The sequence below is a fragment of the Lactuca saligna genome, chromosome 4 (genome assembly GCF_052625555.1).
Source record: "Lactuca saligna cultivar CGN05327 chromosome 4, ASM5262555v1, whole genome shotgun sequence".
NCBI classification, from domain to species: Eukaryota; Viridiplantae; Streptophyta; class Magnoliopsida; order Asterales; family Asteraceae; genus Lactuca; species Lactuca saligna.
Window position 1 is genome coordinate 90,807,994 of NC_136420.1, and position 72,089 is coordinate 90,880,082.

The 72,089-nt window shown below is 38.4% G+C and overlaps 3 protein-coding genes, 1 long non-coding RNA gene and 1 pseudogene across 5 annotated transcripts; 1 reads left to right on the forward strand and 4 right to left on the reverse strand.

Moving 5' to 3' along the window:
* Window positions 1-17,261: 17,261 nt before the first annotated feature.
* LOC145039892 (uncharacterized) lies at window positions 17,262-18,293 on the reverse strand. Its single transcript, XM_078987892.1, has 2 exons — window positions 17,711-18,293; window positions 17,262-17,641 (listed from the first exon to the last, which is right to left on the reverse strand). The coding sequence occupies exons 1-2, from the start codon at window positions 18,291-18,293 to the stop codon at window positions 17,262-17,264; spliced, it is 963 nt and encodes a 320-aa protein (XP_078844018.1).
* Window positions 18,294-24,285: 5,992 nt separating this feature from the next.
* On the reverse strand, window positions 24,286-25,662 carry LOC145042374 (homoserine kinase pseudogene; annotated as a pseudogene).
* A 250-nt stretch (window positions 25,663-25,912) lies between these two features.
* Window positions 25,913-30,317, reverse strand: LOC145042373 (glutamate receptor 3.2-like). Its single transcript, XM_078990771.1, has 6 exons — window positions 29,512-30,317; window positions 27,636-28,969; window positions 27,175-27,452; window positions 27,038-27,069; window positions 26,547-26,941; window positions 25,913-26,461 (listed from the first exon to the last, which is right to left on the reverse strand). Exons 1-6 carry the CDS (start codon window positions 29,825-29,827, stop codon window positions 25,970-25,972), a joined length of 2,847 nt encoding a protein of 948 aa, XP_078846897.1. The 5' UTR covers window positions 29,828-30,317; the 3' UTR covers window positions 25,913-25,969.
* A 4,465-nt stretch (window positions 30,318-34,782) lies between these two features.
* LOC145038683 (uncharacterized) lies at window positions 34,783-37,123 on the forward strand. Its single transcript, XR_013679493.1, has 3 exons — window positions 34,783-35,168; window positions 35,482-35,564; window positions 37,029-37,123. It is a non-coding gene; the product is annotated as an uncharacterized LOC145038683 (long non-coding RNA).
* Window positions 37,124-39,570: 2,447 nt separating this feature from the next.
* LOC145042375 (agamous-like MADS-box protein AGL27) lies at window positions 39,571-43,136 on the reverse strand. 2 transcript variants are annotated; one of them, XM_078990773.1, is made up of 7 exons: window positions 42,807-43,136; window positions 41,290-41,371; window positions 41,082-41,143; window positions 40,825-40,924; window positions 40,556-40,597; window positions 40,357-40,398; window positions 39,571-39,994 (listed from the first exon to the last, which is right to left on the reverse strand). In XM_078990773.1, exons 1-7 carry the CDS (start codon window positions 42,995-42,997, stop codon window positions 39,875-39,877), a joined length of 639 nt encoding a protein of 212 aa, XP_078846899.1. In that variant the 5' UTR covers window positions 42,998-43,136; the 3' UTR covers window positions 39,571-39,874. The 2 variants fall into 2 exon arrangements, with proteins under 2 accessions (XP_078846899.1, XP_078846900.1); XM_078990774.1 differs by lacking the exon at window positions 42,807-43,136 and adding an exon at window positions 42,279-42,405.
* Window positions 43,137-72,089: the final 28,953 nt, after the last annotated feature.

Below are 72,089 nucleotides of genomic sequence, written 5' to 3' on the forward strand. Positions count from 1 at the left end.
CCTCTGATATTGGCTCTAAGCCACTATTATTATCGACTCTTAGCCTTCAAATACTACCGGACTTCAGTCATTATTCAATCATCACCCTCTCCCATGAACCATATCAATACCAAGGCCAATGTTAAAGTTGATAATCACCTCATGAATCATAATCATCTATAGTCGGGAGTCAGATAGACAGTCAAATAGATTATCCAGCCTGAAAGCAATAAATCAAACAAGAACCATGTTGTAACACGCGTTGGCAGATATTTTCTTTTCTGATCCCTTATGTTTTTAAGAATTTGCAAAAGAGGTCCTTACGGTGGCCGTACAAAGCCATACGTTTGTAACACCCCGGTTTTCAGGTATGTGATGAGAAATTGGTGCACAAGTAAGATTTGGAGTTGAAACTTTAGATCTGAGCTCTATTTGGATCGAAAATGTAGAAAGCCTTGTTAGTTGCTATGCAAAAGTCATTCCCCATGAGTTAAGTTCCTCTCTAGCTTGGTTTTTGGTATTATGAGACAAGAAACACGTAAAGTTAGCAACTTTATGTTGCTAATGGACTCTAGGAACCCAGATCTATTGGTAGAGCAAAGGAGTAGCTCTGTGACTCAAGATTATGAGAATGCACGTAAGGACTCGGCGAGTCGGGCTAGATACCATACTTAAATCGCGTAGTAACTCGGCGAGTCACATGGGTGGACTCGGCGAGTTGGTTGAAGATAGGCAGGAACTCGACGAGTTGGAAGAACAACTCGGTGACTCTGTTGATGATTTCCTTAGACTCGACGAGTCTATTCTTGGACTCAGTGAGTTAGGTCGCGAAACCCCAAAACCTTCTAGTTAAGACTCAGATCGGTGAGTGGAGTGGAGACTCAGTGAGTTGGACAAACAGAACTCGGAAATTAGTAGACTCGGCGAGTCATGGTCTGACTCGCCGAGTCGAGTCGCGAATGAAAGGGGTTTCTGAGCTTATGAACTCGGCGAGTCAATTGGATGACTCGGCGAGTAGGGTCAACCTGGAAGGTTGACTTTGACCACAACTTTGACTTTGACCAGAGTTGACTTAGTTTGACTGATTGAAGGGCCGTTTGGGACTAAGTGTTATATTTGCTATTAGTAGATCGGGGAGTTTTTGGAGCAGCAGTTCGATAGTTCCTGATAGCAGTTAGAAGGGTATCAGCAAGAACTTGAGCGGTGCAGGTGAGTTTCCTTCCAGTAGAAATGGGTGTAAGGCCACAATGTCGGCCCGTTTAGCTAGTAGTGGTTTCAGGGTTTCGGTTCGATGCAATAGTTAGTATGTTTGAAGCCTTCGTGGCTTAGACAGGATTTTTGTGTTATGTGTTCCGGGATATGGCCCAATGCAGTATGCAGTATATGTGTTCATGCTAGTTGATATGTTTATGTTATGCTATGTTCAGTTAGTTCCGGACTTCGGTTCGATGCAATTAGTCCGGACTTCAGTCCGATGCAGGGGACAAGGTCCCAGTCGGTTTCCGGACTTCAGTCCGATGCAGGGGCAAGACCCCAGTTAGTCCGAACTTCGGTCCGATGCAGGGGACAAGGTCCCAGCCAGTTCCGGACTTCGATCCGATGCAGGGGGAAGGCCCCAGTTAGTTCGGACCTCGGTCCGATGCAGTGGACAAGGCCCATTATGTGCTTTATATGTTATTGTATGGTATGTGGTAATTTGGGGGAGCTTACTAAGCTTCGTGCTTACGGTTTCAGTTTTTGGTTTTAGGTACTCAATTTTCAAAAGAGGAGCTTGGAGGGGTTGCAGTCCACACATCGTAGTCAGTTAGCCTGAGAATGTTTACTCTGATAATAAGATTATGTTTTGGGATTAATACTTGGAAATTATGTTATGACTTATGATGTGGTTTTTATAAATATGGTTTTAGTAATGTTTTAAATGAAATTTTTAGTCGTGATTTTGGGTCGTTACATGCATGTTATTTGGGCCTGTAAATACCTTACTTGTGAAATGGGCCTTAGTTTTCCTTTTACATATATTTCGGGCCCATGCTATATAATCTCATTCCTACTGGGCCTTGAGATGACTTTCATGTTTAGTGATGCCTTAGTGGTTCACTTACACGGTTCATTCGGCCTGGAATGAGTTTTATACATTTTTCTTCGTGTAAATTTGATTAAGGATCTAGTGAGTTTTGTCGGTTGACAAATAATGAGTGTACGATCGTAGTCTGTAGTTATAACCAGAGTCTCTTGGAGGGAGAGCATGAGTTTGTGTATAGATCTATACGGGGGTGACGCCCCACACCTGAGTTGTTCACCATAGTTAGACTAGTCCAGTCTAGGGTGACAAACCGTACCTTAAACAAGTTGGCGTCTTCCAGACGTCAAGACATGCGAAATTGTCATTATCAAGTATGGTTGTAACGTCTCACTTAGAGGAATTAACATTATAAATTTACGGAAGACCATTCTTTTCTTTTCTCTTTGGATTACTCAGGAACATACATGTACTGGTACTCAACCTCGCGGGTTGGCACGACAACATTCTCTATTACAGACAACATCGGGTTGTCCGGGGACATTCCCTTTTCTCTTTGGAGTACTCAAGAACATGCATGTACTGGTACTCAACCTCGAGGGTTGGTACGACAACATTCTCTATTACTAACAACATCGGGTTGTTTGGGGGCATTCTCTTCACAATTTCTACATTATCTTTATACATTCTAATAAACAATAACACACATGCATTAATACAATATCTGACACAAACATACTAAACAGTTTACAAAAAATATCAGATTTTCTAGGTTTTACGAATAATCCAAATCATTTTCACAAACATGCTTATGAACTCACCAACATTTTTATGTTGACATTTTTAAATTAACTTGTATTCTCAGGGAACCGTTGAAGCAGGTTTGGTGGATCGATTTAACGGACGTTTTGTTATATTTATGTTTCATCATACTTAGAACTTTTGGCATGTAATATTCAAACATAATACTTGATGTGAACAATCTCAGTTGTAATATTGTAATGCATGGTGATGATGATGTTATGTTTCATATATATATATATATATATATATATATATATTCATTGTGGTGATATTTCAATTCAAAGTCACACGAGCCCCCGGACGTTTCCGCCGTCTGGTTCGGGGTGTGACAGAAACCAAAGCCCAACCCAACTACTCAAAAGGCCTAAATCCTAAATGGTAACCCAAATCCCAATATAACCTAATCTTCCAAATTGGGCCCAAGACCCATCATGGGCCTAAACCCAAGGAAGCCCAAAATACTAGTTAAAAAACCCAAATTAGAAGTCTAGTGGCCCAACAAGGCCCAATCTTAAAAATCCAAAGCATGGCCCAACTCTAAGAACGCTAAGCTCATGCGTCCATCTGTTGAGTACGCGAACATACTCAGCTCGTATGCTCAGCGTATGCCTCAGTTCCCAAATGTGAGACTCTAATCCAGTTAGTTACCCTTTATACCCTTGAAATGGAGTTTTTATGCATATTGGTCCCTTCCATATGCTAGGCGTACTTATGAGTACACTTAGCGTACTAAGGTGGAATGGTCGCGAAGAAGAGCTGCATATGTTGGGTGTATAGGTTGGTACGCAGGGAGTACGTGGCAGATAGCCAAACCCTAATTCTCGGACTTGTGACCTATTTAGGCAACCTTTCACCATTTGGACCAAACCCTAGTCAACCTCCATAGCCTCATTTCGTCCCTTAACCTCATAATTCCTTGTGAGTGTGTTTCTTGAGTTTAAAAAAGTGTGCTGGTGGTCATTTTACAGAGCATTCAAGAAGGAGAAAGTGGTGACGAAACTTTGATTGTCATTGAGCTTCTAGATCCCGCATCTAGTTCATCTTGAGGAACACCTGGAGGTATAAATTCATGACCTTGTCATCTCTTTTTATTGTTGAGCTAGGGTTTTGTTATGGCTTTTGGACCTTCTCTTGTAAGTTGAGCAACTCCAGAGATTAGGATGGCTAGATCCAAGCTCCTTGAGCATGTTTGATGCATAAAGGAGCCATATTGAAGGTTGTTTTGACTCCATGCATAAGTTAGAGGTCTTAAATTAGGTCTTAATGAGAAACATGAAGTACAGGGTCATTCATGACATGCAAGGGCATAAAGTTGCCAACTTTATGCCTTAGGACATCTTAATGGTCCCATATCTGAAATTAGACGTTAAAATCCCAAGTATTAAGCACTTAATGGTCATAGTGCTTAATTTGTTTGTACGCTGGTTGTAATGTCATGTATGTCGCGCGTACAACCAAAGGCTCGGTACGTAAGCGTACTGGAGTGGTACGTAGGGCATACGCATCCTAGTTGGATTTGGACTTCGGGTGGGCTTGTAAGCCCTTTGGGCTGGTCTCATTTTGGTTTAGTGGTTCGATTATTCTTTTTTGGGTCATAGTTGCTTTGGTTGGGCCTTATTGGCCATGTGGCCTATTAATGACTTTTATCTTGGATCTTAGGTCCATTAGCAAATGGAAGGCTTTTGAGCCATTATGGAAGGGCTTAGGCTTAAGTTTTTAGACTCTTTTGATTAGGTTGTGCTATAATCCTAATTTAGGGTTAATTGTATCATTGTTCAGTGTGTGGTATCAGATTGTTAGACGAGCAACTTTTGTGTTCAAAAGATTGAGGTGAGTTTTCTTACTACACTCATGGGTCGAAGGCACAAGGCCGACCCATTAATTGATATGGATTGTTTAGTTATGGAATATGTAATGGTTTGCTATTTGAACTATATGTGATTTATGTAAAGACCATGGGAGGAGGCCATGGCATTTGGTAAGACCATGGGAGGAGTCCATGGCTCGGGGATACAAGACCATTGGGGGGGGGGGGGGTAGCCCATGGCATTCCCAGTGTAGACCATGGAGGGAGTCCATGACAACTGATATGTATGTGTGCATGGCTTTACTTGATTATATGTTTTGTGTGTTTTGGGAAACTCACTAAGTTTGTGCTTACAGTTTTGTTGGATGTTTTAGGTACTTCTAGCTCTAAGGGAAAGGGCCCAACTTGATGGCGCAACGTGCATTCTCCAGTATTTTTGTATTCAGTTTTGATATTCTGATCTTTTAAAACACTATGGTCGTGTAATGGGATTTTTGGAAACAGTTATGGTTGGTATTTGTGATTATATAAGTTAAAAAATTTCTGTAAAATTTGGGCTGTTACACCAAACCACTTCATTAAACACCTAAACAGTTAAGACCTTTTTCCAAACTCTAAGATCTATCCCTAAGGGTGACTTAATACGTAAAGTTAGCAACTTTACACCCATGCATGGCTTAATAGGACCCAACACTCAAAATGAAGCTTAATAAAGCTCTTAACACTTACATGGACCGATATCTTTCACAAAGTTTGCATTTTTTATGAACAAGAGACCTCCATGGAGCTAAGATCTAACACCCATTGCTTTTGGAGTAGATCAAAATCTCAACTTTAACTCAAAAGACCCATAAATAACACCATAAAATAGATCTAGCACAAATGACCATCGAGGTGAGAACTTTTTACCTTAAAAGGCTTGAAAATGTGAAGGTAACTATGGATCTACAAGCTCAAGCTATTCCCCCAAGTGTTCATCTTCTTCTTTTTCACCACAAAACACCAACAAAACTCACTTTCAAGCTAAAATCTCACAAAATGCACTTAGGGTTTCATTTTCAGGGTAAAGGGAGGTAGATGTTGGTCAATAAATGTCCAAGAGGTAGGTTTAGTTGTTTAAATAGAGTGAAAACCCTAAAAATTAGGTTTTGTCCAAGCTATGCGTACGCCCAACGTACTCCCACGTACGCCCAACGTACGTGGGTGAAGTTTGCGACCAACAAGGAGCTAGTATGCTAAGCATACTCATAGAGTACCCCCTGCATACTAGCCAAGGATAAATATGAAAAGAATTTTGCAATAAGGGCTAAAAGGAAACTTACCATAATATGAGTGTTACAAGTTATTGCCAATGTAATTTCTATTTTGGTAATAATAGAAAATTATATTTTTACTATTCAATGTATGTTCCATAACTGTGATTACTGATTTACGTTGTGTACCTCAGCGTTTCCGTCGACGGCCGGGGGTGTGACACCTTAATGGTTTTGTAGTTGTCGTCCTCTTCTTCTATAGGGATGGTGTTATTAAAATCATTCTAGATACCCACTCCTTCTTCAAGTCTTACCTGAACAGCTTCCATAGTATCTCCAACTTCCCGTAGATGAGTGCTGAGTACTTGGAGAATTTTCGAATATCTACTTCCTTCATTTTTATTGGTTTAGTGGGGTTTGTATTATGATGTGTGTATATTGATGGAAGGTATCTTTCTTATATAGTAGTTACAAATATCACGTTTGTGTCTATTGATGTAATTGTTTAAGGGGTATGTAACTTTATGATAATTGTGACAATCGTCAATCTTGAGTCAAGTCAAGTCATCAAGTCAAGCCGGTCAACTCTATTAAACCTTGTGTATTAGGGTTTGTGCTATGTTCGTATTGTATAACTTGCTATATTAATGGGAAAACATCACTGGAGAAAAGTTTTGTGTTAAAAACTTCCTAAGCCTTAGTACTAATCAATGAATTAAACTGATGAAAACCATGTTGCATACTCATTAGGAGTGTGTGGGATCCTTAATCATGACTTAACGGGCTCAAGAGACTCGCATTTCGGAACCAAACACTCACAAATGCCACAATTGAAATCTCTCAAATACCTCTCTGTATGAGAAATCTCTCCAAGAATGTCAAATCTCTCCTAAATCTCTCCAAGTATGTGAAATCTCTCTCAAATATCTCTCTGTATGAGAAATCTCTCCAAGAATGTCAAATCTCTCCTAAATCTCTCCAAGTATGTGAAATCTCTCTCAAATACCTCTCTGTATGAGAAATCTCTCCAAGAATGTCAAATCTCTCCTAAATCTCTCCAAGTATGTGAAATCTCTCTCAAATATCTCTCTGTATGAGAAATCTCTCCAAGAATGTCAAATCTCTCCTAAATCTCTCCAAGTATGTGAAACCTCTCTCAAATATCTCTTTGTATGGGAAATCTCTTCAAGAATGTGAAATCTCTCCCAAATCTCTCCAAGTGTGAGAAATCTCTCCCAAATCTCTCTCAAAAGTTTCCCGTAACTTTTTGGAATCATTCGGGTCATTCCGGCCCTTAACCGGGTCAAAAACGGCTTAAAACGGGGCGAAAACGAGAAAAATAGGCTTTAGGAACCGAAACCGGAATGAGAGGCTTCTTAGGACCAGAGACCGAGCCTCTGGTGGCTAAGAGACCAGAGGCCGAGCCTCTGGTGGCTAAGAGACCAGAGGCCGAGCCTCTGGTGGCTAAGAGAACCGAGACCAACCGAGCGATCGGTGCCTCTCGGTCCGCCCCCACTCTCTGTTCGCTACCCCGCCGCTCCGTCACCTTCTGTTCTTTCTTCTCGCTCGGTCTCTATTCGCGCGCTCTGTTCCTTCTCTCCCCTCTGTCTCTCGCGCGCTCTGTTCCTTCTCTCCCCTATGTCTCTCGCGCTCTCTGTTCCTTCTCTCCCCTCTGTCTCTCGCGCGCTATGTTCCTTTCTCTCCTCTCTGTCTCTTCGTGCTCTCGGTTCTTCCCTCCTTCTCCTCTCCTCTCGGTTCCGCCTCCCTCTCTCTCGGTTCAGCATAAGAGGGCCGAACCTCGGCCAGATTTCGCATTTTTGTCATTTTCAGCCCATTTTTGATATTTTTAACATTTTAAGCCCGTTTTTCGTGATTTTAAAGCGGGATTTTCTCCAGAAATTTTATTTTAACATAATAAACCCTAAATATTCATAATTTAAACATATTTTTATAAAAATCATTAATTAAATAATAAAGATCTAATGGGGGATTTATTTAAGGTAGAGTGTTGACTTTGCCTTAACTTATGACACAAGCAACCACCCCACACCCACTCTATGACCAGCCATACCTCCCCACCTTACCTATGTCACTTCAATGTTCCCTTACACTCAAATTTTACTCACTCCCACGTTTTTGAGCTGGAACAAACAACCACACTCCTCATTTTCTCTCATTTCTCTCATTCCACTAAGTAACAAACACCACTTTTTCTCTCAAACTCTTCTACACAAATTTTCGAGATCCAAGGCTGATTTCAAGTGTTCTTCCACACTTAGTAAGTAAAAATTCATCCTCCCTATTACTATTTCACTTCATTCTACTCAAATCTTTGGTTGCTTACACAAACTCCCTAACTATGATGTTAGATTCTCGAAAACCTTCAAGGCATCTCCAAGTGTTCTTGAATTAAACACTTCCATTCTTCAACAATCATCTACTGAAATCACTCAAGGTGAGTTCATACCCCTACATTTTCATGTTTTCTCAAGTTTTCAGGGGGGGGGGGGGGGAATACAAGTTAAAACACTAAGAACATATCTAAATTTTTCTAACAGCCTTCATCAGAAAAGTTCAACTCCATTCACGGACTGTTTTGGGCATCTTAAATATTTTTGTTTTCAAAACTGTACAAGGTGCAAATATTTCAAGTTTTTAGCTTTAAAATGGCTACTTGCACATCTCCATACGATTTTTCTACAATTTATGGTGATTTTTACAAAACTGCCTATCATTTCAAACAACAATCCGGACCAGTCTGTGATTTTGGACTTTTTCACCCAAGTTAGAGGTCATATTAATTTGTGATAAAAATTATGAGCAAACTAGACACATTTTGTGAACTCTCAGAATTTACGGATCTAGTTTTCGACTTTGTATGATTTCTCTATGATTTTTCCAAAACAGGGCAGAATTGCTAAATTTTGTCAACAGCATGTAAATATCATAACACTTTGTAATATGTTGAGCAAAGTGTATAATCATAAGTTTTAGTATTTGTATGTGTTTCCTTGTTAGTTTATCATTATGAACTGAAACTAAGACATTCATATTAAATATTAAATATTATTCATTCATTTTGGAACACGTATTATTAGACTATAAAAAGTATAGTTTGATAAATTCACAATACTAATACATTCCCATAAAAGAATTCATACATATTACATACATTTTAGATAAACTATAATAGGTATAGTTTATGATACATCACTCAACGCACTCGTACAAAAAGGGTACATTCATACAAGAAAGATTTATATTCACACACATTTCACGTAAACTTGTTAACCTATGTTGTGAGACTCTCTCTCTCCCCGTACGTCCGAGTGCGGGATATAATTCCTGGTAGTTATAATCAGAATCTCCTTGAGGGAGAACGTGATACTTGTATATAGATCTATATTGGGTTTGACACCCCACACCTTGCTGCTAGCTACAGTGGGACCTGCAGGTCTACGAGTGACAAATGTCATTTCATTTTCGCGACGCCTGAGAAACGTTGTGGCAGGTTCACATAGTCACAGTATGATTATAGCGACTCACTTAGGGGGATAACAATTCATGAAGTTTACGGGGTTTCATAAAACCGAAGTAGGTTTTAGGTTGATAAAAGAAATTTACTTTCCATAACATTTTAAACTCACAACATTTTTACTAAGAAACGATGATTTCTCATACACTCTAGTCTTTGGTTATAAGGCTACATTTCTCGGATTTCAAGGGAAATATCGGATTTTTCTGAAACAAACGCGACATTTACATGTGAAATACTTCTACTAAGTTTATTAATAAAAGCTTATGAACTCACAAACCTTTGTGTTGACACTTTTCAAACAACTTGTATTCACAGGAAAACACTAATCAGGTTATCAAGTGCTTTTGAGGATGGGACGTTAAGGCGTCAAACTTTTCACATTTTGACAACATATTGTAATTGATTTTGAAACATGTAATTCATACAAGTGATGTAACTTTTTCAATTATATATATGTTGGTTGTGTTTGCTTAAATTACTATTAAAATTGTGGTTATGATGCTATACATGAAGTCCTCCACCCCCGGACGTTTCCGCCATCCTTAGTTTGGGGGTGTGACAATAATATTTACTGTTTATTGGTAATTACTGGTAGGATATTGAAGTTAGTCTTACTGACGTGCGTTTGTTGTAAATGGAGTTTGGTGGCAATAATATACCTATAAATATTTATAGGAAGTAGGTTATGATTTAAGACGTAGGTTATGATTTGAATGAGGAAATTTATTTTATTTATTTAATTGTTTTTTTTTTTAATGTAAGATTATGTGTATTCCTTTTAAATACATCTTCTTTATTATTTTTAAGTCATCAATAGGGGGACATTCAAAATCAACAACCATTGAAAGCAAAACAAGAAGATGTCCATCGACTACTCAAAATCATCAACCGGAAAAGAGCAGGAAAGGACCACGTGCACAACACGTCACCATTCTACCAACACTTTTTGATTACTAAAGCAGCTCCACCGACTTACTTATATTCTTTTTTCCAATCACCCACAAATTGGGAGAAAATACCGACTAGGAATAAAAAAACAACAAAAGCAAAAACAAAACAATAAAAAAAAAAAAAAAAGACCAAGCCAGTAACCACATAAAAAATCAGTCGAAAAAATTACCGGCTACACTGTTCCTAAACCTATTTGAGATTTATTGTGTGATAAACAATGCTATGTCATTTAGTAATCTGTAAACTTAGTTCGTCCTATATACCTGCAATGAACATGCTCGTTGTTGACGTGGCCATGGACTACGATCGTACACACTATCCCGCCGGTTCGTGGTGTCTCCTGGTCGTGGTGATTTGTGATGGCGAACATGGAGGCGGACTACCAATCCATTTCTTCTTCACTCTCAGGCGTCTCTCTCTCTCTCTCTCTCTCTCTCTCTCTCTCTCTCTCTCCTCTTTCGGTCGTTGTATGCACTCCGAAGTGGGTTCGTGACTTTTGGTAGCTAATCTGCAATTTCTCCACAACAACTATGCATTGGCGGAGCATTATTAGGGCAGGGGGGTTGTGGCCCCCCTTATTTTTTGGTTCTAAATAGCCATTATAGTTTTATTTTATACATTTATACTCAAAAATATAAAATTTTGAGAAATTTACAAAAATATCCATTTACACTAATGATATTACAAAAATAGCCAAAAAAAATCGAAATTACAAAAATAACCACCCATTTCGCAGATGAGAAGGTCCCATCTGCGAAATGGGCTTCTCATCTGCGAAAGTACAAGTGCTTAAAGCACAGTTGTGCTTTAGGCACTTGTACCTTCGCAGATGACCTTTTTTTTTTTTTAAATTTTTGCGAAAGTACAAGTGCCTAAAGCACAGTTGTGCTTTAGGCACTTGTACTTTCGCAGATGAGAAGGTCCCATCTGCGAAAGTACAAGTGCCTAAAGCACAGTTGTGCTTTAAGCACTTGTACTTTCGCAAATGGCCTTTTTTTTTTTTTTTTTAATTTTTGTTGTATATATAGGGGTTATTTCGCAGATGGAGTAGGTCCATCTGCGAAATCCTCTCATTGTATCTGCGAAATCGTGTAATTTTTTGAATTTTTTTTTTTTTTTTTTTTAGGTTGACTATGAAATGGTTTGTGTTGACTACGAAATCAGGTTGCTATATAAATAGTTTTGTAGAAAAAATATCATTTTGGTTGTTATTTGTTTAGGAACTCTCTCTACAATTTTCTCAAAAAATGATTGAATATATGGTTTGTCTTGTAACCGGTGGGAGATGGCAAGTTAATGGAACTAATCTGGAATACATATGTCCACAGGGAGGTATTTCTGAACTTGCTTTGATATTTTCTGAGTATATTAGTTATAGTGATTTTGTATCTTTGGTAAGAAGCAAAATTGGTTTGTTAGACAAATATAGAATTAGTCTTCGTTTCCACCATCCTGAATTAAATTATTATATAGCTATAGTTGAAGACATGGATGTTAGAATGTTGATAAACGTAATCAAATGTAGTGGAGGAAGGGTTGTGAAAGTGTTTGTGGTGGTTGATGAAGTTGAGGAGGTTAATGGGGGTGGTGAAATTGGAAACCAGGTTGTTGGTAATTTATGCAGTTATAAAGGGAGCAACGATCCGATAGGTACTTTCAATACTCCTAGTGTACCTCAGTTTCACAGTGTTGCTGAAAATGTTAATGTTAGTTATTCACCTATTCACTATGTGGAACCTGAGAATTACAAGTTTGTTGGTGATGATGATGTTGGTACATATCTTAATCATGTGGGTGGTCGTTGTGATGATGTTGTCGAACAAGAAGTTAAACTTATGAATAGGCGTGTGGTAGATAAAACAAAAAAGAAAAAAAATTCAAGTAAAAAAAATGAAAAAAATCATGTTTACGGGCATTATGTTGATGTTGGTGATGTATGTTTAGATATAAGCGAGCTACAAAGCAATTCCGATAGAGATGAGTTGGGTGATGAAGTTAAAGCTAAGTTTCCCGATAACCTTTTTCACGGTATGCCCCCTGTACCAGCATGGCCAGTTGATATTAATGAAGATATCCCAACACAGATGGTAGACATGAATCTTCAAAAGATTCAATGTAAGAGTATATTTAAGAACAAAGAACTTTTAAAGCGGTGTATTGGTAAAAAATGTCTTCGAGAAGGTTTCCAGACGAGGACAAGTAGATCCACCAAATCAAGGTATGAAGCTGTGTGTGTTTCGAAAAATTATTCTTGGTTACTAAGAGCAAAAGCAATTAAAAATTCTGATGGTCTTTTCCAAGTGAATAAATTTGTTGATGTACACACATGTTCTTCAACATTGTTGCAACCTAATCATCGACAAGCAAACAAATATGTTTTGGGTGAATATGTTGCTGATGTTTTGGCTGAAGACTATAGTAGAGTGTATCGGGGAAAAGAAATTGTTAACGATATGAATGCTCAATTGAATATCAATATCTCATACCATCAGGCATGGCGTGCGAAGCAATATGCATTGTTGTCGTTAAGGGGTTCGAAAGAGGATTCTTTTACCAAACTTCCGGCGTATTGTCACAACTTGGCCAAACATAATCCGGGTACTGTCGCACATATTAAAACAGATGTTGATGACCGCTTTGAGTTTCTGTACGTCGCACTCGGTTGCTCGGTTAGTATTATCATATTATATTAATTTTTAATTTATATTTTGGTGTATTTGAATAGATATACAATGTATGGTAGGTATGCGCTTTTGTCAATTTTTGTAAACCGACCCTAGTAGTAGATGGAGCTCACCTAAAGGGCGAGTTCAAAGGTACCATGTTACTTGCAGTTACTAAGGATGGACAAAACCAAATATTACCGGTTGCATATGGTATATGCAAAAATGAGTGTACCGATTCTTGGACATGGTTTTTTCAAAAACTACGTGATTGCATAGGAAATATGCAGGAGCTTACAATTATATCTGATAGGTCTCCATCTATAGCAACATCCGTTGCCAACATTTTTCCTCACGCTCATCATGGAATATGTGGTGTCCATTTGTATTTCAACATAGTCTCTAGATTCGGCAAGAGTAAGACGGTTAAAGGAATTTTTTGGGAGGCGTGTAGGGCGTACACAGTTGATGCTTTTGATGCCGCCATGGATGTTATGAAAAAGACAAAAGAACCAGTATGGGAGTATTTGAAAAGTATAAATCCAGAAACTTGGTCTAGAGCACATTTTAAAGGGAACCGATACAATCTTATGTCGTCCAACAGTGCGGAGTCTATAAATGCATTATCTAGACACGCGCGTAAGGTGCCAATACTTATGTTGATCGATTTTTTTCGTGCTACAATGCAACAATGGTGGTTTCAAAGACGTAACTTTGCAGGTATTAAGTAAATTTTTAATATTAATGTTTTATTAATTTTGATGTTATTGATCTTAACTTGTTCATTTTGGCTCTTTTTTTAGCGGAAGCAACAACAATTCTTACCCCTTGGGCGGATGAAATTGTAAAAGAGAACAAGAAAAGTTTTAGCAAATGAGATGTTCGCATGATCTCTAATATGAAATGCAAGGTAAAAAAGGGGACACAAAATGTGATTGTTGATTTCAAACATATGACATGTACATGTAGGCATTGGCAACTTGATGGGATACCTTGTGGTCATGTCATAAGATGTTTAACAGTGAACAATTACGAAGACTGCTCGAGGTATGCATTAAATGCTTACTTTACCGAAACACTAAGGAAAACATATGAGGAATCAATAAACCCTCTGCCAAAGCCATCCGAATGGGAGATCCCCGATGATTTGATGATTGTTAAGCCACCAATAATGGATAAACGTCAGCCAGGCAGGCCAAGAAACACAGACCGCATTCCATCCCAAGGCGAGGGTCCAATTATAAAAGAGTGTTCTACATGTGGTCAAATTGGACACACGAGAAATAATTGTACTGGAAGGGCGTTTGGTAGCGGAGCACGTCACATAATTTCTACTGCAGAAATGGCATTTAATATTGGTGGTTCAGCGAGTTGCTCACAAACCTATAATGCTGATTTTGATATAAAACATCCTTGAAATGAAGAGTATTGACGAGTTGTTAAATTATTATGTATTGTAATATTTTTATTAAATCTTACAAGACGTTGCTATGCTTTCATATTTTTGTTTAGTTTGTTGATTGTATTAATTAGTGAAGACTTTATATTAAAAAATATAGTTTGCATATTTTTTTAACAGTTACAACATGTTATTTAAAAAAACAACAAACGATCCTTTTTCAACCTAATCTGTAAGTAATTTTAAAACTCAGGGAACTGCAACGGGTACTTATCTTTCTCCATTGTTATATAGTCATCCCTAATTATCGTTTTGTCTTCGAAACAATCCTTTTTAACCATAATGTGTATGAACTGCTCATCCTTCTCAGCAAGGCGTTTTTCAGTGGTGTAAAAAAATGGTCTACCAAATCACAATAATAACAATCAACTTCGTTGCATGAGCAAATTTCGATTTTGTGAGAGGAAGTCATAATAAAGTCGATATTGTATTAAACTAGACAGTAATGACAAGTCCAACTTTGAAATGACTAGAGATAAATTACAGTTTGACATGACAAAACACTGTAGTAACCTGTATAGATAGACAGTAATGACAAGTCACTATAGTAACCTGCACATAAAAGTGGGGCCCTTAAGGGACAAGAGATAAATTACAGTTTGACATGACAAAACACTGCATAAAGCTAAAAATCGTAGTCCAAATATAACCATTTCGTAGTCAAAGTATTAATTGATAGTCTATTTACTTATATAAATAGATGTTCACGATATAATAACCAAACACCCGAATCACCTAAACGAAACGAATTCCCATTATTAGAAATGTCGTCGAACGCAGCAAGTTCTACGAATGAAGTACCTGGTTCCAATTCTGAAAGGCCATGGACGACAAACGAGGTGTTAGTTCTAACACAATGCTGGCTAAGTGTTAAGGAAGGTGTGTGTTTACTTGCTCCCCCGCATTGCCTAATTGGTGATGAATGGAGCCGCATCACATCTTTGTTTAACCATGAGATGGGAGAAGGGCAAAAAAGAGAAAAATCAGATGTTGTTACTAAGTGGACGGATGTAAAGGAACAAGTGACATGGTTCAATCGAGCATGTGGTTATGCGAAACGTAACAATGTTCGTTATCGTGACGAAGAAGAGTTCTTGGAAGTTGTTACAGAGTTTTATATCTGTCAGCATGACGGCAGAGACTTCGAATATGAGGAAGTTTGGAAGGTTGTTAGAGATAAACAATATTTCAAGTAGACGGCTCTGTCTTGTGTTAAGAATAACCAATGGACTTGTGTTTTACGTTAATGCTTTGTTCGTATTATGTCGTTGTTTTTCATGTAATTGTTGTGATGTTTTTAATGGTTCATGGAATCCTTGTTACTAATGTATTCTAATATATCGTGATAACTAATGCAATGACCATTTATTAACTCAAGTTAATCATACGAGTTGCTCACATAATAAACTAAAATACATTTTTTATAAAAGAAATACATACGAAATAGATAAATAATACATGAAAATAACCTACTACATGAAAATAACCTAGTACTCAAATAATAAACTAAAATAGATTCTAAACAAACGGGATATATTTCAAAATATTCCAAGGGGCTTCAAACTGGAATTCCAACCCGTTACTTAATGACTTGTATTCTTCTTTAGCAGCTTCCAAGATAACCTCCTCAGTAGCATTTAAACGGGTGTCGTCAATTTTGGTATAAAGATCGTTGAATAATAGAACTTCGGTTTTCATTTCATACCATCTTGCTAATATGTCTAGTTCTTCACGATCGTTTGTTGTAGCCCTTTGGTTTTCAGCATTGAAAATTTTGGTTAAACGGGTCCAAAACATTGGATCGTTCAACTTGCTTGTCTCGTACACATGAATATAAGCATGTGTAAGAACCAAGAACTCTTCATTGCTCCATGATATAGAACTCATTTTGATTGAAACTAACAGAGTGGAATATAAAAAACAATTTTTGAACAGCAGTATTGGTTTATTTAATAAAGTATTTGTGTAACATAAGATCAATTTATAGTACTTTCTACACAAATTCGCAGTCCAATCTTCTAATATGTCTGCATTTCATAGTCAAAATTAACTGACGAACGCAGTGTACTATACTAAAAACATAACAGAGCACTGTTTGACTTGACAAGTCATCCCCGGACGAGTGACAACACAATACATTGCTGCTTGAATTGACAAGCCATTGCAGCAGCAAATGAAGGAGTCGTTATAAATAGATTTTAATATGCGTTGTAGTTGTTTCGTATTACTTCCATCCCTGCAATTATGGATTCACCACATTCATGGAGGAACGCAGAGGAGGTCGCTTTGGTTCAAGCTTGGATTATAACTGTAGAGGAGGATTTTCCACCGGGTCCCCCACAAGTTCGTGCTGGATCATTTTGGTCTCGTGTCTGTCATTTGTTTCACCATTTAATGGGGCGTAGTCAATATCGAAGAAGAAAAGATGTCAAAGCCAAGTTTCTGGATTTAAAAAGGAAGGTGAAAGAATTTCAACGTATTTACAACGAGTTGGATTCTGAACATGCAAATACGGCTGAAGACATTCTACGGCAGGTGGCTTTGGAACTATACCGTTTTGAATATGATGGTAGCGAGTTTACCCACTTAGATGCATGGAATGTTTTAAAGAATGTCCCTTATTTTTAATATGCATGTTGGTTATGGTAATGGATTTTCATTATTTAAGTAGCTTGTTGTCTGTAGGCATCAGTATTTAATAAAAGTCCATTTCTTTTAATATGTGTTGTTTCCTCAAAAGCCAATACATAATACGACATTAATTATATAAAGGTGCTACATGAATAACTACTGCATTGAGGGAGGTAACAGGACCACCGTTTCATTTGGTATTTCCCAATGCACATGCGATGGTATTCTATTCACCAACTCAGATCCATATGCAAGTCGATACACATAACTAGTGAACTTATAATCAACCAATCTGTTTATGGATTCAGATGTACGAGTTCTAAGACATGCTATAGCGTGGGCACATGGTATACCGCTTTTTTGCCATTTACCACAACTACATACAATTCGTTCAAGTTGTACGTTGGTGGTTGCAAAATTATCATCGACCTGATATTTATCCCCATACAAACGTCTAGCATTCCAATTGTAAGACTTGTTGACAGATTTTTGAACTTTCCCCTCAACGTAAGGGGTCAACCCACCAGATAACCTCCCTGAAAATTTTGATATTTTAATACAAATAATAACACATTAAAAAAAGTAAATAAAACAATCTCTCTTACCCGCCACGTCTGCCCGTTCAACATACTTGGATTGTATTGACGTGGTGATTAACTCAATCATCGTTGTTATAGGAAACTCACGCCTGGATAGAACTTGCAAAATTTCAGGGACGTCAATCGATTTAACATTGTAGCGTACTCTTGGGAAAAATGCTCGTGTCCATTTTGAAATCGGAATATCGTCTAGCCAGTAAATTGGACTATGCAAGGAAAATAAAGGTGATTTCCTACATTCAGTTTTCAACCTTTCCAAACACAAGTAAAATTCATCAACGTTGTATGCATTGCATGACTTCCAAAACAACAATTTAGCTTCCGTACTGTTACGTCCCACACAGTCACGTATCTTTCGAGCTATATCTTTAGGACAATATCCATGATAGGAATCCGGGTAGGCACTATAAACACCAAATTCTATTTTATCACACATGTTGCTTATGAAACCAACCTCTATGTCGTGACCTAAACAATCTTTTAACCTCATCATGAACCATCTCCATGATTCTTCACACTCTAAGGTTCCCAGACCAATTGCTAAGAGAAGTGGTTCATGATTTCCATCTACAGCCACTGCGAAGTACATGGTTGTCAGATAGCTCCCAATAAGGGGTAAATAACCCACATATATCAGGGGTATGAAACACTTAACGAAGGTACGAATCTACATAAAAACGAACACATATTAGTGATGAGTAAAAACAAATCGAGATACATTACCATGAAATATTATGTAAGTCAATAAAATTAGTATGTCATACCACGCAACCTAAAGCCACAAAACAGAATTGGAAGCGGTTGGTATCGGTTTTCTTGATTGCTGTGTAGGTATTAGGATTTGTTCGTTGAAGGTTATGTAAGAAAATTGGTAGTTGAGAAAAGCTTCTTCCGATGTTAGTACTCATTTTCACAACCGATGAAAGTGCTCTACAATCATCACACAAATGAGATTATAAAGAGAAAATATTGTATCTCTAATGGTTCACAATTCATAGTTTAACCTTTTAAATTCGTAGTCAAAGCAGTTCATTTCATAGTCAAATTTCACTGACCGACATGACAATACTACAGAAGGTAGTTGTCTGGATTTCGTAGTTCAACTTTTTGAATTCATAGTCAAACCAGTTCATTTCATAGTCAAATTTCACTGACCGACAAGACAATACTACAGAAGGTACTTGTCTGGATTTCGTAGTTCAACTTTTTGAATTCATAGTCAAACCAGTTCATTTCATAGTCAAATTTCACTGACCGACAAGACAAAACTACAGAAGGTACTTGTCTGGATTTCGTAATTCAACTTTTTGAATTCATAGTCAAACTAGTTCATTTCATAGTCAAAAAGATTTGTCTGTATAATGATTTCTTCTATAAAAGGGTGTCACTCAGTATGAAAACTATATCAGTGAAAGCAACTCCTATTTATAAGAAAAACAAGGCTAATGGCATACTGCAATTGCGGAGGAGAACGTATCGTTAGGATTTCGGGAACATCTAAAAACCCAGGAAGATTGTTTTACGCTTGCCCATATTTGGTATCATGTTGTTAACGTCATTCAAATTTAAACCTTCGTGTTTACATCACAAAAATTTATTTTCTTACTGTAAATATTTAATTTAACAGGGACCAAAATGCGGGTTTATCAATTGGGTTGATGAAGAGAAGGACCAATCTTCTATGGTAATAGCCAAAGTAGCTAACTCTAATAAGCTCTTTCAATCAGAAAATAAGAAGTTAAAGATAGCATTGGTTTGTAGTTGGGTGTTGTTCTTGGCAGTTCTTGTTTACAAGTTGTAAGCTTTTCAATATTGTTTTTATGGTTTTGAAGTTGTTAGGTCAATAAATTGTTGTATTTGTAACGTTAAAAAAAATGTTGTAGTCGTTCTTATGTTCTATGTAATGTTAAGTAATTAGTAGGTCATTAATTTGTTGTAATTGTCGTAACGTATATTTTTGCCGTCCGTTGAGTAAACTGTAAAAATAAAGTAATAATGAAATCCAACATTAATTTTTAAATACATTTATATAATCCAACTACATAGGACCAAGACAAGACCCCCATATAATTTTTGCCATCCGGAGACGGTACTCTAAAGCTGCGTTCTTTGGGTCAATAAGAACACGTATTGGTTGAGCTGAAACCAATTGCTCCATAAACATACAAAGAAAAACACCGCAATCTCCCAAATGACTACTTTGTTGGGGAACGTTTTCTTCATAAATGAATTGCATATTCAATGGAATCCTTGGGATGTTCCTCCGAGCCCAATACTTAATCTTGTCCAAATAATTTGCCACCCGACGTTCAAATTTGGAAAAAATTCCTTCAGATTGGAATTTTTCATAAGCACCTCTACCAAGACTGTCATAAATATGCACTTCCATTGACGCTAATCGTAGTTCCCCCAATAGCCAATGATTAGGGGATGAATGAATCGGCAATAAGACCTGTATGAGAATCAGAAAATAAAATTATGTTTATTTACATCACAATACAAAGACATCACAATACAAAGACATCACAATACAAAAACATAACAAAAAAACGATATTATTTTAAGTATAAACTATTAAGTTTACCGTATCAACATCCCACCAAGCAACCATGAAGTTGGGGTACGTAGCAATACCAGCCATAAACGCCCTCCAGTCCTGTCCTTCTTCCAAAGCATGAGAAACAAAAAAATTTGGAGGCATTATTGTATGTCGGTCGCTCTCAAACCGTCTCTCCATCAAAAGTCGGTACCAAATGGTTATATGCTGCACACATGATACTGTTGTTATTGACTAAAAAACAAATAACTTTTAAAAGAATAAATTAACAATTAATTTACCGCTGACTCCAACCAGCCGTCGTGTGTATGCCCAAACAATGAGCTCCAAAAATCTCTATCTAACACGAAATTAAACAAACGATGCTGGACATCATATGAATGCAATACATAATTTTGAATGACATCCTCACCGCCTGCTACGTAAGGTTGCAAGCGCAACATGGAGAAGTCATGAGCGACACAAAAAACTGGAGTAGGAACGGGGGTTGTTGATTTCATATCAACCTTCTTTTTTGTTCTTCTTTTTTGCTTTGTTGTCGTCTGCAACTAAAAACAATATTGAAATGTTTAAATCTATATCTTTAATATAGTTCACAAAAACATATAATCATTGGTTTATAAATAAAACGAATACCTCGGTGAAAGGAGTGCACAAATATTATGATGGTTTTCGACTCCTCGGTTTATCGGGTGTAACTTCTTTGTCATCATCATCGTCTTGAAAATAATCTACATTTCCCGTTATTATTAGTTCGTCTTCGTCCGGCACATCATCATCAAATTTGTTCCCCGCATTGTAATTCCTCTCCTCCCACTCCTACATTAAAACTAATACGTTATACTTAATAACGAAATACACATAATTTAATCAGCAATATTATCTAAATAAACAAAATATTTATATTAATGTAACTATAATAACCTCTTTAACTCCACTATAATCATTTACATCAAACACATCATCATCGAATTTGTTCCCCGCAAACTCATTCCTCTCCTCCAACACCTACATTAAAAATATAACTTTTTACTCAATAAAAAAAGACACTTTATTAAAAAGTAATTATTATAATCGTAAATGTAACATCTATAACAACCTTCTCGTCTTGAGCATCACCAAAAACATTTTCAGTTGTATGGTTTTTATTCATTACTTCATCCTGTACAACCTATATTTTCAAATATAAAATATGAACACAGATATTCATATATGTTAATAAAATTAAATAAATAGTGTAGCGTGTAACTAACCTGTTCATCATTAAAAACATCGCTCCAAAATTGCTCATTATTCACTTGTTCAACAAAAACCTCTGTAGGTTGTCGGTTCGTAAACACATGCTGCTCCAATGCATGTAGCCGTTTCAACACCTCGTCTAGCTTGTGTTTCCCACTGCTCCGACCTCTACCATGAGAGCGACCACTGGACGACATACTAGACGAAGATTCGTCTTGTCTCCTAAAATGGTCCCGTACTGGGGATGGAACTGCTTTCCCTTCACCATATACATACTCTTGAAATGACATATAATAAAAATATGTCATCTCATCATCACCCGGTAGCATGTTTTGTCTTGGTGGTACCCCCGCCTAAAATATTAAACATATTAAAAATGCATACAAAAGTATAATAATCAACTTTATTAATATTAAACGAATTAATTTTAAACCTCCATCTTTGACCAAATCTTGTGGCACCCGATCGTTAACTTCTTTACCCAAAAAACCTTCACACAAAATGTATATCAAACATACTCTAACTGCATCAACATCGTCAAGTGCTAGGAATGTTTGATTTAAAATTAATCTTTTCAGGTCGCCTATTTTCACCGAACTATTAGTATGGTCCGGAAATAGCCGTTCACGAAGTAAACATTTTTTTTTACTGCTTATTAATTTTTCTGACCCTTTTCTCCCAATGTTTTTTGGATACTCCGCAAATTTGAAGCCGGTAATCAAACAAAACTCTTCCGGCCCATACACCATTTTCGTATTGCCTACTCGAAAATATAAACGTTTTATTCCATCTGGATATAAAACAGGGTCCGGCCGGATCTGATGAAGGAACATTTTATGAAACAATAATGCGTCCCCTTGTAAACGAGGGACATCAATAAAATAACCGAAGACAGTATCTCGGAAAATAGCACGTCGGGCATCATCTAAAACTTCAAATACTTCCCATATGTTACCGCCACAGCCTTTTAAGTTCGCAAAGGCTTTCGTATTCATTAAACTAAAATCATGCTGCAGAAAAAACACAAAAACAAATTAGATAACTAAAAAATATTTTTTTTAAAAAATATTTGATTACAAACTGCAAATAAAATTTCTTAATTACTAATATATATATTTCCCATAAAAAAACAATAACATACACATATATAAACAATTTCCCAAGTTATACAACTAATATATTAATGATAGAAAACAATATTCCAAAGTTATACAACTAATATATAAACATTTTATACAAACAATTTCTAACAATATATATATATATATATATATATATATATATATATATATATATATATATATATATATATATATATATATATATATATATATATATATATATATATATAAAACACAAATTTTCAACTTATACAAATGTTTTACTTAAACTACAAACACAAACAATTTCTAACAATATATATAAAACAAATTTTCAACTAATACAAATGTTTTACTTATACGACAAACACAAACAATTTCTAACATTATATATACCACAAATTTTCAACTTATACAAACGTTATACCTATACGACAAATATATATACAAACAACTATTTTGCACTTTATATAAACAACTATACGATTAGAATATACAAGATTTCAGGTTATACAACAACTAAAAAAATATTAACCCTATCAAACACAACAAAATTAAACTTTTTTAACACATCCTTAATACAACAAATGATACAAAAAAAGAGATTGTTGACATTAAAAGAGTAAAAATCTAACCATATTTGCGGGATTGTTGACATAATCCTCCATTTTCTTCAAAAACTAGCAAAAAATCGGAGCTAACCCAAACTTAGAGAGAGTTTTTGTGTAGTGAAGGGTGAAAAATGAAGGAAAAAAAAAACGTTTTTATAATCAAATTAAGGGCATTTCGCAGATAAGAAGCCCATTTCGCAGATGGGGCTTCTCATCTGCGAAAGTACAAGTGCCTAAAGCACAACTGTGCTTTAGGCACTTGTACTTTCGCAAAAATTAAAAAAAAAAAGGCCATTTGCGAAAGTACAAGTGCCTAAAGCACAACTGTGCTTTAGGCACTTGTACTTTCGCAAAAATTAAAAAAAAAAAGGCCATTTGCGAAAGTACAAATGCTTAAAGCACAACTGTGCTTTAGGCACTTGTACTTTCGCAGATGAGAAGCCCATTTCGCAGATGGGACCTTCTCATCTGCGAAAGTACAAGTGCCTAAAGCACAACTGTGCTTTAGGCACTTGTACTTTCGCAAAAATTTAAAAAAAAAAAAAAAAAAAGGCCATCTGCGAAGGTACAAGTGCCTAAAGCACAACTGTGCTTTAGGCACTTGTACTTTCGCAGATGAGAAGCCCATTTCGCAGATGAGACCTTCTCATCTGCGAAATGGGTGGTTATTTTTGTAATTTCGATTTTTTTTGGCTATTTTTGTAATATCATTAGTGTAAATGGCTATTTTTGTAAATTTCTCTAAAATTTTGACATTGATCACTGCTTACCAATTTTTATACATATTATATATGTGCCTCCGAATCAAATATTGAAGCTTCGCCCTGAACTAATGGTCTTGTAATAGTCTATAATATTATTATTTTTTAAAAGATAAAAACATAACAAAATAGTCGTTAACTCTTTCTTTAAAAACATAAATAGATTTATATTTAAATAAAAATAATCTTTTATTATAGAAACTAAAATATTAACTTTTATCAATAATTAAAGAAAAAACGTTATATTTCCATGTAACTTCCCCCCGTGACTATGGTATTATGTCTTGTTACAATTGGCCCTTGAAGATTGATATTTGATAATCCATGAATCTGTGTCAATCAAATTAATGTTCTAAAAGCTAACCAAATTATTTTTTTACATGTAATCAATCTGAAACTTGATACTTTATCAAGTTTATGTTTATCCCACCATCCCATGAAAAAGCTTGAATCTTTATTCTTCTTCTTCAATGGCTGGAGGTATGACTAATAACCCTAGCACCAACTCTGTCAAGTTTCTTCACCATAGCCAAAGCTTTCAACTTTCCCTTCTCCACAAAAGCTTCCACCATCTTCTCCCCGATCTCCCTCCCTTTATCTTCATCATCCGTCACCGCCACCACCGTCGGCCCAGATCCACTAATCGTACACCCATATGCTCCTGCCTCCATTGCCGCCTTCTTCACATCTTCCATACCCGGAAGCAATGGCGCCCGCCGTGGCTCCACTATTCTATCCGACGATAATGCCTTCCCAAACCCCACCAAATCTCCCTGCAATACACCTGCCACCAACGCCGCCGCCTGACTACAATTCCATACATGATCCGACATTGTTATCTCCGTCGGGAGAACCGCCCTCATCTTCTTCGTTTGTGCTTGGAATTCAGGATTCACCAACACAAAAAACAAATTCTTTTCCGGTGGAAACTTCAAGGAGATCAACTCTAATGGATCATAGCTTCTGATCAACACAAACCCACCCATGATTGCCGGAGCAATGTTATCGGCGTGATAACCGGATAACTTCGCTTCAGCTTCGAGCCCCGCGAGTATCAAATCGGATTCCTGTAACTTCCCTCCGAAAATCTCATTAACCGCAACGGCGGCAGCGGCAGCGCTAGCGGCGCTGGAGCCTAGGCCGCCTCGAAGGGGGAGACATGTATTGATGGATAAAGAGAGACCCACGGATCGGATTTTTAGCATCTTCATGACGGAGATTGCAGCAATTCCGGCGCAATTCCATAGAGGGTTTCTGCTGAGCCTCTTGGAAGACTTGTCAACGCCGTTGATTTCTGCAATTGATAATCTGCCGGGTCGGACTAGGGGGTCGACTGTGAGGGTGACGTAATCTCCGATGCCGTCGATTGCGCAGCCGAGGAAGTCGAAACCAGGCCCGAGGTTGGCTACGGTGGCCGGGGCGAATGACTTAACGGAGGTGAAAACTGGATGAGGTTCGGGTTCCAGTTTGGAAGCGACAGAGATATTGCACCGGACAGACGATGAAAGATAAAGTTTAGGGGGTTTGAATAAATCCGTACTAGAGATAGAAGAAGAAGTGGAGGCGAATGGAGGTTGATAATGGCGAATTGCCATTTTCACTTGCAGAGATAGAGTGGGTGGCCGGTGAAGCAGAAGAGGGTTTTGAGGGTTTAGAACAGGCAAAACTCAACTTTGAATAAAAAGCACAACCAACCCTTAACTTTAAGAAATTTCATGTTTAACCCCAAATACTATTTTATGGCATTGGCCTTGTATACAATTTTAAATCTATAAATTCTTAAGAGTATGTTACTATAAGTTACTTACTACATTGGTCTTTTACAACAAATGAACTAGAATGAGCAATTCGTTTTCGATCTCTCATTTGTACAAAAGACGTATATACCCTCATCCTATCATAAGCACAATCTCCATAAAGCTTGAAAAGTCTCATCCATATGCCTGTTTTAAAATTAAACCATACTAAATATCTTATACAACACACGATTCGAGCAATCAACTATTAACATTTTGCTCATCATCAACCTCCGCTTGAATTCGGTTTGACCGATTCCTCGAGTCAACTTCCGCACCATTAACAGTTAACCTCTCCCTCTTCCTCTTCAACTTACTCTTAGATACCTCTTCTTTCTCATCAGCAAACGATAAAAACCTCTGCAACCGCACCGACCGTGACCCCGACCCCGACCCCGTCTTCTGAGACTCCTCGGGGGTGTCGGAATCGGAATGATGTTTTCCGAACTCCCAAAGCATCATTCCGAAGTACAACAAGAGAGCGATGGAACAAGCGATTCCGAAGATGAGGAAGAGTCCCCAAAAGCTTTCGAGCTGAAGCTGGTCGGAGTCGGAATCAGAATTGGAATCTTGAGAAGCGCACGATTCCCGTTTGAGCCAACGGTCGTGAATCTTTTGAAGCTCTCCGTTCTCGGATAATGTTAGGATAGCGGTTGACATGTCGATCGCCAATGGCGATTCCTTCGGGAACGCCTGAGGGAAGAATCACAAGAATCACATGATTTTGACTTTTTGAGTCAAACATAATATTTTTCAAAATTTTCAAATTGATACTTACAAATCCCCAACCACTTTTAGTGAATTCTTGGCCAACAATCTGAAACTGACAGCGATATGAAAGGAAAAGATCGATATAAGGTCTTTCATCAACAATGGCTGCCACAATTCCTGTGCTAAGTTTTGTTGCATATTCTTCTGGGGATCCAAGAGCCACAAGTCTTGATTGTGGGATGTTGAGTTCTTCCTTCAAGTAATTCTCTGCAAATGATCCCACTTGAAACCCGATACGTTCATTGGTTGTGATCAATGAATCAATTCCTCTTATTGGAGATGAAAGTTGTTGAACAGTTAAGATCGATGTCAAACTGGCTGTGTAACTTGAATTGATAATTAGAACCACAAAAAGCCAGATGAACAGAACCATCCGACCAAGGGTGCTCACTGTGTTTTCTCCTGAAATAGCAATGTACTTTCATTCATTTCTTTAAACTAATATAATTTTGATTTTTTACTAATAAATAATCAAATGTTTGGAGTTTTGATGCTTACTGTGTGAGAAAAACATGGTTGACAAGGTAAACCTGCAAAACAACAAGAAGCAAGTCTTACAAGTTACAAAAACAATGAGGAACAAATAACACAATTGGTTGATTCATATATTAAGTATTGGTATCTAAACTGCTTACCACAAGATGGTGACCAACTGTCGCTTAGGTGGGCCCCTAAATTCATCATTAAGCCTGTGTTCCAGTATCCACACAACAGCCCCAACAACGATGAAAAAAAATCCGGTCACCGCCCACATCAGCGGTGTGAAAGGCCGCATGAAAGCCCAAGCACTCGAGTTTAGTTTCTTTACGGGGACCACCACCACTAACCCCGACTCTATATACGGTTGTGTGAAGTCCACTGTCTTTGTCCGGTTTGTCACAATTGCAATATCACCAACAGCAGCATCAAACACCTGAAATATTTTCAACAATAAGGATGAGGAAGGTATTTACGTCTTTTACACAAACAAGAGATCCAGACCGACTATAATAGTCTAATGTCCCAACAAAAAATTGCAATTTTTGTCCCATTGACATCAGTAGTCTTAGTCTCAGTCCCAGTATAGTACAACCAGGTTATGATTGTAACAACTTACATTATACGCAACATTATGCACAAGATCGTTGTAGCTCGGGTTCTTATAGCCATCTCCAAACTTAACAAACTCATAAGGAACCGGATATGGAATCAACTTTATCGCCGCGATGAAAACATCGATGCTAAATCCATGAATATCATGGGAACCGTTGACTTGTGTGACAAATTTTTTAAAACTAACTCTTAATGGAACTCCAATCCGTAAGGGCTTTCCGTTATTTGAAAACTCCCATCCCCGAGGCTTATCTTTCGTGTTCCCGGGCCATATTATGGTTCCTAACCGTTGGTTTAAAGAAGAATGGTTCGATGGTTTTGCATAAAGCGGCTCGGGAACCCCAATCGATAGCCCTGAGTGGTTCGACCAATACCCGACAACCCGACGCTGGTTCCCAACCATGTTGATTACATCAAACGAAGGGTTCACCAATGATTGATCCCGGTTGAACCAAAACGGGCCGGTTAGGCCCGTCATATTTGTTTCCAATAACTTGGCCCGAACACGTTTCCCGCCATCAAAAAAACTAAGTGCTCCAAAATTTAAACCTTTCACCGCTTTCAACCTCGAATCATTCGAAAAAGAAATGTTTCCACCTTCGTTTAAAAACTTGTCAACCGCGTACGCAATCATCCAAACCGTATCATAAGCGTATAAACCATACGGGTTCAACCCGATCGACCCGTTACTCAAACCCTTCCACCGCGTTACAAACTCTCGTTTCTTCTCCGTATCCGGTGTGTGGGGCCGGACCGTGAGAACACCGTGTAAAAACAACGTCTCATTTCCGGAAATGCCTGTGGAATCCAAAACCGTAGACAACCAAGTCGTCGCAATCCAGACGTACCCTTTTTTCATCATCCCGAGCTTCTTGGCGGTTTCGAAAACCGAAAGACCGGTTTTTGAATACGTATTTACGATAATAACCCTAGATTCTAATGCCCGTACTTTAAGCAGTTTGTTGGTTAGATTTTGTGGAGATAATGAGGTGTCGGGTGTTAATGCTGCTTTATAGGAGATCTTACACCGCCTTTCGGAAAGTAGATCGCCTAATGTGGATATGCTATTACGGAATTGGTCGTCATCGGTGAATATTGCGGTTACTTCTCGATAACCAAAGTAGGTTACCATTTCGGCGATTGCAGTCATTTGGTAAAGGTCGTTAGGGGAGGTTTGGATGAAATACGGATATTGAAGAGGTGAAAGTGAAGGGTCTAATGCTGTGAATGATAAAAATGGAACGTGGAGTTCGTTTGCAAGATGTGAAAGTACGTGGGCCATTACTGAACTTTGTGGACCGATAACGGCTACGGTATCAATCTCCATGTATCTCAAAGCTGAAAATCATAGTTATTAAAGAATGAAGTTGTTAATGGAGAGTGAAGAGTCTCTCATTAATAAGATCCAATTTCTCATCGTATTCTTTTTTCTTATTAAAACATTGTCCTTTAAGTTTTTTTTTCTTAGGATATTGTATTTTGAAAAATCTACCCGGTTATATAAGTGAAAATTGCTTTGTAATTGGATTATATTGCCATAATTTGGTAGATTTTTTAAAAAATAAAATGATTCTTAGGATGCTATTATAAAAAAATGAACAAAATACATCGTTATTTCTTGCATTTAATCATACTATATACTATCGAATATGCTGACTAAACATTAGACACTAACAGCAATTATTGCTACCACCTAAAATCACTATAATCAAACAATCACTTTCAAAATTGACATCCGAACAACCCCTAAAATTTCAATATACGAATCATGAATCGTAATCTCCATCCCGATTTCTTTTCTTTTGTTGTGCGAATTTTGTTTCTAATTTCTAATTTCAAAATTATTATATTTTGAAGTTGAAAAAAAAAAATAACATTACCACCGACAATGCTAAGGAAACCACTGAAGTTTGCATCGTGAAATGAGAGACTCAATCTTCTGCCTGGTAAAATGGAGGGATCAGAATTGACATCGTCTACAGCAGTCTTCATGGCAATCGTTGAAACCTTCCCATTGATGGTTTTAAAGTTTAAAATTGCTCCAATGTTCACAGTATCGGTTTCAGAAATCACAAATAAGAAGCTTCCAAGAACCAAAATCAACACCACCCAACTCCTCATGTAGACTAACATAAGGGCTGTTTGGGAAAGCAAGATAATCATAGTGGGTGTAAAAAAGAAGAGATTTTTACGCATATTGTAACGAAAAGGCGACAAGAGCCCTAAAACGCACAAACCCTTCAAAGAAAGTTAACATCTTTTACCGAAAAGCACACATACCCGTGTCCGTGTGTATGCATAATAAGTGGACGCAAAGATTTTGCATATGACATTTGAAAAAAGGAAGTGAGGTTGCTTTCGATGAAGAAGAGATTGTGAGTCTGTGAGTGGAAGACTGAAATGTTGAGGGTGTCGGGGTTAATGGAGGGGGTGAAAGGGAAAAAGGGTGTGGGGTTCTTGTGTACATTTTCAAGAAATCTTGAAGATGTATTTGAAAAAGAGAAAGATTTGGATGAGTCGTTGTTGGTTAGATTCGCACAATTTTAGTGGAGTGAAGGAGGGAGGACTCTCTGTTGCCTTCCTTTCTGGTTTCCTTCTTCAGCAGTTTCCTTCTTTGACAGGTTCATACTTTCCTTTTATATAACCTCTCTATACAATAATGCAAGGAGAATGTTGTTTCCCCTTTAATGAAGTTTTATAATCAACTTGAAACTTCCATCTCAAAAAATGCCCAATAAAGAGATCGACTCATATGGCCCAACTTTGGCTTTTTCTTTATCCTTTCTCATGAAATATTAGTCATTTTTTTTTATCCTTTCTCATGAAATATTAGTTATTTTTGGGTATTAAATTAATTGCCTAACATATTCATAACGATTTAATACACGCAACCTGTTCGTTAAAGTTATCCCAAATACACGAGGAGGGGCACTATAATAGGAAGGCTGGATTCCCATTAATTTGATTATTAATGTTTTAGTGGTACATCACCATTTACATAAAGAGAGGTATATAATATTTAAATAATATTTAAGAATATGTGTATTTGTTGATGAAAATCATTAAAATTACATGTATTTGTCGGATAAATTTACATATTTGAAATAAATTATGCGTCGTTATTATTATTCTACGCCATCTTTAGATTTGAACTTTTATGTTTTTCATGTGTGTGTTTTTTTTTGTGTCTGAATGTATTGGTGTGTATGTGTACAAGGCCGGTCCTAGACTACTTGAGGTCCAGGGCAAAAAAAAAAAAAAAATAAGACCCTTCAAATTATATAATTTTGTAGTCAAGTAACTAGAGTTCATATGCAAAAAAGTGGCATGTACTAATTCACTAAAATGTACAATTATTTGAAGTTGCTAAGGTTTAAAAAAGAAACTTCGTCGATGAATGCATGTTTCGAGGCTTTCAAGTTTCAATGAATATATCTTTCTCTTGGTGAATAATATAATTATGGCTGGTCCAAAAAAATTTATTCCCCACACAAAAAAAATAAAAAAATAAAAAGAACTTAACAAAGCCTTTATATTTGAATGATAAATGAAGCCAAATATAAATTAGCAATTTGAAAATATACATAATGGAGGCAAGTTGAATATAAAAAGATTGACAATTTCAGATGACAGTAAAAAAAAAGTTCAATCTGTTTCACATCAAAGTATTGAAGTTTATATCAAAATTATTACTAAAGTAATACCTAATTGAATATGAATGCACATGTTTGATTTCTAAAAATAAAATTAACAAATAGCATAGAAATTTAAAAACTAAAAAAAGTTTACATATAGTATTTGCCTCGAATTATAAATAGCAAAATGACTTTCACAAAATTCAAATTGATAGCAAATTATCTCCTTTATTTTTATTTTTCTATATAATATTCCTATCAGCTATAAATCCTTTTAGAAACATCTAAATTTTAACACTCTTCTTACTGGAACACACATAAGTAATAACATACTAAAAAAACTATCTTAGCAAAGCTACTGTACTTACACTTATAATCGTATGCAAAAATCAAAACTTAGATACCTTAATCTATTTATTTGGATATTGACTAGGGCCGGATGAAAATCAAACTTTTAGAAATCAAACATTCAAGAGGCTGCTGCTAGTGTTGTGGTGATAATCCTTCAAAATAAATCGTTTTGCGAAATAGTTCTGCATTTCAACCTTAGGCGGTTCATTACTTCTTGATAACCGAAGAATCGTTTGAGCCGTTTTGAGAAGCACAAAAAAATATCTGCCTTTAATAATTAATAAGTAAAATAATTCAAAACAAGTTTCTTGATAATTGAGCAATTGTTTGCGTCGTTTTGGAGGCACACCAAGAGTTTGGGAGGGCACACCAAAAAAAGATCCATAACCTTTAATAAAGGCTGAAGTAAAATATTAAAAAAAATCAAAAGATGTGAATAGCAAGTTTCGAACACAAGCGTACTCACCAATATTAACCCCTACGCTTCAAGTCTTCAACCATCTCAACTATTGCTTTTTGTTATCTGCCGCATATTATATTTTTTTATCATCTAAATCCGTATATATACACTAATAGTAACTTGTAGGGGCCCTGAGAGTTGGCGAGGCCCGGGACGGTCGCCCAGCTTGCCCATACTCTAGGGCCGACCCTGTATGTGTAATGTGCAATGTAGTATGTTGTATGTACCCACGCAAATGAATGTAGGATTACATGATAAATGAAGAGAAATCAAATATCTTCATTTTTTTTCTTATTCATTAGATCAAGTCAAGTGTTAAAACGAAAATATTAGATAAAAATATAGAATTAGTGCTATCAACAGATCATAATCTTATATAAGTAGGGATAAAAATAGAAGGGTATTTAATTTTTCATAAATGAATCATGACAGTATGATGCTATTTTCTATTTTATATTTTAAGTGTTCTTAAAATTATATCAACTTTTGTAAATGAATCTTTATTAAAACGATCTCAATGCTTGCCATACACATGAAGTACAACCCGTTCGATAAATCTCTATATCATCAATCGGATCGTGATGAAATTCTAAAAGAAAGATGATAGAATCAAATCGGATTTATAAAATCAAATATAAATATGGAGAAGTGGAATGTTACAAGGCACATTAATTAGTGGCAAAAGTATATTCTAAAACTAAATACATAAATTTTCATGAAACCTTTGCCTATATAGTGAAGTTGGTCACGACTCAATGTGTTTTTGGCAGTTGTCTCCAAAAAGCAACATTAGGTGCCCTAACTACATGAAAAGAACAAATTCTTACATGACAACCTCGATAAGGAGATGTACATGAAAGTGCCCTAAGGTTTCACTAAAGCAAATGAAAATCGTGTCTTCAAACTACAAAATTCCATCTATAGATTATGACAGACATCGCGAAATTAGTATAAGCATTTACCAAAGCATTTATTAAAATTGATTTTCATCAGTCTAAAGCAGGTCACACGGTTTTTATTTTTTGAGAGAATTCGATTTACATCATCTCCGTTATATACATAGATATTGTGTTACTAAAAGAATATTGTAGATGCCAAAGTTCATTTATATGCGCATTTTAACATCAAATGTTTGGGTCCTCTTAAATATCTTTGGGAATTGTAGTTGCTTGGTGTAGTGAAGGTCATGTAATTAGCCAGCAAAAATATATGTTTGACATATTGGAAGAATGTGGAGTATAGGTAACTGATCTCGATGATTTTCCCATTGAATATAAGTTATGATTATAAAAGGATGATGAAATTCATGAAGTTGAATGCTTCTCAACATCGGCAAGTAGTGGGACCATTACTCTATCTCATCTTCACTTGGCTTACTCGGTTTACCAATTCAGTCAGCTTTTATGCAATACGCGATGTACTCATATGTCCATTATTTTCCTATTCTATGATACTTAAAAACATAGGGTGTTTGGGGTGATGCTACTCGACTGGAGAAGGAGGTGGAGGGGACCAGATCGGAGGCAACATCTTCCTTTTTTCTGGTTCATTTTTCCGGCGACCAAGCCTTTTGGCAGGGCTGTAGAGATCGAGGGGGACAACAACATCTATAGGGAGTGTTTGTGGATCTGGATTGCGACAGAAAGAGGAAGGAAGGGGCAGTTCTGGTGGCTAGCACTAGTGGCTGGCAGACTCTTCCTTGGCCAGTGGTGAATAAAAACGGGAAGGGGAGAGAGGTGAGGGTAGAGAGAGGAGTGATATAACGAGAGAGAGAGAGAGAGAGAGAGAGAGAAAAGGTCCCATTTTTTATTTCAATTTAACAACATATTAAAATAAATATTAAAAAAAAACAAAGGGCATTTTCGTCTCTTCACATATAATTAACATAATCTTTTAACAAAGTTAGTCATAAGGACCTTTTGTGTGCAAAGTTTACTCCGTAAGGACCATCTCAGGAAAAAAAAAGTTTCGTAGGGACCATATCAAGGAAAAACTATAAAGTTAAAAGACCATTCGTGTAATTTGTTCTTTTTTTTAAACTCCAGTGGATACCGCGGTGAAGTTGTCTTCGGTATTTGAAAAAAGAAAACGTGTTAATGAAAAAGAGTTGTAGGGTCCTACTTTGGACACATCAACCTACATTATCATCATACACCATTAGCCTTACTTTTTAGACACGCTACTTGATTTTTAAGATTGTTTTATTGGTTGAATTTGCATTGATTTTCAGAAAAGTAATTATAAAGAATTTATTATAGGTTGATTTTTAATAAAAGCGTTCATAGGGTATCTAAGGGGTGTTTTAGGTAGACTTTTAATAAAAGTGTTCATAGGATGTCTAAGGAGTGTCTTAATAGCATCACCCTACTTTTATTATTATTCATTATAACCTAATCAAAAAACCATTATTATTTAATAATTACAATTTTCTTATTAACTTCATTAATATTAATAACTTTAAATTTGTTTTTTAATTAAGATAAATAACAATAATACTATTATTTTTAGAATATAATAATATAAATAATATTATAAAAAAATAAAGTTCTACAGAAATTTTCATTAACATAATATCATTGATAGTATAAATAATATTATAAGAAAAATAAATTAGAAACAAACCTTCATCGTTTTTTTTTTTTTAAATATTACATAACAAAAATCCGAGACAAAAATAAACAACTAATCATCTATGATCATAAAGATCTTTCCGTAGGTCTGAGTCGTTTATAAAATTCTAGATGCGACTTATACATAGTTTGTCATTCGGCTATGGACGGGTCTTTGTGGAGGATCCATAATTTTGAAATAGGCGGCATCGAGTACTCTCCTTCTAATTGTACCATCACATAGTGATCAGTGTAAACAAGTGCAAATGTAAGGACACGATGATTTTGAAACTCATTAGGACCTCTCCATAGAGGGAAAAAGGTTACAGAGCCCACTGTGGTTAAAAACTAGACGATCAAACCAAACTTGTTGGCTATCAGGATACCTATCTCAAGCAGAAGCATATAGTGTTTGGGTGGTGTTGCCCTATCTTTCATGAAGAAAGACAATGAATCAAGTACTTTGCAACACTCGGTTCCCGGTACGTATTTTAAATTTGAGTAATTGCATGTTTCACACTTGGACTCAACGAGTTTGAGGCCTAACTCGTCGAGTAGACTGGATATTGGACGCAAGTTTTAAGTAATCTACTCGACGGGTCGGGAGCCCGACTCGACGAGTAGGATTGCATGGATGAAACCCTAATATTTAGGGTTTTACACCCTATTTAAACACATTATCTCGTCCCACTTCAGCCTCCATTGCGTCTTACAGTCCAGAAAATCCCTAACTCGAAACTCTAAAGTAATTGGAGTGTTCTTGATCCATTTTTGGGTGTTTATGCTTGTTTGAAGCTTGAAGAAAGAAGTGGTAGCTTGGTGGTTCCAGAAGAAGCAAGTAGATCCTGAGATGTTGCTTCATTACCAACCCATTCAAGGTAAAAAACTTCAAACTTGACCATCTATTTTTTAGATATCTAGTTAGGGTTCATTTATACCTTTTCTAGGCTTTAGTAGAGCCAACTTCGGGGTTTTGTGGTTCTAAAGGGGTGGAACTGCAGATCTGGAACCATTGGGGGTTCCCATGGCATAAAGGTGCCAACTTTATGGCCATGGGAGTCCCATGCAACATATAAACCTCATTTTAGAGCCTTTTTGAGCCAAAAACCCCATGCATGAACGTCAGTTTGTTGCTTTACGTGTAAAATGAACCCTAGGAAGTCATATTCGTGTTTTGGGTGCATTAAGACCAGCTGAAATCAACTAAATAGTTTTGGACATAGAGGAACTCGGTGAGTCGCTTAAGTGACTAGGCGAGTCAGGCCGTATTTTTCCCCAACCCCCTTTTGATATCAAGGGGTGTGTTGAGTTGGAAGAAGACTCAGCCGATTGGGTTCATAATAAACTTGAAGATCAACGTACTCGACGAGTTCAAGGATGAACTCGGCGAGTCCAAGGCAATATCCCAACCATATGAAGATGAACTCGACGAGTTCAAGGATGAACTCAGCAAGTCAAGGAATAAACACCTTAGCTCGGATGAAGAAGAACTCGACGAGTTCGAGGATGAACTCGGTGAGTCAGTTGTAAAAGGTCCTGACTTGGTTTAAAGGAGAACTCGGCTAACTCTTGTAAGGCTCGGCGAGTAGGGCCAAAGTCTTGGCATTTTCATGATTTTGGTACTTGACGAGTTGTGGGGCCAAGTCGGCAAGTTGAGTCAATTGGATGTTGACTTTGACCTAGCTTTGACTTTAACCATGGTGTTGACCTTGACTTTGACTTTGACCTAAGTTGACCAGGAAATGGCAATTAAGAAAGATTGTTGTGTGTAGGACCTGAGAGGGGTTGATTCTGGCAGCAAGGACAGTTCAGACACTTTACGACATCAAGGTGAGTTACCTTCTAGTAGAAGTGGGTCGAAGGCACTAATGCCGACCCACTAGTAGTTGGCTATAGTTGAGACGATTGTCTTTGTGATAATTGTCTGGTTTGCTACTACCTGATATGTTTATGTGCTAGCAAGATATGTTATATGTGATATGGTAGTAGGAGAGGAGTAGTCCTCGGGTTTGGTTGTTAGGACCGAATGGTAGGTCAGGCACCCTAGATATGCCTGGCAGTATGTTTATGCTATGTTTTGTGTGGTAGTAGTAAGGGTGAAATGGTCCCCGGAGCCGGTTGGAATAAACCGGAGGGTAGGTCAGCACCCAAGAACTGCTTGACATGGGTAGGTCGGGCACCCCAGAATCACCTAGCATGGTAGGTCAGCACCCCATAACTGCTTGACATGGGTAGGTCGGTCACCCCAGAATTATCCGACAGTATGTTTGTTGTATGGTATGTGGTATGATTTGGGAACTCACTAGGCTTTGTGCTTACGGTTTTTTCAGTTTTGGTTTCAGGTACCTCTTCGTCGAAGGGGAAGGATCTGACACGGTAGCAGCGCATCGCACACACATGATTCCGCATTTTGAGATCCATGGGATTGTACTCTGACATTATTACTATTGATGATACGATTTTTGAGATTTGTGATTATGGTTTTATGGATTGATATGATATTGATGATATTTTTAAGTAAACTGTTTTATGAGTAACATAATTAAAAACAAATTTTTTTAGCCTTGAAAATCGGGATGTTACAAGTTGGTATTAGAGCATTGGTTTGAGGGATTCGGACACACCTTCGGGGGTGTTTGGACTCAAATCGAGGGCTTGAAAGATTTTTAAAAGGAAATAAGTTTTTTTTCTAAAAGTTAAAGTAAATAGTTTTTGAGAAAGAACAAGGTGTGTGACATGTGCAACCGGTCGAGCTCAAGTAAGTTTTCCCCAAGATACCCATACATTTTATGATACAATATGATTATGAGAACTGCATGCTAGATTAGGGCTAATGATCTAGGAAGGATGCCTTTATGCTTATTGTATGTGAATGAGAACTGTATGCTATATTAGGGCTAAGGATCTAGGAAGATGCTTGATATGCCTGTTGTATGTGCTTACTAAGCTGCATGATAGTACTAAGTAGTCAGTGATATGATAGCCTGGATAGGATATGCATGGTTCGGGTTACTTAATGACCGAATGTTGCTTGCTTTGTGCTAATAGGAGTCCTAGTTATCTTTAATTAACTAGTAAACGAATACGTTAAGTTACATATTGCGAGGACTAAATAATTTCAGAAGGTTAGGTTTAGCCCTATTTCGCAGCTCTTGTTTGAATCTAGCCATTGTAGGGAGAGACCTCTCATTCGAAGAATTATCTGGTCTTAGTCCTATGTAATAGTATTCGCGAGCTAGTTAAGAAGAGATGACAGAGACTTCTTATGCAGCTGATGGCGGAGAGTGGGTTGGAGAGTTACCCTAGGGTAAGCCTAGGATGAGATTAGTGCAACGAGCAGTAATAGTAGAATGGACTTGGTGAGGTCAAAGCAACCCTTGAGGAAAGTATGGATAGATGATAAATGTATTATGGGCCCGTACTACTGAAGGTAGAGGATCCGTACTCGAGTTAAGGAATGTCGAGACAAAACCAAGGAACTTGTAGAATGTATGAGATCTCTTGAGGTTATATATGATCCTGACGATTATGTGTTTTGTTTCAGAATGGTGATGATTACGCGTCACGGAGCAGGAGGGTCGGGATCAGGATTAGGTTCAGGTTCGGGATCCGATCCAGTTGATGAGAAATTGTGCGAGTTCTTCGCGTCAGAGATCACGAGAGGCATCCTTAAGGTGACCCCAGTGATTTTCAGGTCAATCAAGGAGGAGATTATCGAGTTGATGGAAGATCACCTCAGGGCATTGAGGAGCGACATGTCATCCATCCAGTCAGGGTTGTGCGCAACTTCTTTAGGTAGTCGGAAGCATGTAAGTAGAAGGGAGAGTCGCGATCAACTGACTCTCCATCATTCTTGTTCTTGTTGTTATTAGAGGCATCATCGTCGGGCATGATGGATGATTAGGGTTTTTGTTTTTCTGGATCTGATGCTCTGATACGATATACAAATAGGTACAATACACATATTACAAGCAAAAGGAAAAAGCTAAAAATAAGGGCTATACAAGTAAGCAATATATATGATTGAGAGAAGATCAAGGGAATGACAGATGGATTCCAATAAATAATAATAGTATTCCCTCATTTTTATTGTTTTGATCCAAGAAAACATCTTTTGAGTTATATAGTAAATATCAATCGGAGGCTTCTTATGAAAGGTTTACAACCCGGAATAGGAGATGTAAGATAAGGAACTAAAGTTATCAGCAAATTTAACTTGGTCTTTATAACTATTAGAATCGGACACAAGATTTGGAGTTTTTTTGGAACTGGAACCGGTTACACCCAACACATCCCGAAATTGGTACCATTACCCGCTTTTTAAAAATATCAAATTTTCAATCATGCAAACTAATCACACAACCAAAAATGTACCATCCCAAGTAGATCAAATCTTTGACTAAAGAAAATTGTCCCAAGTACATCCACAATTGTTTATAGAGCTTAATTTTTTTTACCATAAATATGAATTTTTCAATTCTAACTCAGTTGATAATTATTCCTAAATATGATTGTCCTAATTTTCTCAATTACATGTTCTAGGTTCTGTTTCTATAAGATGCAACATGGCTTGCCATAATAATCAAGTGAAGCTAGCTTCATATGCACTACATGAAGTAATTACTTAAACCGTAAAGAAACTTAAAATTGACAATTTGTTGGTTTAATTGCTTTGAGACAAAAGTTAACAATTAAAAATTTACTAAAGATATAATCGTAAATTCTAATTCGTTCTTGAGGCACAACATAATCAAAGCATACATCAAATTTAGAATTACAGTTTGAGAGTGGGATGAAGAAGAAGAAGTGCCTGCTAAAGACGTGTTATCGGCTGAAGAAACATTGTCGAAGGAGGATGAAGCGTTGCCCGCTATAGAAGCAGCATCAAAAATAATTGTGAAGCCGCGTATACAGTAATAATAACCCAATGGACCAATGGGAATAACATAGAATACTTCAATGTTAAGCCCTTAATCACAGTTCACTGAGTCTCTATAAACTATTTGACCCATTTAACAGAACTAACCCCATATTTCACACTACCTACTAAAAAAAGACACGCATGCAGGATAGACTCCACAAGGCCAATGAGCCCAATACTTCTAATTGGATTATTGACTTATTAAATTCGCCATTCTAAAGATCAAACTGTTTCTGGAAGCAATTAAAGTTAGTAAGTCTGAGAAGTTTAGGGATTAAAAAGGGAGAGTGTGAGAAGACGTCGGAGCGAATTCATCTCGTTAGTGGCAAGGTCGTTATGCCCCCCAACCTCATCAACCCCTGCAACTATATGCTCCACTGATGCAATCTGTAAGTCAAACATCCATGCTAATCTTTTATAATAGTTTCACTTGAAATCATATGTTTATACAGAAAAACATTTCGACATATATACTAACGTACACCCTTCCAACACAAATTGTATGCAGCAAGACATGGACTTAATTTGGGCAATCGTTCTTTCAAAAACTAGAATACATGAAGATTAACAAGGAAATGAGATAAAAGGAAATATACAAACGAGAAAGATCTAACAATTTTGGCTATAGTTAAAAGATTTTAAATGATACTAGGCATCATGGTAAGAAAATAAATGATTAATTTCTCCCCTTTAATGGTAAAAATAAATAAATGTTGCAATTTACAAGGGAAACCGAGTTAGAGACTTACCTGCTTCGCTGTTTCTTCCTTATCTTTTCTTAACTTCCTTTCCTGCTCAACAAACATAAATTCGGGGTTTTATAATGGATGGATGGATGGATATGCATATGATCTTCGTGTGAGTTGTGACATTCAATTATTTATGAAGCTAGCTATGTGACGAACATTTGAATTTCTCTATGAAAAAATCAAAGTAATTGAAGCTTACCTCTTCTTGGAGAGTGGATATGTAGTCCATCATTAACTGTGTCTGCGTCAACCATTAATAATACACGTACATAGTTTAAGCTAGAGTTGATGGAAAAACTTTCTTTGAAATCAGAACTTCACATTAAAAGTACATGAATCACAAATTCAACCCTACAACTTTAACATAACATCAAAGAGAATCACAATATAGACTAAAACATGGAACGTATTAAAAAAGTTAACAATCTAGCTAGGAATTAAAGTGAGTTACTAATTAAGACGAATCACCTTTCTTGATCGTGTTTGCACAAGAGCATCATGAAGTTCTTCCTCTAGTTGTGTCATGTCACTCAGAGAGCGCTCTTCGGTATTATTCTCTTCAACAAGCCTGTGCAAAAAGCTGGCATTCCTTAATCCATAATGTGAAACTAATTCCCATATATGCAGTATATCATTATAATCTCAATTTCCATTAGTTAGTTGACCTTTTTTCACGTGTGTGTCTGTGTGTGTATGGTTACACCCAAGAATCATGTTTGTTTTACCTGTCTACCTCCTGTAGAAGCTCTTTACATGTTCTGAATTTTGTGCACTGCAATGGAAGTTCCTGTAGTGCGTCTCATTATTAAGTCACTAATTCAGTGTTGTATGTATATATATATATATATATATATATATATATATATATATATATATATATATATATATGGTGTTAAACACAATGAAGGCGTTGTAGCTCATTTAGAAGCTTACTAAATCTTGGTCATCTCCTTCAATGGTCCCACTTTGTGGTTCAAGGCGACTTTTCTCATACCTAGCAAGAAGATGTGCCATACTGGAGGAGCATGCATAGTTAGAGAACATTTAAATTGGATGATCATATGTATAACTTTGAACAGAAGGCAACTATTTTAGAAATATGATATATTTAATTGTAATAATTTCAAAATCCAAAAAGGACACCATGCTTCTAGTATAGTGCTTTTACCCATTTTCCATTACTATGTGTGATCAATCATGTGACTTTGCTTATTTGCTTATACTGAACCAAGAAAGAGATGCAACAAACCAATTTCATAGGACCTAATACCTTTTTATTTTTATTTTTAATTGTTATGATAAAAAACAAAACACAAGGTTTGTCCGATTTTTTTGGGTAGTCTAAGTGTCTCCCAAAAAGGCAAAAACCCTAGGAGCTTTTAGGAGCAATTTAAAAAACTTAGGTGAAGGACAAAAGCTATAGTAGGAGCTTTTATTTAGAAAGCATGACTTGCAAAGTAGAAGTCTTATACAAGTGAATTTTTTTAAATGTTTTTCTTTTTCTCTTTCTCTTGATTTCTATGAATTTAAAATCGCGAGGCACAATAATAAATTAAGTAAATGGGCTTCGTTACATAACATGTGCTTATTGTGGAGCTCTTTTAGTCAAATAAGCTTGTCAATGCTAAACAAGCTATTGTGAGGGCTTTTTCATATTTTACTTGTAAATTTACAAGGTTATTATTATATGGAGCTTTTTCATAATTGTAATAATGTTTAATTAAATTACAAAAACTTTTCAATAGGGTACATTGGTAGAACCCATAAATAAGCCTTTGTTACTATAGAGATACTTCAAAGTTTTTAGTTTTGTAGGGCTGGTGCTTATTAATTTGGCATAAAAAACTTTTTAGAAAAGTTTTCTATTATGTATGCTCTTGTAATGAGAATATATATATAGTTTAAGCTTTTTGGTTGCTTACTTGTCGTCTAGGTGGCAAAAGGAAATTGAGGAAGTTCGCATGATAGATATACTCTTAACTTCGGAGACAGGAAAAAATCTTAAGGGTAGCACACCGGATTGTATCCACTTCTATAATGACTATGATTTTCCTGAATTACTGAAAGTATGTAAAATCTTTACAAATTTACTTTTTTCACGTCCATATGCACAAATATATAAATAACCAAAATAGCTAGTAATACAATAAACAATTCAAGAACTGGTGTAGTCGTTACTATATCATGACAGAAATGGAAATGAGGAAGGAAGCAAGGTTAAAAAGAAATGACAAACACCCGAAAGAAAAACAAAAACCGAATCAACAGAATTTCGCCTAAAGAGAGATTATATATATATATATATATATATATATATATATATATAGAGAGAGAGAGAGAGAGAGAGAGAGGTGATACGCATGTATAGAGAAAAGGGAGCAAGAGCACATATATACGAACAAATTTTCAAAACTCAGGCCGAAGAAAAACAGTGAAACAGTGAAAGTCACCTGTTAGTAGCGCTGCTGCAGAATTCATAGAGTTTGCCGGGGGCGGAGAATACGATGAGGGCGACATCCGCATCGCAGAGCAAGGAAAGATGTCGTGCTTTCTTTATTAATCCCGTCCTCCGCTTCGAAAACGTCACTGACCTGCTACTCTTATTTTCGATCCGCTTAATTTCGAGCTTTCTCCGCCCCATTGATACTGATTATCTCTCCGGCCGACGATGAATCTTGTAGCTAGACCTAACACTATATCTCTCCGGGTGTCTCTCTCTCTAGATATTTTTATATGCCTTTGCTCGATGCCCTAGATAGGCCTTATTATTGTAAATTTGTTTTTTACTGGTTTTTTTGAACGGCACCTGTAAATTGTTGTTGAAGATCGTACGACTTCTACTTTTAATAATCACGTGGATCGTACGGCTTATACTTTTAATAATACTCTTTTGTCGTTTAATGTCGGCAAGCCAATGAAAGCAAAATAACATTAAGAGTAACCTCTCGAAAATACCCGTTATCCGAATTACCTGTTCGGTTTTTTCGGATATCGGGTATCGGGTAAATGTTGTCGGGTATTTGGGTAACCCAATTTTTTTGGGGTTAAGTAAATGGTAGGTGTTTGCGGTTTCGGATATACCCGATTACCCGAAAATTTGTTAAACAGATAAAGATGGCCCAATATTTATTATTCTTATATGAGTTAATTATCCGATTTCCAAAAAGCCAAAACTCCAAATCCCAGCTCCTTGCCTCCCTCGTTCTATTTTCTCGTCAAAAACCCTCGCAAGTCACATCGCATCTTCGTTCATCACCGATCAACTCCAGCCAGCAGCCAGTCGACCCCGCCTCCTCCCCGGTCGTCCCCGCCTCGTCACCGGTCTTGGTCGTCGCCCGTCGCTCGTCACAGCCTCGCAGCGTCGCAGACATCCTTGCCAGTCGTCACCTCCAGGATATTTGGAATTCAAAGTTTGAAGTTCAAACTTGCCTTGAATGTAAGTGATAACTACCAATTTCTTTTATTTTACAGTTAAATTTTGTGATTTCGTCCCTTTACTTGAAGTTGTATCAACCTAGAAGCTTCTGTACAAAAACATGGGAGAAAGAATAATTGGTGGACGATTTTTTTTAGCTGGAGAAAGCCAAAGTTCATGGGGACAAAACTCGTGTCTACAATCTTTTTCATATAACAAATGTAGACATCTAACACAAGCATCCATTAATCGAAGATTATTCCATGTGATGTTATAAGACAATGCATTATACACTAATGTATTCAGCATTGATGCAATCCTTCTATGTTGCTCTAGTGTAAATGGAACCTACACCACAAATACCAAATTACAAATACCAAATTCATAAATACAAACTAACATATTAGTAATTTAGGTGCCATTAAAAAATTAAAAAAAAAAATCAGGTAATACCCGAATTACCCTTACCCGACCCGTTACCCGAATTACCCAAACTCGAATTACCCGAATTTAAATTGGGTAGGGTGATGAGTAAATTTTTTTATATGGAAAACCCGAATTACTCGGAATTTTTTTATCCAATCAACACCTCTGATTAAGAGGGCAAGGGTGTTTGGCATTGTTAGGCTGGACGAGTAGCTTGGTGAGTTCGGTGCATATCAGGCCGATCTCTTGCTTTGTCAAGCTCGGCTCGGTATCTCGGTGAGTAAATGTTAAGTTTGAACATGTGGAGCGGACCAATGGTGTGGCTGGTAATGGCTATTTTTATTTATTTATTATTTTTTTAAACCTATTATAAATACTACAACCATTAATCATTTTAACTCATCAAAATCAATTTACAACTCATATACACTCTCTCAAATTGTTGTCTTCGTCATCTTCATCGAGCATGTTTGGTGCGTTGCTTGAAACGAGCATAAAGGTCATTCAGGAGGCGGAATAGATGATCGATCAACTACAACAAGAAAATGCAGAGAATGCACGTTGAAGGAATAGAAGATACATCCAAAGAATTCGTAAGTCGGGTAATGAACGACTTATGCAAGATTACTTTGTGAATGTCACCACAAGGATATTATTTTCGTCGCTGTTTCCGTATGCATAAATCTATGTTTTGGTGTATCGTCAACGACGTCACTGCAGCGTGTCCATTTTTTTAACAACGTCGAGATGCTAGAGATATAGTTGGTTTTACTCCTATACAATAATGCAACGCAACACTTCGTCAATTAGTGTATGCCACTTGCCCTGATACACTATACGAGAACCTTAGAATGTCCGGATGTACTGCACAAACTAGCATTCACAAATTTTGCAAGTATGTCATGAGATTATATGATCCACGATATCTGCGCAAACCTACTTGTAGTGACATCCAACAATTGTATATTCATCACTCAAATGTGCACGACTTTTCCGGAATGTTTAGAAGCTTAGATTACCTCCACTAGGCATGGGGTTGTTATCCGAATGTCCATAAAGGGCAATACACACGAGGTGATCATGGTTATCCAACCGTTATACTTGAATTAGTGGCCACGCAGGATATGTGGATATGACATATTGGCTCAACTAGTTCCCTCAATGACTGTAATGTCCCAAAAACCAAAGTAAAAATTTTCATTTTAAAGCAAAAATCCATAAATCCACAAGTTACCAAACATTATTTACAAATCATAATAAGTCAAAATATCAAATCAAAGTATTAATCAACATAAAATGCAGCATGATGTGTATAATCACGCCTTCGCTTTCCATCGCTCGTCAGAAGTACTTGAAATATTAAAATTCAAACTGTAAGCCACAGCTTAGTGAGCTTTCCAAAATACCCCATAACACAAAGAAATACAGATACAATACTGTTGGATAAGGTGTCTAAGTCCATAACTTATTTGGTATATACTTGACCCGACCGGCATGGTCCATTTGGGTTGCATCTCATCCAAACTATTATGGATAATTTTGTGAGAGTTATACACATATGTTTATTAATATATAACAAATGAGTTATAATATATTAATATGAAGTTACGTTATTTAATTAGTTTTAATCTTAAATTAATTATGAATTAATTTAGAGAGTAAAAGGAAGACTAATTAGATTATGGGCTATTTGTTTTATATAGTGTGGGCTAATACTCATTTGTTAATGGGCTAGGCTTATGTGGAAGTCCATGGATGATCCATGGAGCTTTTAACCCATGGATCCTTGGAAAGGAAAAGACATGGGTTATTAAGGTTTCACCATAACCATGCACACTATATAAGCATGCTTATGGAGCATGAAATGGAGCCTAAGAGAAAACTAGTGAACTAGTGTGTGTGTGTGTGCTTGTGTGTGGCCGATTTTATACAAGGGTGTATACTCTCTCAAAGTTTTCCAAGAGTTTGTGGTGTTTGTGATTCCATTTGAGGCATTTACACTATTGGTGCTTGGCCCTCAAACTCCTTAGAACCAAACTCACCAAAAGGTATGTAATCTCTTCTAACTCTTTTATGTTGAAATGTTCCCCATGTCATGTTAGATAGGTTATAAACCTTGGAAAATTATTATTTTGCATGTATTTAGACAAACATAGATCCAAGGTTTATTAGGGTTGCATGCACACTTAGGAAGTGTTAGATTGCTCAAAACCCAACAGTTGTATCAGAGCCTAGGCTTGCTTGTTTGATACTTGATGCAAAATAGTGATAAAAGTCGAAATCGTTGTTGTCTGCATGATGGACTCGCCGAGTCCATTGGAGGGACTCAACGAGTCCAAGGCAAACTTCAACCTACTCGGCGAGTAAGTTCATGCACTCGACGAGTAGGATCGAAAGAAGTGCAGTTTTTCGACTTTTGCTGGTGGAAATGGACTAGAAACATTACCCTAAACTGTTTTGGTGTTATAAAACTTATTTTAGTTGGTGTAATGGTTGTTCTAATCCATTTACAATAGCATATATCAAAATTCCATGATTTTGTGTGTTCATATAATTCTTGAATTTTTGATGATCATGTTCGTGTTCTTATGAATTTAGAAAATGATAGGAATTATTTGCTGAATTGTTTAGAATTAATTCTTGATCATTTATGTGTTTTAATGGAGTCCATAATTTGTCCTCAAGTTATGGATTTCCAAAGGTCACTCTTATTTAACACACACTTAAAACACATAAGTTACATGAAAATAAAGAGTCTTCATTTTCATGAACCTTTAATTCATAAGTTATGAAATGAAGAGTTTTGCAAAGTTACAAAACTTGCCCTCAAGTTTTGGAATTTGTAAAGTTTCACACACTTTAATAAACTTTAATTCCAACCCTTAGAGTTTTAATAGTTAAAATTCAACCCTTATACTATTTATAACATTAATGGTTAATTATTATATATATATATATATATATATATATATATATATATATATATATATATATATATATATATATATATATATATGTATAAGAATAAGTTGTTTTACCGTTAGTAGGCCTCATTCACGAAGCCGGTCTATAAGGTGGGTATAAGGTTGTTGCTTATAAAATGGCGACTTAATGGGTGTATACTCTCACCCACCGCTTGCTTGATCGGTGGAGGGTCGTTAGCCGAACGGGTAGAACAATGACTTTAAATCCTCATTAAAAGTATAATGAATATTATAAAGTAACTAAACTCTTTTAATTCCCAATCTTAGTTATTTTAGGAAAATGTGAACATGGTGCTAGTCCATAGAATTCACACTTTGTACCTTACCAAGTCGTTGGTGGAGCGTGTGTGGTTAACCGGCACACTAACTAGGACTAGTAAGGATCACGAAGGGTGACTTAATGTTTGTCATAGATCAATGGAGCGTGTGTGGTTAACCGGCACATTGATTAGGTGATAATATTAAGGGTACCAAGTGAATTAGCATGGTTATTCACACCTTGTTTTGTGATCCTCGGCATCCCAGTCACAAAACTTGAAGGGCACAATCGAGATTGAAACATGCCATTGAAAAGTTCAATGAATCTCAAAAGAATCTAGGAATTTCAAATCCAATTAAACCTAATAAATCCTTTCGTTTTCATGGTGGAAATTGGTGAATCGTCATTCACCTACCTTTCAAATATATTATTACTTAGATTACGGCATCCCTCTTCTAAGTGTAATATATTGTGATTGGATCCTAGCCTTAATATTACATTTGGGTGTCTTATTAAGGATCCTAAATATCTAATCTAAACATACTTTCTTCTTTCAGATGTCTTCCAACACTAATGCTTCAGGCACTAACCCAACTGGTTCTTTCTCTCTCATGAATCTTTGTGGGAGGGTCATCTTTGATGGTTCCAACTTCATGGATTGGATTAGGAACATCAGGATGGTTACTCGTTATGAGGACAAGGAAGATGTCCTCGGTAAGGAGTTAAAAGAACTTGATGAGTCTACTGCTACTCCTGAGGAGATCGCTGAATTCAGGACTCATGAGAGAGATGCTACTAAGGTGGCATGTATCATGATGGCCACGATGACAGCCGAGCTCCAAAAGTCGTATGAAGATTTCTACCCTTTTGAGATGCACCAAGACCTGATGGAAAGATACCATCAGAGTGCTCGTCAGGAGCGGTATGAAATAATCTCCTTCATAATAACTACCCGCATGAAGGACGGTGAATCCGTCACGGGCCACATGCAAAAGATGCAAAGGTATGTGGACCGTTTGCTGAAGCTGAATGTTAACATCCCCGAGGAGTTGGCAATTGACATCATTTTGCACTCCTTTCCTTCTTGTTATGACCATTTTTGAATGACATATCATATGAACAAGGAGGAAGTTACCCTCAGCAAGCTTCAAGGACTCTTGAAGACCGCAGAATCCGGTCTTAAGGGTAAAGCGGTTGTTACCTCTACTACTCCTACTCCAACATCTACCCCTGTTTTAGCTATTGGACAAGGCAAAGGGAAGAAGAGGAAGCACCCTTCGAAGGGTACCAAGGGAAAGTCTCTTGAAGGCTCCTCATCAAAGACCAAGAGCGGTTCTGCCACTCCTTCTGCCATTCCCAAGGATGCTGAATGCTTTTATTGCCATGAAAAGGCACACTGGAAGCGAAACTGCCCTAAGTACTTGTAGGATCTAAAGGATGGGAAAGTGAAACCCACCCATGCAGGTATTTACACTATATTGTCTAATTACTCAACATATTCTAACTCTTAGGTGCTTGATACAGGATGTGGTATTCACATATGTTCTGATTTGCAGGGCCTAAGAAGAAGTGAGGATGTGGAGCACGGGAAGATAAACTTAATCATGGGGAATAGGAAGGCTTCACCTGTTTCCAAGATTGGAGTTTATACTTTGTTGCTTAATAATGAGTTAAAATTAGATTTGAATAAATGTGTGTACTCGTCTGATATGGCGAGGAATATTATTTCTTTTCATGCTTTGTACAAACAAGGTTTTACCTTTTCGTTTGATAATGAATGTGGTGGTATTAATGCTTTCTTTAAAAATGTGTTTTATTTTAAAGCATTACCTTGTGATGGTGTGTATGAAACTGTGTCGATTGTAGACAACTTAGGAAATAATGTGTTGTATATTGATTCTTCTACTAGCCTAGATAAAGCATCATTGTGGCATTGTCGTCTTGGACATGTAAACAAGAAACGCATAGGCCAACTCCAAAAGAGTGGAGTCTTGGAATCATTTGACCTTAAATCGGATGATAATTGTGAATCTTGTCTACTTGGAAAGATTACAAAATCACCCTTCACTGGAACTTGTGAGAGGGGTGATGGTTTGTTGGACCTAATACATACTGATGTATGTGGGGCATTCAAAACCGTCACAAGGGATGCTAATCGGTATTATGTGACTTTTATTGATGATTTTAGTAGATATGGGTATGTCTACCTAATCAAACATAAGTCAGAAACCTTTGAAAGGTTTAAGGAATTCAAACAGGAAGTAGAAAATCAATTGGGCAGGAACATTAAGATGCTTCGATCCGATCGAGGTGGTGAGTATCTTAGTACCGAGTTCCTTGACTATCTTAAGGAGTGTGGGATTGTCTCACAATTGACTCCTCCCAGGACACCACAGCTGAATGGTGTAGCTGAGAGGCGTAATCGAACCTTGTTGGACATGGTTCGCTCTATGATGAGTCGAGTTTCGTTACCAATCTCTTTTTGGGGGTATGCCTTAGAGACTGCCGCCCATATCCTTAATCTAGTCCCTACAAAGAAGGTTACCAAAACACCTCATGAGATGTGGACTGGGAAGGTTCCCAATTTGGACCACATCAAAATTTGGGGTTGCGAAGCTTTCGTGAGGCGTGAAACTCATGATAAGCTTGAACCCCGAAGTGAAAGGTGTATTTTCATCGGCTACCCACAGAAATCCTTCGGTTACCTATTCTACAGACCCAGTGAGAATGTGGTCTTTGTAGCACGAAGAGGGATCTTTCGCGAGAAAGAATTTATAAGCCAAGGAGACAGTGGGAGGCAGATTGATCTTGAAGAAATTCAAGAATCAATTGGTGAAGGAACCTCAGACACTAGCAATCAACCTGAGGAGGAAACTCCTGTTGATCCAGCTGACGAGTTTGTACCTCCAAGGCGTTCTACACGGGTTAGGAACACACCTTTGTTTTACTATGGTTTTCATATTACTACGGAAGGTGATACGTTCATCAGTGATAGTACACTGGTAAATTTGGATGAACCTAGCAGTGTAAAGGAAGCCATGGCAGGCCCTGAGTCTGCTAAATGGAAGGAGGCTATGGACAACGAGATACAGTCCATGTATGACAATCAAGTTTGGAACTTGGTTGACAATGTACCATGCCGTAAAACAGTCGGGTGCAAATGGATCTTCAAGAAGAAGACCAACATGGAAGGAAAAGTGCATACTTATAAGGCTCGACTGGTTGCGAAGGGTTTTACTCAAACTCAAGGTATTGATTATGATGAAACCTTCTCGCCGGTAGCAAAGATTAAGTCTATTAGGTTTATGTTAGCCATTGCAGCATTTCATGATTATGAAATATGGCAAATAGATGTCAAAACCGCTTTGCTTAACGGAAAGTTGGCTGAGGATGTGTACATGAATCAGCCAGAGGGTTTTGTAAGTGCAGAGTACCCTAATAGAGCATGCAAGCTTGAGAAATCCATTTATGGATTAAAACAAGCATCTCGTAGCTGGAATCTTTGTTTTGATGAGAAGGTAAAAGAGTTTGGCTTCTCGAGAAGCGAAGATGAGTCTTGCATGTATGTCAGAGCTAGTGGGAGTATAGTTAGCTTCTTGGTACTGTATGTGGATGACATACTACTCATAGGAAATGACATCCCAACCTTGCAGGAGGTTAAGTCCTGGCTTGGGAAGTGCTTTGCTATGAAGGACCTAGGGGAGGCTACCTATATCCTAGGGATAAGGATATTAAGAGAAAGGAGTAGAAGACTAATTGGACTTAGTTAGAGTACCTACTTGGACAAGGTGTTGAAAAGGTTCAACATGGAGAATTCCAAGAAAGGAGATTTACCGATCCAAAGCAATACCAAACTGAGTAAGACTCAGAGTCCGAGTACAGAGGCAGAGATAGCTGAGATGAGCCAATTACCGTATGCTTCCGCAGTTGGCTCGATCATGTATGCTATGACTTATACCCGTCCTGATGTGGCATTTGCTTTGAGCATGGTCAGCAGGTATCAGGGGAACCCTGGCAAGGCTCATTGGACAGCGGTAAAGAACATTCTCAAGTACCTGCAGAGGACTAAGGATTGGATCCTTACCCTTGGTGGCAGTGATGACTTGAGAGTATTAGGGTATAGTGATGCTGGTTTTCAGACTGATAGGGATAATTTCCGCTCTCAGTCGGGCTGGATCTTTACCTTAAATGGAGGGGCAATTTCTTGGAAGAGTTCCAAGCAGGAGACGGTGGCTGATTCGACTTGTGAATCAGAGTATATAGCAGCGAAGGAGGCGATATGGCTAAAGAACTTCATCGGAGACCCTGGAGTTGTACCAGCTATTAAGGAACCTATAGAGATTTTATGTGACAACAATGGTGCGGTTACCTTAGCCAAGGAACCAAGAGATCATGGCAGATCCCGACACATTGACAGAAAATATCACTTCATAAGACATAAGATTGAAGAAGGACTCCTTGTGACAAGGAGGATACCGTCGGATGAGAATCCTGCAGATCCCCTTACGAAGGGACTGACGAGGGTTAAGCATTTTCAGCATGCAAGACGCATCGGGCTGAGGGACGATATTAGTTTTACAGATTAGATAGTTTTCCTAAAACTTGTAACATGTAATCGACGTTTGATGATGAATAAAATTTGTGATTTATTTATGAGTAAAGTGTTACTATCATTGTCAATTATTTACTATTGTTTCAGTTTTGCATGTTTTGACTTCCAGAATAATTAATTTATTCAAACCTCCACAATCGATCATACGTCGGAAGTAGGTATGAATCAAGATTGTCATGAATTGGGTTTGTAGATGCCTTAAAGGTGTTTAGACATGGCAATGGTTGCTGCAACATTCATGAGTACTCATAAGTTATGAGTATTGGTATAAACCCACGCTCGCTTGTATCACTTCATGGAATTTATCTCGAGTGATCGTGAGACGATAACATCATATAAATCTTCAAACCTAGAGATATGAGTTGTTACCTATGAGTTGGTTGTGCATTGATTGCACGTAAACACATCAGTAACTTGATGTTATAAAACGTGCCTTTGTGTACAATTCAATAAGTAGTAGAACAAGCATATCAGTCGAAGTTTATCTGTTCCTTCTAGAAATAGAAGCGATATCTGGGCCCCTCGATGATTTTGTGTTGACCCATGTACCAGGCCTGGTCAGAACTAAACCGATGTGTTCAGTGAAGTTCTTCGTCAAACAAATCGGAAAATCGAGAAACAACTGCTAGACAATAAGCAAGACATAGTTCCATGTGTTTGTCCGGCTGATATCATGAGAACAGAGGATTATGTGATCACTTATCTAAAATGGCGCTTCATAGTTCAACAGAGTCTTCATAGTTCGAGGGAGTTTTCGAGAGCTACGATTGCTGGTTGGTTTCTGAAGTTATAGGCAAATACAGTTATTAGACTTATCCAAGTGGGAGTCTGTTGGATAAGGTGTCTAAGTCCATAACTTATTTGGTATATACTTGACCCGACCGGCATGGTCCATTTGGGTTGCATCTCATCCAAACTATTATGGATAATTTTGTGAGAGTTATACACATATGTTTATTAATATATAACAAATGAGTTATAATATATTAATATGAACTTACGTTATTTAATTAGTTTTAATCTTAAATTAATTATGAATTAATTTAGAGAGTAAAAGGAAGACTAATTAGATTATGGGCTATTTGTTTTATATAGTGTGGGCTAATACTCATTTGTTAATGGGCTAGGCTTATGTGGAAGTCCATGGATGATCCATGGAGCTTTTAACCCATGGATCCTTGGAAAGGAAAAGACATGGGTTATTAGGGTTTCACCATAACCATGCACACTATATAAGGATGCTTATGGAGCATGAAATGGAGCCTAAGAGAAAACTAGTGAACTAGTGTGTGTGTGTGTGCTTGTGTGTGGCCGATTTTATACAAGGGTGTATACTCTCTCAAAGTTTTCCAAGAGTTTGTGGTGTTTGTGATTCCATTTGAGGCATTCACACTATTGGTGCTTGGCCCTCGAACTCCTTAGAACCAAACTCACCAAAAGGTATGTAATCTCTTCTAACTCTTTTATGTTGAAATGTTCCCCATGTCATGTTAGATAGGTTATAAACCTTGGAAAATTATTATTTTGCATGTATTTAGACAAACATAGATCCAAGGTTTATTAGGGTTGCATGCACACTTAGGAAGTGTTAGATTGCTCAAAACCCAACAGATACAAGCATGCATACAGGGCTTGTTGCTCCTTAACCTCAACCCAATCATACCGGGTTTGTTGGTTTACAGCACAGAGCAGTAAAACCTCAACCCAACCGTCTAGGGTTTCTTCGCACATGGCCTCAACCCAACAATACAGGTTTGTTGGCACATGACCTCAACCTCACCATACCAGGTATGTTGACTTCCAGTCTCAACCAAACCATATCGGGTTTATTGGCACGTTGCCTCAACCCAACTGTAACAGCCCAAATTTCCCATAAAATTTTTCATTTTAAAAATCCAAAAGATATAAAATTCCAAACACATTTGTTTTCAAAATCCATAACATCATATCTATTATCATAAAACTAGAGTGTCTCAAATGAAATTCCAGAGAGAGCATGCCACGCCATCACATCGGGCTCTTACACTTAGATCCTGAAGTACCTGAAACAACCAACAAACTGTAAACTAATGCTTAGTGAGTTCCCCAGAGCATACCCCACACAAACGACATAATCACATAACCCATATTAGTTATATCAGCTACATATATCACATAAGTCGTGCATACAAACATATAAGGATGTCATGGAAACCCTCCAAGGTCTTACACCGAGTGTGACATCCCCATTTTCACGGCCAGAAAAGACCGATTTTGTTTATGCTTTATAAAAATCAGAGTATCTCTTTTAATAAAAATGTTGCGGAATTTTTTCCCAGTAAAACATGATAAATACGTTATCAAAGCATTTCTGAAGAAAAGTATTTTTATTCATTTTAAAACATTTGGGATGTCATTGTCAATACAGAAACATAAGTATAAACAGAACTTACATTTTTTATCACTAGTGATTTATATCTCCTTAATCTCTCAGTGTAATGTGACTTCATATCAACATCTGTGATATAAATAAACTAAGTGGGTCAAGTTAGGAAACCTGGTGAGTACATAGGGTTTTCAACCCACAATAACTAAGTTTATTAACTTTATCAAACCGAACAAACCCGATTACCCGTTCCCATTATCCTCACTTTACGTCCCTAAAACATCTAACACAAGGGACCTAGTCTAAGGGACTTTCATCGATGTGACAACACATGCTTTGGGGGTTCCTCAACAATTCATGTCAAATAAGGCAACCATGTGGGGGATGGAGTACTGCTGGTTAGCACACAGTTCAAATAAACACCTACAGGTTGCGAGCCTGCTAGCATTCCACTGGATTGTCTAGAATAGTTTGTGGTCCTCATCTATACTCCGCTAGATGACTGGATCATTAATAACATCTATATTGAGGCCTATCATTATTTTATTTGGTCACATAGCAAATATTACATCTACCCATGTTTTACCCAACACGTTTTGTAGATATAAAATACATATACAGTTTAAATCATTTAAACCGTGTATAAAAATATTTCACCCAGCATAGACATCAAGTATTCAGACAATATGCACACATAGCACGTAATTTATATTAAATACTTCATATCTATGTGTAAGATGAAAGAGACCATGCACTCACTTAAAAATGTGGTGATTTCGAACTCAGACAGCGCTTCGTTTCTTAAAAATAATTTCATTCGACGAAACCTAGTATTATTACCACTAGAGTTTAGTATATTATTCGTCGAGACTAATTAATAGTCTAGCTATTATTACTATTATATAAGCGTTAAATAATACTTATATAACACATAATAATAGCCGAGATACTTATTATAAGTTCCTAATGATGTTACTATAATTAAATAAAAGCTATATTAAAAATAATGTAGGCGTAGCTCACTTACAGCGGGTTTTATAGAAAATCGAGCTTTGCTTGGAGCAGCGTTCCTGAGACGAACATCTCTTCTTCTCGGAGCCATCGAGCACTCCGGGGCTTCCGCCTCGTGCTAGGGAGGTTCCTTAGGCTTTTCGGGGGTTTCGGGGCTAGAGAGAGGTTCAAGAGAGAGTAAAGAGAAGAAAGAATGGGAAATATGTGAAGAAAATGAAGGTGGGAGAGGTTATATTTATAGGGTGAAAATGGCTGAACTTGGTGCCACATGTCACCATCTAGTGGCAAGACTTGATGAGAAAGCAATGGTCAAGATTGTGTCACATCACCCATTTTCGCACAACATACTTCCGACTTCTAAAATCCGTAACTTTCACATACGACCTCCGTTTTTTACGTTCTTTATATCCACACGTAGGTAAAAATAAGATCTACAACTTTATTTTTGACTCTGTCGGCTAATTCTCGACCGATCTTAAATTTAACAGTACGAGGAGATTATACTGTCAAATGTCCGCGTAAAATTCATAACTTCTACATACGGACTCTGTTTTCATCTGTCTTTTTACCGTTGAATTCCTATTAATGATATCTTCAATTCTCATTTAGGTCGCGTAGGCCAAAAACCGCTCGATCTAAAATTCGAGTTTTGGGCTGTGCACTGCTAAGCCAAATCTTAGAAAATTCATAACTTCCTCATACGAAGTCAGATTTGGGCGTTCTTTTTTTTTGTATGTTATCGGATTAGAGTATACTAAAACTTTTGTTTAGATTTATAAGGCTAAAAAGTCCTTCATCGTAAATTCACTATTTACGTCTCCCGGTGTCGTGCCGGTTTTGCCGTAAAACTTCGACAAACCTTAACTTCTTCGTTGTAACTCGGATTTCAACGTTCTTTATATGTACGGAACCCTTGAGACGTATTCTACAACTTGGTTAAGATTATTTATTCTAAATAATCTTTTTTCAAAAATTCGTTTTCGACCCTTATTATCTCTAAATTGACTAGCCCAGATCTACGAGCGTTACACCGGGTGTCATGGGAATCCCCACATGGTCTTAGCCCATTGCCATGGAAACCCCCACATGGTCTTAAAACAAATAAGGAAACCATGGAAATACACTGGTGTCATGGGAACCCCCACATGGTCCTAGCCTGGAATGTCATGGGAACCCCCACATTTTCTGATATCCAACTGCCTCGGGAACCCCTCGAGGTCTTCCATGCAAATATCACGGAGATTGCTAGCATATATCATGTATCACATAACAACTAGTATATCACATATCACATAATGGGTCAGATTTGGTGCCTTCGATGCATTGGTATGGTGAGAAGACTCACCTCTCAAGAAATGTTGAAACGGTAAAAATCGAATCCCAAATCACAACTTTGAACTCAACCGCCTACAACCACCTTGCAACTAACTTCAAAAAACCCCGAATTAATAAAGATGCCCTTAAATTCAAACTTGGTCAACCCTGGTCCAAGTCAAAGTCAACAGTCAAGGTCAACAAATGTTGACCTAACTCGTCGAGTGCACTTGCTGACTCGTCGAGTTCCTTCAGTTCTCATCAAAACCGGGAAAAACTATAGTCAATGTGCCAAGTTATTATAGTAACTCGTCGAGTTTGAATAGTGTCCAGAATATTGGGGAAACCGCAGGCCAACTTGCCGAGTTGGAAATGCAACTCGTCGATTTTTCCTAGTCTTAACTCATTCAGCCACTTTCTAAGCGAGTCCAACTCTCCGAACCATAGATCTGATCCCCTAGGGCTGAGATACCACGTAAAGTTGCTGACTTTACGTCTATGCATGGTCTTAAGGGGTTGAAATGCTCAATCCTGGCTTATTAAGGGATTTAGGACATGAAGGAAGGCCAAGACTAGATAAAGATGGCAACTTTAAGTCAAAATAGGCCATGAGATGTCCAGATCTGAACTCATAGCTTCATGACATGCTCAAATCCAAGAATGACCCCAAGATAAGCTAAAAATAACCATATATTTTCATAGGAGGAGATCTAAGCAATAAAAGGCCAAGGTATCGACTGTATACCTTAATATGGTTGCCACAATAGAGTAAACATCGGATCTACAACCTCTCCCTTCAGCTATGCACCAACCACCTCAAGCTTATTCACATAAACACCAAAAAGGAACTCCTTAAGCTCTCACACACTCAAAATGGTAGGAAAAGCACGAACTAGGGTTTCTCTGGAAAAAGGGGGCGATAAGGGAGGCTAACAATGAGGCTTAAGGCCTTTAAATAAGGTGCAAACCTTGAAAATTAGGCTTTTCCTTTCCAACATCTACTCGTCGATTTGGGGCTCTCCAACTCGTCGAGTTGAGTCCTTAAACCCGCGTCCAAATAAATATCTACACGATGAGTTGGAGATCCCCAACTCATCGAGCTCCAACCCAAAACCCTAAAATATTGAGAAATAAATAATACATGGACCAAGCGTTACAAATCTCCCCCACTTGAACTAGACTTCGTCCTCGAAGTCTGCTAAGGGAAAGAGGTTCGGATAATACTTCATCATCTCAACCTTCGGCTCCCATGTCCATTTGGAGCCTCTTCGGTGCTCCCATTGCACCTTAACTAGCCTCACTTCCTTGTTCCGTAGGGCTTTGGTTTTCCGGTCCAAAATCACTATTGGCTTCTCAACATAATTCAGATTCTCATCAACCTGAATATCATCTAAAGAAATGATTATGACCTCATCAGTGACACACTTCCTAAGCTGAGAGACATGGAAGGTGTTGTTGATCTGGCTAAGCTCGACAAGTAGATCCAATCGATAGGCCACCTTTCCAACCCCGACAGTAATCCTGAATGGGCCAATGAATCGGGGCCCTAAATTACTCCTCTTCTGAAACTTGATTACTCCCTTCCATGGTGACACCGTCAGCAAAACAAAGTCCCCCGCCTGAAACTCGAGATCCGATTGGCGCCGATCAGCATAGCTTTTCTGTCGGCTCTACACGACCCGCAACCTATTGCGACCCTGTCGAATCAACTCGGTGGTCTTGAGCACCACCTCGGTGCTGCTCATGACTCGATACCCTACCTCATCCTAGCAAACAGGAGTCCTACACCTCCGACCATACAACATCTCAAACGGGGTTCGGTCGATATTAACATGATAACTAGTGTTATATAAAAACTCTATTAGTGGTAGGTACGTATCCCAACTCCTTCTGAAATCAAATACTCATGCCCGTAGCATATCCTCGAGCATCCGAATCATCTGCTTGCTCTGGCTATCTGTCTGGGGGTGGTACACGGTGCTGAAATGTAACTGAGTTCCCAATTCTTCGTGCAACTTCTTGAGAAACCTAGAGATAAAACGGACACCCCGATCAGATACCATCGATACTGGCACCCCGTGCCTGACCACCACCTCTCGCACATAAATATCTGCTAATTTCTCAACAGAGATGCTCTCTGAGATCAGAATAAAATAAGCACTCTTTGTCAACCTGTCTACAATGACCCAAATGAAATCCACACCCTTTGCCGTCCTCAGTAAGTTCATGATGAAGTCTATGGGGACCTCTTCCCACTTCCACATTGGAATGTGTAGCAGCTGAACCTTACCGTGAGGCCTTTGATGTTTGGCCTTGACCTTCCTACAGGTCAATTTTATTTAAAGGTTTTGACTTTTCTTGACTTGAAAGTAATGAGTTGTAACATTATCCCCCCGTTAGAGGGGATTTCGTCCCGAAATTCTTTCTATAATGAGTACATTATGGACTAGGGAAAAGGTGTAGGTACTCTTGTTTCATTTGACCCTCTCGCTCCTAAGTGAATTCAGGTCCCCGCTTGGTATTCCAGCGAACCTTCACTATTGGTATCCGAATTTGTTTCGTTCATTTGACTTCCCTATCTATAATTTCTAAAGGTTCTTCCACAAAATTAAGACTTTTGTGTTACCTCGATCTCGTCGAGTGGAATCACAAGAGTTTTGTCGGATAGACACTTCTTTAAATTTGACACGTGGAAGACAGGGTGTACGTTGTTAAGTTCTCTTGGTAGACAAAGTTTGTAAGCTACTGGGCCGATTCTAGCAAGTATTTCGAAGGGTCCTATGTACCTTGGATTTAGTTTTCCACACTTTCTGAAGCGTATCATGCCTTTTAAGGTGAGACCTTTAACAGAACACGGTCACCCACCTGAAATTTCGAGGGTTTTCGTCTCTTGTCTGCATAGCTCTTTTGTCTGTCTCTAGAGGTTTTCAGTCGTTCTCGGATTTGTACGATCTTTTTTGTGGTTTCCCGTATGATATTCGTGCCAGTGAGAGTGTTGTTAGGAACTTGGCCTCTAGCTAGTTGCGTGTCTCCTACTTCATCCCAACATAGAGGAGATTTGCACTTGCGGCCATATAGGACTTCGAACGGGGCAACCTTGATGTTAGAGTGATAGCTATTGTTGTATGAAAACTCGACAAGTGGTAAATGGGTATCCCATGCTTTACTAATGTCAATCATACATGCTATCAGCATGTCTTCTAGGATTTGTATGGTTCTCTCACTCTGCCCGTCAGTTTGTGGATGGTAGGATGTGCTCATGTCCAACCTAATTCCCAGATATTTCTGTAGCGACTGCCAAAATATTGAAGTGAATCTACTGTCTCTATCAGATATAATAGGGATTGGCACACCATGAAATCGACCAATCTCTTTGATGTATGTGATGGTCAATTTCTCCATCTTGTTTGTTTCCTTAATTGGTAGGAAGTGGGAAAAATTCGTTAATCTGTCGACGATTACCCAAATGGTGTCATGAACACTTGGGGTCTTGAGCAACTTGGTCATGAAATTTATTGTAATCTGCTCCCACTTCCACTCAGGTATATCTGGTTGTTGCAATAAACCTAAGGGCTTTTGATATTCTACCTTGAATTCGGCGCAAGTTAGGCACTTTCCCACAAAGGTAGCAATCTCGGGTTTCATGTTTGGCCATCAATAGAGTTTCTTGAGATGTAACATCCCAAAATACGACCCAAAAATTTTTTGTTTAATAATTACTAAAAACATCATGTCAATTTCATAAAATAAAGCTCGTACGTCAATATCTCAAAACCATAGCAAAGTATCACGAGAAAACTGTATCAAATCACATCTATGAAAAGCTAAAACAACTCCCAGGACGAACTGAAGCTGTGGTGTGTGCGATGCCATCAACCCGAGATCTTCCCTTTACTTGCGGAAGTACCTGAAACCAAAATTGAAACCGTAAGCACAAAGCTTAGTGAGCTCCCCCAAGCTACCACATACCATTTAATAACATATAACACATACTGGGCCTTGCCCACTGCATCGGACCAAAGTCCAGAAACTGCATCAGACTAAAGTCCGGAACTGACCAGGGCCTTGCCCTCTGCATCGGACCGAAGTCCGGAACTGACTGGGACCTTGTCCCCTGCATCGGACCGAAGACCGGAACTAACTGCATCGGACCGAAGTTTGGAACTAACTGGGCATAACATAGAATAGCATAAACATATCAACTAGCATGAACACATAAACTGCATACTGCATCGGGTCGTAGCCCGGAACACATAACACATAAACCCTGTCTGAACCACGAAGGCATCAAACATTCTAACTAATGCATTAGACCGAGGTCCGGAAACTACTACTAATTAAACGGGCTGGCATTGTGGTCTTAGACCCATTCCTACTGGAAAGGAAACTCACCTCGTCACGCTGACTGTCGAGATACTAACCCTAAAACTGTCTGACAGCTGCTCCGGAACTCCCCGGCTACAATTTCCATAAACACTAAGTCAAATACTGATAACTAATCTTAGGGTAAAATGACTATTTTACCCCCTGATCAAAGTCAACTTCCTGGTTGATCGGACTCGCCGAGTTGGCTCGCCAACTCGCCGAGTCCCTTCCATCTGTTCTAGGTTTACACCCGTTCTACTCATCGAGCTTAGCGAAGACTCGACGTGTTCTTCCTCGATGCATACCTACTAAGTTCAAGTTCATCCGACTCCCCAAGTTGAAGAACAACTCGTCGAGTCTAAGTAAATCTTCATCGGACTCGCCGAGTTGCTCATCCAACTCGCTGAGTCTACGACTATCTTCATAGGACTCGTCGAATCCATCTTTCTACTCGCCGAGTTCATCCATACCTTTTTGTAACATCCCGGAATAGCAAGAGTAGAGTAGAAGGACTAAAAGTGTAAATTTTGAAGGGCAACTCGGCGAGTCCATGGATGGACTCAACGAGTAGGGTCGCAACTTTGGTCGCGAGTCAGGTGGCCGACTCGGCGAGTCCAAAGATGGACTCGGCGAGTAGGTGCTGAGTGGAGAAAACCCTAAATCCAGGGAATGAACCCTATTTAAAGAACATTATATCCTCTCCCCAGCCTCTTTGATCCCCTTTGAAGTCCAGAAACCCTAGAAAGCGTGATTGAAGAAGATTGGAGTGCATTTGGAGCTTGGGGAGGTGTTTGTTGAAGAGATCTTGAAGGAGAAGAGGCTTGGATCAAAGGGATTTGCTTGGATTCAAGTTTCATTGTAGTTGGAGCATTCTTTTGAGTGGAGGAGTTCGTGTCCGAGTTCGGAGCAGCGGGATCTTATCCTTTCAGCCGACAGTTCGAGGTGAGTTATCCTCACTATATCAATAGGGTCTACGGCACCAAGGCCGACCCTTACCGGATGGAAATCCGAGTAGTTGTTTGTCATGGTATTGCTTGATATGGGCCGGAAGGCATTATGATATGGGCCGGAAGGCATTCTACGTTATGTGGACCGGAAGGTCATGGCCTGGAAAGGCGTATGTGTGTAAGTAGTATCTTGACTGAGACGTAGGGTGATATATGCTCGTGATCGGCTAGGTCGGTATCCTGGTTAGGGTAATGATATGTTATGTGATCTGCTTGATCGATTTGTTGACTGCGAACTGTTATATGATTGAATGTTATGTGCATAGGGTTGTTTAGACTGGAGTTTGACCCGATATGCATGGTTGTTCTATGTTCTGTTATGTTATGTATGCTTTTTATGTTATGAGCCGGAAGGCAATATGTTATGGGCCGGAAGGCAATATGTTTTGGACCAGAAGGTCGTGGCCTGGAAGGGCGTATATATGGTTGGTATTTTGGGGGTATCTCACTAAGCTTTCGGGCTTACAGTTGTGGTTTAATGTTTTTCAGGTTCTTCAGGAGGCTGTGGCAAGACAAAGGCGTGATCGTACTGTTCCTCGTGTTTATGTTTTATGAAATGGACCTGGGAATATTCTGATAAGTAATGTATTGAAAACCTTTTTGTAATAATGTTATTAAATGAATTGTTTGGAAAAGTTTAAATTATGTTGAAATTTTTGGTCGTTACAAATTGGTATCAGAGCCTTGGTTTAAGCGAATTGGAGGAACACTCGTGTGACTCCAGTCTCAAATCGAGGAGGGTTTTAAAAAGAGAAAATAAAATGGTTTTTAAATTAAGTAAAAGGAGGACGCGGAGGTACGATCAGCTGGAGCCAGTAAGTAACCCCAAACTACCATTCATGACATTTGTTTTATTGAGCTTTGATAGAACAACATGCTAGTGTTAGGCTAGGGATCTTCAGGATTTCATGATGATGTTGCGTGTTTTATGATGCCTGCTAGCCTAGGGTTTTCCTCTGTTGAGATTTCCAGTGTTCCTCTAAGAGTGAGGATCGAGCGCTTTCTATGAACATTTGTCGCTAGGGTGTTGTGGTAGTACTTCCTACAAATATGGGTAGGTGTGGAAGGTAGTATGGGCCCGTACTACTGAAAGCACAGGACCCATACACGTATCAGGGAAACCATGACCTCTAGAGTTGGGTTGAGAGTTGGTTCCCGGGATAGTGGGAAGAGTCTGAGGTTTTATGGTATATTTTCAGTATGGAGATTTCGAGGCATGCTGGGAGTGGATCCGGGTCAGGATCAGGTGCAGGAGGAGGAGTTGCGGACGGGTCAGTACCAATCGAGGTTATCGGTCAGATGAGTACGCACGAGTTGGATGTGAGGATTCGTGAGATCGTGCATGATGAGGTTCCTGCATTGTTCCGGGCCGAGCTGCCGGAACTGTTTGGGTCGATCAAGACCGCCATGGTGGAGTATTTTGATGAGTGTTATGCGGCTCTCAAAGAGACAGCTGCCGCGGCGGCTACAGCGGCTGTAGCAGCGGCAGGGGGTGGAGCTAGTAGGGGTTTTCAGTATCGGGACTTCGTTAATACGGAGCCTCCCACCTTTGATGGAGTTCGGGATCTGATCGTTGCTATGAGATGGTTATCAGACGTGGAGGGGTGTTTCTTCACGTGTTCATGCCCTGCTGATCAGAGGGTGAGGTGTGCTCGGAACCTGTTAAGGCTTGGGGAAAAGGATTGGTGGAGATTGACCACGGGGTCATACTCGGACGCGCAGAGGGCTGCAATTTCATGGGATCAGTTCAGAGAGATGTTCATCACTCGTTATGTTTCGCGAGTCGAGAGGGAGAGGTTGGCTCAGGAGTTCCTGGAACTGAAGCAGGATACGAAGTCGGTGATGGAAATCACCAGGATGTTTACCGAGAGGGCGATGTTTTGACCTGAGTTCGCTTCGGAGCAGGCTCAGATGTCCTGATATCTGAGTATGCTAAAGGGGGATATCAATCAGTTTGTGTCCGCGCAGAGGTGCGAGACTTTGTTGGAGTTGCACGAGGCCGCCAAGCGGCGTGAGTTAGAGATTGAGTTGCAGTTGCGTGAGCTGAGGCAAGCTCCAGTTCAGTCGCAGCCGGTGACGAAACGGTCTAAGACCGTTGATTCCAGGATGGGAGATCAGGGCAGCCACGTTTGTGGAAAGTGTGGGAGGGGTCACGCCGGAGTTTGTCAGTCCGGTGGAGCATGCCGCAAGTGCGGAAAGGAGAGGCACTATGCGAGGGATTGTCGGCAATCAGTGTCGGTTCGGGATTTGAGGATATAACATCATTGTTATCAGGTTGGGCACTTGAGGGTTAACTGCCCACAGCTATTTGCATGACCGGTGCAGGCTCCAGCACCAGCCATTTTGAGGATCGCAGGTAGAAGTCAGGGTGGAGCGGAGCCCCCAAGGGCTTGGGGTCGTGCTTTTCAGCTTGTAGCGGAGGAGGTTAGAGCAGTGCTGGACGCAGCTACGGGTATGTTTCTATTGGGTTTTGATTAATCTAACACTTCCTAAGTGTGCATGCAACCCTAATAAACCTTGGATCTATGTTTGTCTAAATACATGAAAAATAATAATTTTTCCAAGGTTTATAACCTATCTAACATGGCATGGGGTACTTTTGAACATAAAAGAATTAGATGAGATTACATACCTTTTGAAGATGAGTTTGATTCCTAAGGAGTTTGAGGGCGAAGCACCAATAGTGTGAATGCCTCAAATGGAATCACAATTCACCACAAACTCTTGGAAAACTTTGAGAGAGTGTATACACACTTATAAAATCGGTCACACACAAAAACCCATACACTAGTCACACTAGTCTTTTTAGCAAAAAATTTCATGCAACACAAGCATGCTTATATAGTGTGCATGGTTAGGGTGAAACCCTAATAACCCATGTCTTTTCCTTTCCAAGGATCCATGGGTTAAAAGCTCCATGGATCATTGATGTGCACGAAAGTACCCATTAATTTTAATATTTATAACCTAACAGACTTAGACTAACTATGCACTTATAGGCAGTGTACCTAGTCATATTACAGTATAGCTTAGGTAAGTCGGGTGTCGATCACAGGGAACGGTGGATTAATTTAATATATTTGATTATAGGTTACAGGTCACACGAAAAGAATAAAAGAAATAGTTTAATAAATCTCAAACTAATAATTAATTAACAATTCTCGATAAACTAACAGGAAAACAAATCTCTTCAGGTACTTTGGTTTAGACAAGTTACACCTTACAAACATAGACAATTGCATACACAAATTCATTTATTCATGTCCACCGATTCCTAAAATGATTAGATTCTCGTTCACTATAACTAATCCTTTAGCAAACAAGTCAATTCAAACAGTGATCAATTGGTTAAACTAACATGCTTCCTAGTGTTCAGTTCGTATCAAGCAAGACTTGTAAATATAGTTAACCAAATTAAACATTCAATTAACCTCTTATTGATGGTCATCAAACAAGGCTCACACATTAAGTTACTTATTCCCATGTTAATCCTAGTTTCACATTCGTTATTTCTAGACTTATAATCTCGATGGTCATCAAAATCATAAGAGACAAGCAATCAAGCATATGTTCATACAACTCAATTCACTTAACAATTAACAGAAAATAATCATCATTAATACATAAGGATCTTTTAACAAGCTTGGCAAGATAAATTAAACACAAACAAACTATTCAATATAGCAATTAGTCTAATAATCAAAGCTTCATTCAATCATAAACACAAAGTAAAAGGTTTTTACACCCAAGTCAGAAACTAAATACAGAATAGTAACACAATGGAATGCTAAACATGGTCACGTTAACAACCCATATGATTACCGACACATATCCTCTCTCCAACCCTTCCGATCTCCGCTCCCGTTAGCTTAACGGCCTTCCGGCCACCTCCTAGACCCTCAAAACGGCAACTATGAAGTTTTCTTGTTGCACAAGTCGAAGTGGAATATCATAGATTATTCAAATTGGTGGAATGATATCGGGTATTTATAGTTGATGGAGATGGAATTATATGGAATATTAGAGTTGGATTGGAATAAGGAAACTAATGTGGCTTAGGGATTAAGCAAATAAAGATAAGGAAAGTGGTGCTTGTGGAATAAGTAAGTTGGAGGGAATTTCCATCCAGCTTTTATGCTTCATTTTCAAGGCTAATTTTGGATAAGATAAGTGTAGAATTAGCCAAAAGTCCCTCTCACATAAGTCGTAGGAAATTTCGTCTAGTTTTCAGAACAGTTTGAACATCGTCAATTGGACTTACGAGTCATGAGATATACCCGAAACACTGAAGAGGGGTCAATCTGCCAGCAATATCCTTTTTGCATCTTTTCAGCTCCATTCTCTTTCTTTTGCATTCCATCTCCCATTTTAACTGTAATTAAATATTTCAAAGCATATTAAGTATATTTTAGTTCTAAATAATAATAATAAATACTAAAATATTAAGATATGTTATACATAAATATATATAAAAATACACATATCAATCATCCATGGACTTCCATATTAGCTTAGCCCATTAACAAATGAGCATTAGCCCACACTATATAAAATATAATAGCCCACAATTTAATTAGTCTTCCTTTTAATCTCTAAATTAATTCATAATTAATTTAAGACTAAGACTAATTAAATAACTTCATATTAATATATTATAACTTACAGTATATTAATAAACATATGTGTATAACTCTCATAAAATTATCCATAAATAGTTTGGATGAAATGCAACCCAAATGGACCATGCCGGATCGGGTCAAGTATATACCAAATAAGTTATGGACTTAGACACATTATCCAACAGTTTCGTCCTAGTTATCTTGTTTATTTATGATTATTGTGGAGTATTGTTTATCTGCTAGTCTTGATGGATGGATATGGATTTGTGTTTCGGGTTTTCGTTTGGTATCCGTGTTCCTCGAGGGTTTGGCATGGTTATGGATTTGTGTTTCGGGTTTTCGTTTGGTATCCGTGTTCCTCAAGGGTTTGGCATGGTTATGGATTGTGATTCGGGTTCTCGTTTTGGTATCCGTCGTTCCCTGAAGGTTTTGTAAGGTTATAGTTTGGTGTTTCGTGCTATCATTGGTTATCATTCGTGAGGGTGATTAGTGGAGATATGGCGTTGGTTGAATGTCGGGTAGCATCTTCAGTATGAGGAGTGGTTGGCTGAGGAATGAGTACTTTTGAACGGATTTATCAGTGTGGAAATGTGTTTTGCGAAGGTTGCTAGCGCTAGTGGAAATCAGTCTGTGTGTAAGCGTTGGGTTTTGTGCAAGATTATTTTGGGAGGTCGGTGTTAGCGGCCGGTGGTTGATAGTCAATGCCCTAAGTGGGGGAGAATTGGAAATTCTCCGGATGATTAATAGACTTGAGAGGTTGTTTAGCTGTTTGGGTTTCGGCAGTATTCCTTTCAGCCGAGAGCAGGCTGGTATAGGTAAGTAGCAGGCGTACGGGGTGGATTACAAACCTATGGCATTGATTGTGTAGAACCTGGGATCAAGTTGGGTTCGAGTATGTATGATAGAGATAGAGTTCGGGACCCTTGAGGGGCTAGAACAGTATGCAGGGAAGGATTCCCCGGAGGGATAACTCGGATTGATGAATGCTAGTTGAGCGGTCAGATAGACTGAAGGCCGAAAGGCGGTCCAGCCAGACGGAAAGCCCTGGAGGGCGGCCCAGATTGGCTGAGGGTTTTGAGAGTGGTCCAGCTTGACTGAAGACCTGGTGAGGTGGCCCAGTCATGCTGAAGACTCTGTCGGTATTATCGGATCGGTGCGAAGTAATGAATTGAGTATGCTGCGATGTGTTAGCATCAGAAGGTCTGGCCCCGGGTATTGACCTTGATTAGTGGTAATGGTGCATGGACTCGAGAGTCCTTGAGAGCAGATTCAGGGCATATGTGTTGCATGGATAGCGGTTATGCTATAAGGAGGCGGTGTAGCGTTGGGTGAGCACCGTGGCTCTTGTCATGGTGACGAGGTGGTCAAGTGGTTTTCCTTGGTAAGGAAAGAGGGAGGAATGTAATTCTGAAGGGGAGTGCAAATTCGCAGAAGTAAAAGCGGCAGTGTAGAGTTATGATCGGAGTGGTTCGACGGTGGTTTTCGAGCAGCGTGTACGGCGACGGTTGGGATGACATCATGAGGGGATGTCTACTGGAGTCGTAGAAGGGAATTCCAGGGCTGTAAAGACAAGAGGCTCGTAAGGGATGTAGATATGGAGTTTTCGATTTCCAGCTTGATTTCGGTAAAGGATTTGTGTATCAGTGGTTCATCCTGAGGGATGTTTTGAGGGTCGTCAGAGTGATGGGTTTCCTAACCCGAGGGTGCTAGAGCTAGTTCAGCATGTGCATTCGATTGCAAGAAGAGAACTCATGGGAGTTGCTCTGAAGAATGTGTCTTTCTGTCAGCATGGGATGGATAGAGTTGGACTCGGATAGGGGATTCGGGTGGTGCATAGTTATTTATAGCTCATATGGGTCAAGTAATGGTTGTGATTTAGAGCTGTGATGCATCATGGGTGGTACTCAATTGTTGTGTGTGGTTATCAGAGGGTAAAGATGGTGCCCGGTTTGAGATGGTGGTCAGGACACCGCAAGGAAGGAGAAAGTGATTTCGAGTTTCGATGGGTATGCCTTGAGGGACCTGGTCCGGTTAAGGCCAGGTGGCGCGTTGTGGAAGTATTTTGAGATGAGTTGTCGTAGGCTTCGAGGATGAAGCCTAATTTAAGTGGGGGAGAATTGTAACATCCTGGAATAGCAAGAGTAGAGTAGAAGGACTAAAAGTGTAAATTTTGAAGGGCAACTCGGCGAGTCCAAAGATGGACTCGGCGAGTAGGTGCTGGGTGGAGAAAACCCTAAATCCGGGGAATGAGCCTTATTTAAAGAACATTATATCCTCTCCCCAGCCTCTTTGATCCCCCTTGAAGTCCAGAAACCCTAGAAAGCGTGATTAAAGAAGATTGGAGTGCATTTGGAGCTTGGGGAGGTGTTTGTTGAAGAAATCTTGACGGAGAAGAGGCTTGGATCAAAGGGCTTTGCTTGGATTCGAGTTTCATTGCAGTTGGGGCATTCTTTTGAGTGGAGGAGTTCGTATCGGAGTTCGGAGCAGCAGGATCTTATCCTTTCAGCCGACAGTTCGAGGTGAGTTATCCTCACTATATCAATAGGGTCTACGGCACCAAGGCCGACCCTTTACCGGATGGAAATCCGAGTAGTTGTTTGTCATGGTATTGCTTGATATGGGCCGGAAGGCATTCTACGTTATGTGGACCGGAAGGTCATGGCCTGGAAAGGCGTATGTGTGTAAGTAGTATCTTGACTGAGACGCAGGGTGATATATGCTCGTGATCGGCTAGGTCGGTATCCTGGTTAGGGTAATGATATGTTATGTGATCTGCTTGATCGATTTGTTGACTGCGAACTGTTATATGATTGAATGTTATGTGCACAGGGTTGTTTAGACTGGAGTTTGACCCGATATGCATGGTTGTTCTATGTTATGTTATGTTATGTATGCTTTTTATGTTATGGGCCGGAAGGCAATATGTTATGGCCGGAAGGCAATATGTTTTGGACCAGAAGGTCATGGCCTGGAAGGGCATATATGTGGTTGGTATTTTGGGGGTATCTCACTAAGCTTTCGGGCTTACAGTTGTGGTTTAATGTTTTTCAGGTTTTTCAGGAGGCTGTGGCAAGGCAAAGGTGTGATCGTACTGTTCCTCGCGTTTATGTTTTATGAAATGGACCTGGGAATATTCTGATAAGTAATGTATTGAAAACCTTTTTGTAATAATGTTATTAAATGAATTTTTTGGAAAAGTTTAAATTATGTTGAAATTTTTGGTCGTTACACTTTTTCCATACATACCTAATTTGAGCCATGCAGCGGCTCCAAACCACAGATCTAGGCTTCTAGGGCATGCTTATCACGTAAAGTTGCAAACTTTACGTGAATGCATAGCTTTAGGGGCTTCAAATGTCCAAACTTAGCCCTTAATGGGGTTCTAAGCTCAAGAGGGTCCTTAATCACGGGTATGACTGAAACTTAACACTTCTAGAAGGTAATGAGAGTCCAGATCCGATGTATAACCCAACCATAAGGTTCCTTTACAAAGGATTTGGGTTTTTTAGGCTTAAAAGCAACAATTTAGAGACAAACAAGATCTAATAGATGAATAACCAAGATGCAAGCTTTATTACCAGAATGGATGGCCACAAATGAATGTATTCTGGATCTAAGTCCCCCTCCTTAACCTCTTCAACCTCTCTCTTCTTCCACTTGCTCCAATGTGCACCAAAAGTCCCTTCACAAGGCAACAATCACTCAAACTTACCAATGGAGGCTAGGGTTCGATAAGGAATGCTCTGAAGGTGATGGAGGCTGAGATGGGGGCTATAAGTACGTTTAAATAGGTTGCAAACCCTAAGGATTAGGGTCTCCTCCTGATTGGCCTACTCGCCGAGTCCAGGCATGGACACGCCGAGTAGATCAGTTAAAGTCTGCATCCAACTCGACATCTACTCGGCGAGTTAGGGCTACAACTCACCGAGTAGCTCTTCCCAAAAGAACATTTAATCAAAATAAATATGTACCAGGAACTGGGCGTTACATGAGATCTAGATACATTTTATTTGATCTTGGATGAACGGAGGATCGTGTCTTGTGGGATTCATTCATGACAACTTCTCGAAATCCACCAAACTTAGGTGTCCATATTTGATTCATAAAGTAACGAACCTCGTCATCCTTGATTCCTAAGTTCTTTTCCATTCCTCTTAAGGCTTCATCTACCACATTTTCTAGCTTCAAGGCTTCTAACTGAGCCTTCTTGATCTGTGTGGATGTATGTGAATGGATTGTCATGGTTAGTGACTTCACTCTACAACCTGAGTACTCCTTTCGACTAAGGGCATCTGTTACTACATTGGCTTATTCGAGATGATAGTGAATTTCACATTCATAATCATTGAGTAGCTCTACCCATCGTCGTTGCCTCATGTTAAGTTCTTTCTGATCAAAAATGTGTTGAAGGCTTTTGTGGTCGGTGAAAATAGTGCACTTAGTACCGTACATGTAATGTCTCTAGATCTTCAGAGCAAACACTACTACTCCTAACTCAAGATCATGAGTGGTGTATTTGACCTCGTGTGTCTTTAGCTGACTCGAGGCATAAACAATAACTTTTCCTCGCCGCATAAACACACAACCTAGTCCTTAAATGGATGCATCACAATATACTACAAAATCTTTTGTCCCTTTAGGAAGAGACAAAATAGGTGCACTGCACAGGGATTGCTTTAGTGTTTGGAATGCAGTGTCTTGCTTCTCTCCCCAACTAAAAGTTACACCCTTTTGAGTCAGGGCGGTAAGAAGTTTAGCAATTCTGGAGAAGTTTTGTATGAACTTGCGGTAGTAGCCAACAAGTCCTAAAAATTGACGGATCTCTGAAGGCGTTCTGGGTGCTGACCAGTTCTCAATCACCTATATTTTAGAAGGGTCCACGTGTATTCCTTCTTTGTTGACCACATGACCAAGTAAGTTTACCATCCTAATCCAAAATTCACACTTTGAGAATTTCGCATAAAGATTTTCTGCCCTCAATGATTCTAAGACTTGTCTCAGGTGCTTGCTATGATCTTCCTTACTCTGCGAGTAGATAAGTATATTATCTGTGAATACTATCACGGATTTCTCTAAGAAGGGATGGCACACCCGATTCATTAAATCCATGAATACCACGGGTGCATTCATTAGACCAAAGGGCATTACTACAAACTCGTAGTGACCATAACGAGTTCGACATGCTGTTTTGGGAACATCATTCTCATGAACTCGTAAGTGGTGATACCCTGATCTCAGGTCTATTTTTGAAAAGTAGTTAGCTCCTTGGAGTTGATCGAAGAGGCTGTCAATTCGCAGAAGAGGGTATCGGTTCTTAATGGTAAGCTTGTTTAGTTCACGATAATCTATATACATA

Excerpts from the sequence above, each read along its gene's own strand:
- LOC145039892 (XM_078987892.1), bottom strand. The coding sequence starts at position 18,293 with ATGTACTTCGCAGTGGCTGTAGATGGAAATCATGAACCACTTCTCTTA. Across the intron at positions 17,642-17,710 it reads TGAACGGGCAGACGTGGCGG|GGAGGTTATCTGGTGGGTTG; the intron begins GTAAGAGAGATT and ends CAAAATTTTCAG.
- LOC145042373 (XM_078990771.1), bottom strand. The coding sequence starts at position 29,827 with ATGCGTAAAAATCTCTTCTTTTTTACACCCACTATGATTATCTTGCTT. Across the intron at positions 26,942-27,037 it reads AACCATGTTTTTCTCACACA|GAGAAAACACAGTGAGCACC; the intron begins GTAAGCATCAAA and ends TTGCTATTTCAG. Across the intron at positions 26,462-26,546 it reads CTAAAAGTGGTTGGGGATTT|GCGTTCCCGAAGGAATCGCC; the intron begins GTAAGTATCAAT and ends TTCTTCCCTCAG.
- LOC145042375 (XM_078990773.1), bottom strand. The coding sequence starts at position 42,997 with ATGGGGCGGAGAAAGCTCGAAATTAAGCGGATCGAAAATAAGAGTAGC. Across the intron at positions 41,372-42,806 it reads TGCAGCAGCGCTACTAACAG|TATGGCACATCTTCTTGCTA; the intron begins GTGACTTTCACT and ends ATGCTCCTCCAG. Across the intron at positions 40,925-41,081 it reads CTTCTACAGGAGGTAGACAG|GCTTGTTGAAGAGAATAATA; the intron begins GTAAAACAAACA and ends CTTTTTGCACAG.